Below are 64,566 nucleotides of genomic sequence, written 5' to 3' on the forward strand. Positions count from 1 at the left end.
CAGTAATTTTGCAGAATTCCTCTTCCCTAAAGAACTGTTTTGTGAAATGAAATTTTTAACATATATTATGATAAAATAGATATAAGATATTAGTTTTTCATGCTCTTTTTAAGCTTCTGGTGACATTTCATACCTTGTGTTAGTTCAGTATTCAAAACTGAATTAAAACTCGGTTCTGAAGTAGAATATAAATTTCAATCAGTTATTGACAATTTTAAACAGATATTTTATCGCCAAGTAGAATTTATCCTTGAGTTAAATTTTATCATCTTTCCTACTAGCTGGAGTGCTCAGAATTTATGTGTCAGATTTCATTAATAGTTCAATAATATTCTTTTCTAACTGGTGAATTAATTTATTTTTATTTTTGATAAATCAAAATTGTGGCTACTTATAGTCATAAGCAGATAAATAAATAGGAAACTAAAAAGAAGAAAATGAAATGAAAGCTCTGAAAACAACGTATTTTCTCGTGAACTAAAAAGGAGAAACAATTTTATAGCTTTTCAGACGTAGAAGAACGTAGAACACGTTACTTTTTTAAGATCAGGTAGAGTTTTCGAGTCAATAAAATTTTATAATGAAAGTGATACATTCGTTATGTTTTTAGTTTTAGTCATAGTTGTTTTCTTTTTAGTCGAATTGAAAGATAATGTTCTTAAAAGTCGAATTGAAGGATAATGTTTTATTTTATAATATTATTAAATCATTCATTTCTATGTCAAATGCTACGACTTTCTCTCGGTTTTTGAAACTGCTATTTTTATATATCTCTTTATTTTGTTAAAAGGAAAAGAACTTGTATAAATTCTTGTTATGAGTTTATAAAATATCTTTTATATAATTTGCAACGTCATACTAAAACAAACTTTTATAACAAATATTTTTTATGAATTTTCTTTGTCTGATAAAAACAAAAACTTTTTTTAAGTCTTCAATTATCTGTACTCTTAAAAACCCTTAACATTTGCGAAATCTTAGTGTTTTAAATACTTACTTTCCTTACAATTTTGAAAATTTATAAAAATTCGAAAAAATACAGGATTTTTAAAATAAGTACCAAACTTCAGTTTCTGAAATAAAGAAAAACTATTTTCAAAAATAATATGAATCATAACTATTAAAAATATTATACACAAATACCAAATTACAATTGCTATTTTTCTCAAAATTAAATTTCACTTAGAATTTACCTTATTCTCCTTAAACTCACCATTTACAACCTTTCAAAATTCTTAAATATCGAACTATAAAACTCCTTCTTTCTATAATTTTGAGTCACATTTTTGAATATATACGTGATTATTTTCTTTCCGAAGAACGAATACTTCCTTTTAGTTAGAAAATAGTCTTTGCTGCATATTTTATTCAGAATATAAAAAATACATCCGAAACAAAATAAGGACGAGTTTTTCGATTAAGTTCACCATGATAACCTTATAAAAACTTCATGACACTATAAATCAACGAAAAAAAGTGCTATGAGATATCAGTCAACACAGGTTTCAAAAAAAGTAATCATCTTGTTCGGCAGCAGTGACCAGGGGAAAAATATTTTAAAAGAAAATTGCTCTTGAGGGTTTATTTCAGAAACTTAAGAATAGTTTGTAAACTTTATAGACAAGCAAATATGTTGAAGATTGCAACTTTGTTATGAGATAGAATAAATTTAGTTATTAAATTTTATCACTTATAGCTCTTATTCAAGGCGCTTTGACAATATGGTAAATTGAAAATCTTGTAAAAAATATGCTCGCTTGATGAGCACTATTTATATTTTTTAAACAATACCGATTTTTTCTTTAATTAGTTTTAAGCTTTTGGCACAAGAGCCAGAAAAGGTTACACTGTATAATGAATTTGATCTAAAAAATCGAATCCTTGGTTTATATAACTTTTAATTAAAAAATATTTCTAATTTTTGAGATAGAAAAATTCGATTTTCTTAAAATAAAAGAAAAAATTATGGTGGGGTTTATCACCATTGAGTTAATATGGTAAAAGGTGCCAAAATAGATTTTAAAATTTAATGTCGTGGTAGTAAGTTAAATTTTTTATTTAAAAAAGCGTTTGAAGCATTAGAGCTTATCATGGCGTAAAATTTGTAGCGTATAGTCTTTAAAAATCGATAGTTTTTAATGGAAGTTAAAACTGGTAACGCAACTATTCTATTATAAATATTTATTCCCGAGCCAGAGCGCTTAGCCAGAGTCGTATAAATATTAGTACATTAATAACATAAAACTCTAAATTTTAATGTGAAAAAAGATGTAAAAGTGACTATTTAAAACTAAAGTAAGAAAATTAAAAAAATAATAAAGAATTCAAACATAAACGTACTTTATTAAATTTTTGCATGAATATGCATAAATATAGCTTAAACTAAAATGTACTATTTTTCACATTTTAGATTTATTGGGATATTATTTTCAAATGAATTTCTAAATAAGGACCATTTAATTGTATAATTTATTGTGTAATATATTGTGTAATTTATTTCGACAAACTTTACTAAGAAAAAGCCAAATTCGGTTATACAATGGGTCTGATGCACTTTAAAGTGCATCAGACCTAAGGCAAGACTAGTGTAAAAGCATGATTTGGGGTAAACATTTTGAAAATGAGTTCATAAATAAATTTAAATTCTCTGTACTCTTAGCTTGCTGAAAAATACTTTGCTTTGTTTGTGCTAAAATCATTTACAAAGTTATAGCAGTTTTGGAGCAAGGTGATAACAGTGGATAGGTGAATGATTTTAAGTCCTTAACTCAAAATCCGTTTGAGATGCGTTTATCTCAAAATCAGATTTTTTCCTATTTTACACCATCTTAAACACGATATCTCATGTTGTTCTTAAAAATAATTGTCTACAATTTTTCATGAGTGTTCATGTTTAAAGCACGCATGTTTTGAACTACAGACTAAGAGAAAAAAAAAAAGTAGAATTTCATTTTTATGCATGTTTTTTCCCAAAGACAAGCACGGAGGTTTTTAAAATTTGCTTTTTTTGAACTACTTTGATCCCTAACTCCATAGTATATACACTTGCTTTTAAGGTAATAGTTCAGCCTTCTAAATAAAATCCTCAAAGTCTTTTTAGTTTTAGGTTATAGAAACTGTGTTTAGCGTATCTGCAGAAAATGCCTTATTTTTACCTAAAAATGTCCATTTAAAAAAAATAATAATAATTTTTTTGCTAGTTGTATAAGTTTTTGCTCATAATAAAACAAATAAACTAGCATTTTAAAGTTCCATATTAATATTAAAAAAAGTTTCCGAAACTAGTCGGTTACAAAATAAAGGGAATTTTAGAGATTAAGTCTAAATAAAAGAGAAATATGATATCGTTGATATAAAAAAAAGGTGTTCTTGGTGCTATAACTTAGAATTACAAAGATATTGGTTAAAACATCAGCATTTCATATTAGATTAATATTTCAAATGATAAAACAAAACATGCGCAACATTTAGCGTTTTCTTGGATCTGAAAGAATTGTAAATTTACTCATTTACGCACATAACAAACAAATAAATCAAAAAATGGGTTATAGTTTCCGAATATTTTTACTGAAAGCTATTTTTTCCCTATTATTTGAAAGATAGTGTTCTTCTGCAAAAAATAAATCGGAGAAAAAATTCTGCTAAAATTACCGAATTGCATGGTAATGACATTTCCGATGAAAAAAAAGAACTATATACTGAATTAAAACCATTTATGTGATAACTGTTTTCATTCATACGGTAACTGTTTACCAGAAATTCTGAACTTCAAAATTATAGCAAATAATATTATATTAAATACATTAAATTATAGTCGAAATTATAGTAATAAAATAATTCTTATTACCACACATTTAGTAAAAAATGCAAAACTGAAAAATAACTTCTTCCGAATAAATAGTTTTTATGTCATGCTCTAAGGTATCATGATAAATTTATCAAATTTTGTCACAGTTTTCGAATTTAATCACTTATTATAGAGCCTTATTTTACTGTCAATTTTACCAATATGATTACGAAAGTGCTTCGATGAAAGTTGCCTAGCTATTTGGTGTTCCCAAAGAGCCAAAAACATGTTAAATTATACCATATTCTGGCAGTTTTGACGATTATTTTTCTCAGTGTACTTAGGATGACTTTACATCGTATTGTAATAAACCTCAGAGAGCCAATTTTTGCACAAAAAAGTACAGTTTTTAAATGTAATATCAAGTTCCATCAAATAAATAATGTTGAAAATACATTGAATTTCGAAGAAAAAATCAAGAAGTTTCTTCACTTAAAAAATTTTTTCAAATAATTGAATCATAAATTCTACAATAAAAAATTATTTAGGATAATTTTGTTTCAGGCCATGTTCAAATCCCCAACCATCATTTCACTGATGCGATTACTTTGATGACATATCATTTCGCCGACACGATTGCATTGCTGACAATTGGCATAGCGGAGTGTTCACATCACTGGCATGATCATTTAGTCCACATTATCATTTTGCCAATGCGATCATACCACCGACATTTCGTTTCGCCGAAATAATAAGTTCAGTTTTGTATTTCTAATTTTCTCTCAATATCCCGAATATATTTCTCTAAATTGATCAAACATGTTTCTAATTGTTCAACTTTTTTTTCTCTAAAAATCATTTTGAAATTTTATGTTTAACGTGCATTATTTCGTGGTAATCGTATATATGCTAATAACTAACTTACATACGCAAAAGTTCGTTTAAATATTAACACTAGAGAGATGTTCCAAATTTGAAATACAGCACACGTTAATTTCATTTTTTTTCTTCTAATTTTTGATTTGGGAAATATCTTTTTTTCTAATATAAACTCAAAGATGTTTAATTAAAGTTTCATTTTAGGAAAATTTGAAAACGATTCATTAAGATTTTTAACATGAAATTATTGCTCCGATGGTCTAAAGAAAATGCGTTTGAAAATATTATATTCGATTCCCTAGTTTCGGTCGCTCATATGATTTTTTTTCTATAGTTCTACATATAGTCTATTATTTCGTTATTTTTTTACTTCAGTCATTTAGAATTCCTCCTTTACAATCAATTTTTCGTGAACCCCTTAGGGGTTAGCGAACCCTCAGCTGTGGTAAAAATGGCTTGTATAGTATGATATGCTACACAGCAACAAAACGTTCACACGAATGTTGGTCTTTATATTGATTTATTACATATATATCGATTACATACATATATATCGATACATATTAATATATATCGATTCAAACAAATAATTTGTCAGAACAGTTCTAAAAATAATTTTTATTCCAAATAATAAAATTTTTTCAAAGGAAATTTTAATAAAATATTTTTGAATTAATTTCCAAAATAGAATGTTTTATAACCCAACTGAATATTAAAGTTGCTTACTTTAAGCTTGAACATCTCTACGTTATCCCCTGGTTTATATGATTAATAATGTTTATATGATTACTGTCAAAAATAATGCACATTAAATCTAAAAAAAACGAAGAAAATCAAAACTTTTTTTAGAGTAAAAAACTTGATCGGGATAGAGAAAGTTAGACGAGAAAAATATTAATTAAAATTGAATAGATCACGTCGGCAAAATGATCACGCAGACAAACGACATGTCAGCGAAATGATAGTGTCAGCGAAGGAATCAAGTCGGAAAAATGATCATTCTTTTAGAAAGAACGTGGCGACAAAATGAGCTGTTGATGAAATGATCGTGCCGGTGAAATGATCGTGCTGACGTAATGAACTAGATGATCTTGTCGGTGAAATGATCAAATCTGCGAAATGTGCTATATCGGTACAATGATCTCTTCAGAAATGTGATCTGTCGACAATAGAGTATCCGGTAAAGTATCCATGTCGACAAAATGGCATCGGTGATATCATCTGACGGTGAAGTGACTGTCGGTTACACGAACCAAATCTGTCCCAAAATTTTAGAATTAAACTACTTCTTATAAGAAAGATTTTTTTTTTTAAATTCCTTTTCTTTTAGCAAAAAAAACCTACCTTGCTGCTTCTTCTTTTTCATAAGTCTGTGTAAGTCATGGTCCTACTAAAATCAAGTTACAAGAACAAAGAGAAAATTTAAGTTGTCTCTCGAAGATTCCGAAGAAGAAAATGTTTCATGCAAATATAAGAAAGTTTCTATTTTCCTACTGGAGAAAAAAAGCCGATATAAAATTGATGGAATCATTCCGGCTTTTCACCGTAGAAAATTGATATGAGCTTTCGACTTGTTCGGGAAAATCATTTTTCTTGAATAATGCATTATAGTCTAAAATATCATAAATATTCTCAGTTATTGAAATTCGAGTTCAAGAAGTTTATGACCGTTAAGAGCATGCATTACATCTCTTTTACATCCTGTGTACACGTTTTTTGCACATAAAATAAAAATGTGGTGTATGAAGACTGTGTTACGATATTTGTTTATTTTGACAACTATATAAAACGCTACCTTCGAAAATATATAAGCTTCAAGTACAGTGCGTTCTGTAAAAAAAGGGACTAAAAATATCTAAAACTGCTACATCGAGAAGAAAAATACGTGATTAGGCCCAATCATGTGATTTAATTAGATATCTGTAAGAGGCATAATGCGCGTGCGTTAAATCTAATTGGTTTGTGAATTGACGAATACCACGATTTACCTACGATGACGTAGCTTGCAGGTATCCAATTGTCCGAGGATACTGAGAAGTTGAATGATAATTATTAGAAACAGAAATTATAACTGATTATTTTTAATATTTGAGATATTTTGGGGAGGAAAGTATGGACAATAAAAGTGAATGCCTAGAAAATAATTGGGGAAGAAATGTGAAATAAAGTAGAATAAATCTATTATTTTTATGGGGTTTACTTTTTACAGTTTAAGGAGGATAATTGGCCAAAATTTTCTTTCTTGCTACAACTGTTCATATCTTAGAACTTTTCACATCCCTAGCTCCTGAAAAGAAATTTAATGGTTGAAACACCTCTTCGAGTAATTCAGTAAGGTTCACTAACAGTTTTGATCTTAAAAAGCTCTCTCGCATTATGTTCAAAATCGAGACTAAATATTTATGTTATGTTATACTATCATGTTTGAGGATGCAAAAGGGGGAGAAAAATCATTGTGGTTCATAATGTATTCCAGTTTAAGCTTAAATAGGGCGGAAATAATAAAAAAACTGCAAAAAAATACCATCAATTTTAAAGATTTTATTTATTACATTTTAAGGAAAAAAGAGCCTCGATGACACAGTGGTAAAGGCATTGAACTGTTATTGCAAATGACAAGGATTCGAATTGGAATGGATGATTGAAGCGCACTAGCTTTAGTTCGATGGACACCAGCTTGTCTGGAAAGTAAAGGCCGCCTGTGCACAACGCTGGCCACACTGCTGCTATCATGTCCTTGGTTAAAACTTTAAACCTCTCTAGCCCTTCATATGAAGCTTATCAGTAAAAATAGTTCTCTTTCCTTTCTCTAATTCTATAAAGTTATAAGCCATGGCCATAAAGCTATCGAAAAGTGATTAATAGAGGGAAATCCGGAAAATAATGGGTGATCATATTCCGATTCAGAAGAAAGCACAAAGCAAATACATTAAATTAAGAGGCAGGTATACATAGATGTTAAACTTTAAGAGAAGCGTATTAGAAATGCAAAATTAGTACAATCCTTAAAATATGTAACAAAACATGAGCTTCTTATAAACAAAAACGGCTCTGTTAGATACTGCCTGATGAGAGATCTTCAAAACTGTACAAGATTCTGGTACAAACCTATGCAACTTCGTTGGCAGTAATTTAAAAAATGCAGTTGACTCATTGGAAAGAAAAAATATACAGTTGTTGGATATTTAAATAAATGAAACAAATAAGAAAAAGGCAAAAAGTTTATAATGTTTTTGAAAACGTGGGTAATGATGAGAGCATCTCCCAATGCATTATGCTTATATTATATATTATATTATTTATATTATATTTATATTTATTTATATTACATTTATATTATATTCATCTCATTCACATCAGTTCAGCTAACTTTTTATCAAAAATGTGTGTGTCCACCTTACTTTTGTTATTGTTTAACGTCAACGTGTAATTCTCACAAGCTGAGTAATAAAAGACCACACAATCTAGAAAAGAAGTTTCAGTTGTCAACAAAACCGTGAACATCTTGCGTAAATAATGTCTTTCAATAAAATCTAAATTGAATTAGGTAGACAAAGGCATATCCGTCACAATTAACAATGCTAAAATAAATCCATTGTTTCATATTTATTAATATTTTTTTACCTTACAGTGACTTTATGCTATTAGATTAAGCAAAACACGTTTTTATAAATGCAGCTTAATAAATTGCTATTGCTTAAGGCTGACTCCAGCTAGTCATAATTTACTTCTATCAAGTAATTAACCCCATTAGTTTTGCTCTTTGGAACATAAGTAAATTTTTATATTTCAATTATTATTGATTTTAAAATACCTTGTTTTATGGAAACATGTTTCAAGATCGCGACTATAAACACAATAAACGCGTGGTGTCAGACATAGATGTAGCATCGGGGGCAGGGGCACACAGCCACCCAATAATTTTCCTAAACTTCAGAATTTTTAAAATTATTACTTTTTAAAACCCCATTAGCTATTTTTTAATTTAAAAACCTTAAAAATCAGAAATTTTCGATAGTTTATTTATAATTGAATTAAAATATTTTATGATTATCACTTTTATGTAAAGGCTTTATTCAAAACCAGTTAAAGATTTTTTTTAAAAAAGTAGTTGCAATTCGAAGTCAATGAAGCAAAAATTAAGGACTATCAAACAATTTTCCAATGAAACAAAATTCAAATATTATTTATTTGATTTTTTAGATTACAATTGTAGATAGCGATTATTTTTGTTTAGTTTGTACATAAAATAATTATTTTTAGTTGCAATTATTATTTATTAGCACTTTACATTATAGTTAAAAAAAATTTAGAATTAATTTAATGTGGTAGGAGGCTTCGCTTACCAACCCCCGTGATTGCCCTTCAATTATTTCTGTTTTTTATTATTCTAAAAATTAGATATTTTCTTTTAAAAAAAATTTATTCATATAATGCATAATAATTACAGTTTTGTGTAAGAATATTTTGTTAATATATTAATCACAACAAGATGAAAGATTACTTGGATTTGAAAAATATTCAACTGTACTTGAAAAAAAATATATCGAACGTGTAGCATAATAAGAAATAAATTAAGTAAGATTTATAAGAAGCGATAATCTACAGACGTTTTATTTTATATTTTATATTATTTTATAACCGTCGTTGAACAGCAGACTAAATTTTTGGTTTTGCAATTACTAATGTTCAACTCCGTAGCCTTGTAATTTTGAAACCAATCCAGAAAACAAGGGAACTCCTGGATCAAGTATTGGGCGAAGTTTGCTTTCGTGGAGGACTTTTTGATGGAACTAACTCACATTTGCGTTACATTGAGAAGAAGACCACGAGAACCTCCCATGGTTAGCCTGATGGCAAGGGAACTCTAAGCCATGATCCGTCTACCACTGAGGATATTTCCCGTTAGCACTGATGCCGGATTTGGAATTATTAATGAAAAGCCATAGCTGGGATTTGAACCCGGTTCGCCTCATTGGAAGGCGAATGTTCTATCTCTTGAGCCATTGCTGCTCAACCTACAGAGGTTGGACAAAAATACGTAAACACTTCACTTTTAATTGTACTCAAACAATTCATCTTTTAGAAGCAAATGTTTTAGAAGATTTTTCGTGGCGAAATTGTTGACACAATTAAAAAGATCAGGCATGAAGTTTTTAGAAAATAGTGTCTTTTTTACCCGTGCAAAATTTGCATCGAAAAAAATAAGAGTAGGAAGTTAAAAGCTTTTTTACCTTTTTCAAGACCACTACATTAAAATCATTCTTATATAAACATTGCAATTCTATAGAATGCTCTCTAACTTGCTGGCATTAAATCTAGAAATAAGTTGTTAATTTCATCTCCTTATTTTATTGAATCCGAATTCGGCATGGGACAACATTTCTAAAGGCTTCGAGCATGATCTTTCAAATGCTAAAGCCTCCTAGTCTTTTAAGTTAGAGAAAAAACCTTTGCAGTTCGATTTGTAACAATACTTGTAATGTTACAACTATGTAAAAAATTAATTTTGCAAACATCTCTCTTGAACGAATTAATTAAAATTTTTGAACAGTTTTTAGAATCGGAAGTAAAAACAGCCTTATTCTCCTATTGTCCAAATTTCAAGACACAAACAGTTCTGAATTTATAATAAAGAGAGACTCACAAACATTTTATTAATATTGAAATGCAAACATTTTTTTTAACTCTGAAGAAAATGGAAATAGTAAATAAACAAAATTCAGCTGCTTTTTCTCCTTTATATTCTTTATATTTTGAAGCATAAAAACATCAGAAATATTGGAGGATTACATATATTGCCCTGTATATCCTATTGCAAGAATCAGTATTATGATAGTTGAAGAAACTTACGTAAGAAATAGAGATAAGGGAATATGCATTTTACATTACCTCATGAATTGTAAGCCCATATGAAAAGTAAAGCGCATAATACAAAACCAACAGTAGAGTTGTAGAATTCAAAATATGAAGTATATTTAGATAGCTGTATCTAAACATGCAAGTTATCTTTGAGAAGTATTTTTTTTTCCTTCTTTCATTTCCAAAAGATTAAAAAGGAATATAAATAAATGCTACACCCAGTTTCATGAAATAAAAATACATATTACAATATAAAAATTTTAAAGTTTTATAAATTGTAAATTCATCTGAAGCATAATTATTCTTGCATATTAAAGTCTGATATTTTTGATGAAAGTAATTATAGAATGAATTCTTTAATTTTCAAATATTTTAACCAATTGAAACGTATATATTATAAACGCTTTAGTAAGTCTTTAAAATTATATTTGGATGTAAATTTAATTTCGATTTTAGATATGTATTCTGTTAATTACTTAAGTTCATTCAGGGTTACTTTTAATTATTATTTTATGACAAAATTATTATATTTTATGTAGTTTTGTGATGAAATAAAAAAAAATCAGACTTTCTCGCACTAAACTTTCGATATCAGACTTTCGCTTACTAATCAATGCACATATTTACAATGCATACATTTTATTTAGAATCAATGCACATAGATTCTCAATATTTTCTTAGTTTAAAATCGCGGGATTGAAAAAAATATAAGAATGATGCTAAAAGTAATTATTAATAAGAAAATTCAATTTCCTTGATTGCTAATGATGTATATTAGATTAATACATAGCAAAAAAACAAATTCGCATGTTTATAATAAAAAAATAAACCTTATGGAACAAAAAAAATTTAGCCACGTGCATTAATTTATGCTCATCATTGTGTAATATAAAAATTATACAGGCTTTGCAGGGTCAAATTCTAAGTTTATTGTAACTTTAAACTAACACTACGAAGCCAAATATGGGCAGTCTATAATTTAATGACCATGCTATTAGGATAATGATGCGGGGAAAAAATACTAGTAGTTAAATAGTTATGAAATGTGATTTTTATGGGCTGCTTTTGGAATGAGCTTAACTTTTATTTAGAAGCTCTTTGAAGGCCAAAATAAATGACGGTGTAACAGTGCCAAGTCCGGGCTATAAATTAAAACATAATTCTTTTCACTACAATACATTATAATTTACGTCTGGTTAATAAATGCAATTTATTTCTCATATCTATTGGCTACAAGTGATCAACTATGTCAATTACAATTAAACTACTCTTCCCATGATTCTCGTAGCTTAAGTTATGCGACACGAAATCTTTCTAGAAGGCATGAATTTTTTCCAATTCTTTTTCATGAATTAGTAGACAAAACCAAATTGTTTCTCGTGCAATTTTCGAGCATATCATTGACTAATAAATTTATTTAATTGATGTGCAGCCTGGATAACATTTTTAATGTTATTACTTCAGTTATGTTTTAAAAAAATATCTCGCACATGAATACTCTTCTGAATTCATTCTAAAGAATGAAACAGGGAGAAAATATCTTCGAAAATTTGTTTTGACGATTAATCTCAAGAATCAATCGCCAAAACCAATTAACCATTTTGTTTTTCTTGCAATTTCATATTATTGTATGGATTTATAAATTTATTTGATTAACGCACAGTCTGAATAATCTTTTAATGCTATTGCTTCAGTCACGTTAAAAAATATCACGTACATTAATACTTTTTTGAATTCATTCTACAAGACTGAAACAGAGATGAACAGGATGAAATAAATTCAAAATTCGGTTTTGGTGATTAATCTCATGAATTAATCGCCAAAACCAATTTTTTTTCTTGAAATTTTATACTATTTCTTCGATTTATAAATTTATTTGATTAACAAAATACAGCCTGAATAACTTTTTAGTCCTTTTACTTCAGTTACGTTAAAAGAAAAATATATCATTTGTATGAACACTTTTTGATTTCATTGAACAAGACTGAAACAAGAGAAAATATGTTCGAAAATTGATTTTTGCGACCAACCTCAAGAATTAATCACCTAATCCAATTTGTTTTTCATGCAACTTTATATCATATCTTCGACTCATAAATTTCTTTGATTAATATAAAACGTGAATAACCTTTTAATACTATTACTTCAGTTATGTTTAAAAGAGGAAAAAATATTACGGACATAAATAGTTTTTTGAATTCATTCAACAAGGGGAACATGAAACAGAAATGAACAGGAGAAAGTATGTTCGCTGGTAAAATACGAACTTATTGATTAAAGGAGAAATACATTTCGCACAAATGTTTGAAAGTTTCTGCAGGCACCAATACAAATTAAGATTCTTGCATATAAATTAACTTTGATTAATGAGCTAAGTAAGAATTTTTCTGTAATGAATGGTTGTTAAATAAATGAAAAGTTTACTCTTAAAGAATTCTTGGTAAAACTCTGGTGAAGACTTATTTATTTAACCTTCTTGAAGTAAAAATTAAAATTTGCAATTAACTCCAATGAAACTGTTATTTAATTAAAACCTGGAATAAAAGATAAATAAGAAGAAAAAAATAATGACAGATGTATGCAGAAAATATAAATTGAATGAGACTTGAATACATTATTTAGATCTTTTATTCTTATTTACTCTTTAATACTTCTGCAGACTTTTATTTTTTTTAAAACATTATTATGAAGTTTCTACATAATAAGACTATCTTCTTAAAATACAGTGAAGAAAATATTCATTAATAGTAACATGAATCATACCGTTTTCGTACCTTTATACAATGAAAAAAAAAGGTCAAAAATATTAGAAGGAAAAACTTGCCGTATTTGTGGCTCAATGGGAACACTAAAGAGCTCGGTAATATTTACCAAGGAGCTTTGTTAATGGTTTTGGTAAAATTACCCATAGAAAATAGTTCAATAGTATGTGATACAATTTGATAAATGTGGTAAAATTTAGTGATTTTATCATGATACCTTAGAGCATGGCAGAAAACCTATTTATTCGATTAAATTTACTTTTCAGTTTAGTATTTTCTTAGTAAATACTAAATTCTAAGAACTATAATTTTGAAAACCTGAATTTCCTGCACATGGTAAAAAATTCCGGATCAAATTTTGGTATAAAATACCAGCACTTTGGGTGCATCATCCATAAAATCCATTTTTACCATTAAGTACTACGTCGTAATGCTTACAGTTATTTAATTAGATTGATTTACTGGTTCTACGGAATTTATTATTGTAAAATATACAGTATATCAGATTTAAAAAGCATGTTCCGATAAAAATAAATTTTACGGTAAAAAATGCCGTTACCCTGAATGCCGTTACCCTGAATGCCGTGCCAGTATATTTCACCGGAATTTGATCCGGAGTTTTTTCGTTCATATGGTAACAGTTTAGTGTAAACTGTTACCATATGAACGAAAAAATTTCCAAACGAATAATTTAAATACCGTATATTTTAGTTTTATTAACCAAAATTATGTTTTTTTTAACCGGAAATGACATTACCTCACCTTACAACGGTAATTTTACCGGAACTTATTTAGTTGGCAGTTATTAGTGCATAGTTTTTATATTGTACTTTACTCAAGATTTATCCCTATTATGCCTAGTGTCTCTTTTTAGAGATGACATCATGAGCTTACGAGTATTTATTTTGATCAAACTTTATTATTAGCATTACATAGAAATCGTTCGGTTGACAGTGTGTAGATTTTTTTTCCTTTTCAAATCTATTACATGAAAAGCGTTTTTTTAGAAAGAAAATATAATAATAATTTACTTGCATACAGCAAAAAATTTGTTAAAAAAAAAAAGGGTAGCCTCTTTTCCTTAGTTAAGATTTTTTTCTCTTTTAAACTAAAACGTTCTGAAATTTTCTGAACCTTTTAATTTAAAAAAATAAAAGAAATGCCAGAACCCAAGGGGGACAAAATAATAACAGTACATTATTATTTTAGGAGACATGACATTGAAATAGGTTGATTTCAACATAATTGGGTTGATGAAATTAAAGTTTAACTACTTACATTGCTTATGCGATTGAAATTTTATATTTTAAGTCTTGTAATTCTTCTCTTTTTCTAAAATAAAAAATTGGCATGCTATCAAGTATAGAAGAATATTTAAAAGCACAACGAATAAAGAAATAGAAAGGAGAATCTTAAAAATCTCTTCATTTATTTGCATAAATATGAACCACTAACCCTCCAATTAAAATAACTCAAAACTTTTCTTTTAAATAAAGGAAAACTGTGTGGTCATTTCATGTTGCAATGAGAGTTATGAATTTTTTGTTAATCTTCTAAGATTATATTAATGAATTTGTTGAGGAAAGACCGAAAACTTTAAGGGCTCACAACTAATTAAAAAAAATTTTTAAGCGAATGGATAATTTTTTTTTTCTCAAATCGTAAGAGTAAGCAAAAAAAAAAATATATTTATATACAGAATTTTTCTGAGAATATTTTTTTTTATTTAAATTGAAGTAACCAAAAAATGTGGAAAAATAACAAAAATAAACATTTTTATAATTCCGTAACTATTTTGAAACTTTAACTAAATAGGACGCGTTTTCACACAGTCATAAAAATACGTGGTTGCGAGAAATGTTATTCACGCATTCCAAAAAAGTAAATAAATAAATAACATTAATTTTGGATGCAAAATAACACTAATTTACAACCACATCAATACCATTTTTATAATACTATGTTCTTTAGTCATTTCTCTTAACACGTGCGAAATTTCATAATATTCATCAACTAATCTTTGCATTGTTGAATGAGAGAATAGTAACTGTATATAACAGTAACTTCCTTTAAAGTAAAAAAATTATTTGTCTTTAGATATTTTATTTAAGTGAAAACATAGGTATTATATGTAGTTTATATAACTATGACCAACAGCGTAGTCATAGTGATACACATAAAAAGATGGTTTAATGAAAGAACAAAATGCTCTCTGATTAGCAAATTTGGCAGCAGTTCTTTATAATAAGTCAAATAGCTACGATCTTAACACAGTATTTAATACATTCAAAATTTGCAAGCTGTAAGACGCTCAATTATCGGTGAGCTAGAGATTTTTCAATCATCAAAGATTGCAAGGATTTTTTTTTCATTCATTTTCTTTTAATGTAAAGCGAATACAGAAATAAAAAAATTACCATAAAATTTTTAAATTGCACACTTAAGACATTGGTTAAACATTAAAGAACAAGAACGTGCTTATTTTTTTTTGCTACATCTTAATTATTATCAAATTCTAATGGCCCAACTATATTGAGTAAATAGTAGTAATATATATATATATATAAATGTAAATGCCTTGGTTACCATTAACTAATTCAATCAACCATATAATCAATAACAATAACAATAGTATTTATTCCTCAATAATAACATGAGTCACATAGACTCTAACCACTTAGGTTCAAACCACACAGGTTTCAGGTTTTACCTAAAAACAACCAGTTTCACTTAGAAACTACACATCAACTGACTAACTCTCTTCATTTACATCGAGAAAGTTCCAATACATTCCTGTTCCTGAGAGCGACATCTGGCGGGATAACATAGAGGCTGTTGTCTCGCTTATTACATTCTCGGCCATTTTGACGGGTTTCGTCCTCGAAACAGAATGACTAAAAAAAATCTGAAAAGAGAAAAAAAAACAAAGCAGTATACAAAACAAACATAACAAATACATAGCAATTTTTTGAAGAAAAAAAAATCAAAGCTGCATCGTCCCATCAGTAAATATGCACTAATTTGTCCATGGCTTCATATAGTCTACAGCAGTGGTTGTTAAGTTAGGACCTTCATGTTGCCCAACTTTTTCTACTTCGTATCGGTCATTGGATTTCACTTTAACAATCTTGTAAGGACCATGAAACTTGGGACGCAATTTTAAACCAGTTCCAAATTGTGTTCTTTGAATCGCCACTAAGTCATCTTTTCTGTACTTGCGGGGTTGTTTACATTTTCTGTTGTGGGTTGATTTATTCTGCTGTTGAATTTCCATAATTCGTCGCTGTGCATCACTTCTAAGATCTTCTCGTTGTTTCATAAAGTAGTTTTCATATTCGTCTGTTAGAATTTCTTTAATCCGTAAATCTTCTTTATTTTTCATGGGTATTCCTAACATAAGTTGAAAAGGTGTTTTGTTTGTACTGGTGGAAACTGTACTATTAATAAATCGCTGAACATCGTTTACGTGCTTATACCAGTCCATTGGATTTTCGATGGATAACTTTGAGAGAATAGGGATAAGAGTTTCGTGCAATCTCTCTACTTGGCCATTTCCACGAGGTACTCCGGCAGTAATAAGAATATGTTGAATATCTTCTTCTTGACAATAGTCCTCAAATTCTTTAGACACATATGCACCACCACGGTCTGATATAATTCTGGAAGGATTACCAAAAGTTGTCTGTTGTAACCTCAATTTCTCTAAAGCTGCTTGAGCACTTACATTTTTGACGGGGTAAAGCCATACAAATTTCGAAAAACCATCAATCACAGAAAAAATGTGCTGATATTTCTTTTTTGTTGAAGGCAATGGACCTATAAAGTCAACGTGGTATGTACTTAAAGGTACATCTTCTTTAGGAATCGGGTTTAAGAAACCTTCTTTCTTTCCTCGCTTTCGGTTGCATAGAATACAGTCAACACAGTTTGTTAGGACAGATTGTATTTTCGCTTTTAGACCAGGAATATAATAATTTTGCTTAATAACTTCTTCAGTTTTAGTGAGTGCGTAATGTCCCTTACTATGAACTTCTTTAATGATATCATTTTGCATCGCGTCTGGTATTACTAGAAGATCCCTGCCATTATCGTATCGATAAAGAATGTCATTTTTAATAAAGTGTATATTATCATTTCCATTGGCAATTAATGTTTTAATAGTGTTTATTTGCTCATCCTCTTTTTGGGCAGCTGCTATTTTTATGGTTACCTCATCATGCTGAATTGTAAGAGCAACATTTCTGCTTAAGGCATCAACATGCTTCATTTGAGTAGCAGGCCGATGTATCATATCAAAGTGAAACTCCTCAAGATACAAAGCCCACCTCGCAATTTTAGGGATAATTTCTTTTTTACTCATTGTGCTTTGCAAAGCAGCGCAGTCGGTTATAATTTTAAACTTTACACCTAACAAATAGTTTCGAAATTTTTTAAGCGCTTCAACTATAGCAAGAGTTTCTAGCTCATAGCTACTATATTTCTCTTGTTGTTGGGACGTTTTTTTACTAAAATAATGGATAGGATAAAATTTACCATTGTCTGCTTTTTGAAGAAGAACTGCTCCGAAACCAAAACTACTGGCATCTGTGTGGAGCTCTAATTCAGAATTTTGTCTATATAAATGAAGAACTGGGTCATTCGTTAAGGCTATCTTGAGCTTTTGAAAAGATTCTTTTTGTTCATTATCGAATTTAAAATCAGTATTATTTCTGAGCAAATCACTGAGAGGTTTAGCTATTTTACTATAATTTGGGATAAATTTACGGAAATATCCTGTTAATCCAAGGAAACTCATTAATTGTTTATGTGTTTTAGGTTCCGGGAAATTTTTAACTGCTAAAGTTTTAGAGGGTGAAGGGCGAATCGTGCCATTTTCAATTATGTAACCGAGACATTCTATGGAACGTTTTAAAAATTGACATTTCTTAAAATTTAATTCCAATCCGTTATCAGCAGCTGTTTTTAAAACACGTTTTAATTTTTGAAAACCTTCCTCATCATTTTTTGCTGGAATGAAAATGTCATCTAAATAAATAACTAAAGTTTTATCTTTAATTAATTCTCTAAAAACATGTAAAATATATCTCTGAAAAACACTGGGACTGTTAGCCAAACCAAATGGTACCCGTAAAAATTCGTATTGGCCATTATGCGTAATAAAAGATGTGTATTTACGGCTATTTTCTTCAATTTCACAATGGTGAAAGGCTGCTTTTAAATCAATAGAAGAAATTACCTGCGCATCGCCTAATTGGTCTAATATGTCCTCCATAAGGGGTAAGGGAAATCGATCTCGAACAATTTTTTTATTTAATTTCCTATAATCGATGCAAACTCGCGTGGAATTATCTTTCTTTTTACAAAGGACTATAGGAGCACAAAAATCTGAACAACTTTCACGAACAACACCATCTTTTAACCAGGTGTCTATTTGTTTTTCAACTATTTCCCGCTCTTTAAATGACAAACGACGAGCATGTTGGGAAATGGGAATTTCATCCTTTAAAATGATATTCATTTTAATGTCCGAGGATTTAATCTGAGATGGTTTATAATTGTTAATCAAAAGAGTAAAACCTTGCTTTAATTTCTTATTCAGTATATGCGATAAATCGAATTCATTATGATCAATGACATTTGAGATCTGAGTTAAGAAAGAAAATGCTTCTAAATTATTTGAACATTTATTTGACTGAAAAGTATCCGAAGAATAAAAACAATTTGAAATTGGAGCGATTTGTTGATCATAAATTAAAGGATCGCATCTGGGCATTACACTAGCCTTGAAAGGAGACGCTATGACTGAGTTTACAAAAGTTTCAGTTTCATAATTGGGTGAATGTGCTTTATTGCTAACCTTGAGCGGAGCAGTGAAAGAAATGTTTGCGTTTTGATTTCCGCTTTGGTGGGGAATAAAATGAATGTTTTTACTTTCGCAAGGAATTATGCGATTTATATTTACTACTTTCGGTATGCTTGAATTTTGAACAGTAAGTTGACCGTTAGAAAAATGAATGTCTAAGCAACTTAAAATATCCATTCCCAAAATAAAATCAAATTGCATGTTTTCTACTACATAAATATTAGCATTTAAAACAAAATTATCAATGCTTACATCCGCATTAAAATATCCAAGGGGGAAATTTGTTCTGAACTGATACCTGTTACAACAATAGCGGGGGGTTTAAGAGGAATATACCCTAACTTTTGAAAGAGTGAAGGGCTACACATACTAATTTCTGAACCAGTGTCACAAACTTCTGAAATTTCATAATTAAAAATGAATATTTGTTTCAAAATTCTTGAATTTTGAACACTGTGATGAAGTACTTTCTTTTCTGAGCATTCATTGCTTTTATGGCCAGTTTTATTACAATGTCTACATTTAACCACATTTTTATCACAATTTATACTTATATGGCCATACTTATTACAAGAATAACATTTCGTATTCAACAATTTATTTTTGGTAGGGTAAAAACATGATGCATTGATATTGAAAGCTGGAGCTTGAGAGGAGGCTGAGAGATCTTTGTTTTGTTTTGGTGGGAAGTAGTTTTTTTTAAATTTATTATCACTTTTGTTTACTCGGATTCTTGCGGTTTCATATGTTTCTAATTGCTCTATGAAAGGTTTCAGTTCAATGATCTTATGTAAATCATCTATAAAATGATCACGAATTTCCGACGGCAATTTTCGTTTCAATTGATCCACTATCATTAGTTCTTTAAGACTTTTAAAATCTGTAATTTTGATGCCGGTTATCCATTCTTCGAAATAATGTTGTAGTTCATAAGCGAAATCTCGCCAAGAAACATTCTGTTCTTTTTTGTGGTAAATAAATTTTTGTCTAAATTGTTCCGGGGAAAGTTTAAAACGTTTCAATAACAAAGTTTTTACGTAATCATAGTTCGAAGTGGATTCTTCTGGCTCTTGAGCTATAATTTGGACGATACTAAGCGGTAAAAGTCCCATTAAATAAGTAACGAATTCTTTTTTATCTATGTTTATTCTCGTAGCTTGGCGTTCAAACAATAACAAATATGTGCTTATATCTGTTTCATTAGCATCAAAACTTTTTATTAATTTAGATAAATCACTAGATTTAAATGTGTCTGTGGTAGTTACATGAGTTCCATTTTGTTTATTTAAATTATCCGATTTTAATTTCTCAAGTTGAATTTCTTGCGCTAATCTTTCTTTTTCATTAGCTAATCTTTCTTTTTCTAGTCTTTCGGAAACAATTGTTTCTAAGAGGTTTTTCGTTACCTCCTCGTTATATTCTTTACATGAAGTTATACATTTAATTATTTCTATAATTTTTGCTGCAGGGGGCACATCAACAGTTAATTCCTCAGCTAATTTAATCAAGTCCTCCTTTCTAGCTCTCGACAGAAAAGTCATTATTTTATTCTTTAAGATACAGAAAAAAAGAAAATTCTGTACTCACATGGCGGGGTAGCTTCTGACACCAAATGTAAATGCCTTGGTTACCATTAACTAATTCAATCAACCATATAATCAATAACAATAACAATAGTATTTATTCCTCAATAATAACATGAGTCACATAGACTCTAACCACTTAGGTTCAAACCACACAGGTTTCAGGTTTTACCTAAAAACAACCAGTTTCACTTAGAAACTACACATCAACTGACTAACTCTCTTCATTTACATCGAGAAAGTTCCAATACATTCCTGTTCCTGAGAGCGACATCTGGCGGGATAACATAGAGGCTGTTGTCTCGCTTATTACATATATATATATATATATATATATATATATATATATATATATATATATATATATATATATATATATATATATATATATATATATATATATATATATATATATATATATATATATATATATATATATATATATATATAAAGGAATTGTGTTTCTCTCCATATTAAATAATCGTGAGTGTCTCCGCTCCCTCTGTTTTGAGTGTTTAACTTTACGTCACACTTTGGTTTTCTGCGCAACAACTGTAAGACACAGAAAATTGAAATTACAAAGTAGAAATATATGGAATAAAAATAAAAATTAGCGTATGAGAATTATTAACTGTGAAACTTGAAGATAAAAAAAAATATGTGATCCGTTCTATATATCACAGAAATTGAGCTAAATAGTTAGAATTTCACGTGCTAACCATATTTGTTTATAAGCTTAATACGAGTTTTTTTTTCCAACTATTGAAATTTTAACGAGCTTTTAGAAACTCTACGAATTTTTTTTCACTTTTTTTCTGTTACATTTTTATTTATGGTGCAAAAACTATTCGACTTGAAAAGTGAATGAAGTATAGAAAAATGTGCAGGAAATACTAAAAAATGTAATATTCGATAGTTATATCAAAAATTACTAAATGTTAAATTTTTAAGAAAAATATCAAGCGACGTGCAAGCCAATCTACTATTGAGTTGAAGTCTAACTTGTTCAAGGAACCATTTATATTTGCAACTTAACACGACTTTTTTTTTTGAAGTTTTAATTTGTTTGAAAGTTATTACAATTATAGGTGCAGGATTGTTTTCTCAGTTTTTTGCTTTTAATATTAGCTATTTATCCATTGTTATGGAAAAATTTGTTTTTCTCTCTCGAGACCTTTATTTCATAAGCTGTGACTTGAATTGATGTCAAATATAAAACAGAAAAAGAGAAAGATTGGAACCAATATACAACAATCTACGACCTACGAGCCAATCCGCTCGTAGAAAGCTCGAACCAACCCGTTGCATTTAACGAGCCAACCCGCTCGTTAAATGCAACTAACGGAGTTGAAATTGGACATGATGAAAGAGTCATTAATATTTGAAACTTAACACGTTAAAATTATTGCATTTCCAGGTGCTTCTTTCAAGAATTTTTCTCAGATCTTGATTTGAATACTGAGCATTTATCCCTTTCTGTAGAAAAAATTATTTCTCTTTCTCGAGATTTTCATTTCATAAGTTCACACTTAAATAGTTGTCAAAATAAAAGAGAATGAGAGAAATTAGATCCTACCTGATATAAATCTTAATATTTAACTAGAGAAGCTTGATAGATTAATAGAGATATAAACCGTTCCTTATTTAGACTGTGTCGATAAAAAGTAAAATTGCTATTTCTCATTTATTTCTTCACATTGAGTCAACACAATTATTCTTTTAGATAATTATTAGCACAGTTTTTTTTTTCAAATCCTGGTAATCGTTCAGTTCGCTACGGTCTACATATGAGGCCGGGAAAATCTGGTTGGTCGGACGTTGGACTCGTGTTCATGAGGTGAGACGTGACTCCAATTTTCACCGGTCGAAGAGTCCCTGTTTATTTAATGGTGACTGGGGTACATTAAATCATTCGGAGTAAAAACGCCCAAGTTCTCATCGCAAACCTATATCTCATGGGTACCGAAAAGAAAATTGATCGTTCTCTGTTCCAGGCCAAAATTACGATCCTTTGAGTATGGGGGTATGAATCAGTTCTCCTTATAAAACGGGCTGTGATATATGTGTGGTTAAAATTGTATTTTTAGCCAAGGATGGCTCAACTGAAAAAAGTAAATGCACCTCACTACCTTAAATTCGATTGGTTTCTTATATGTAGTAGACTTGCTGGTTTTGGCAAGTTGCATAAATAACAACACGATCATGACAAGAAATATTTCTTACACAAAACTAACAATATTGTATATTTTTTAACAAATGTGTCTTAAGCACGTACCCTAAAAACAAAATAGAAAATAATTTAACTAAAAAATATCTTTATGATGACTTTTTATTGTATGTGTTGATTTTTCATTCCGATTTTGCCGTAATTACGATTGCTTTCAACATATTCTGCAAATAAATTTTACTTTTCTAGAACTCTTGCAAATTCAATGTTCTATCACGATAATTGCAACCACTCTGTATACACATATAATTTTTTAAAAACTTCAGAGTGAAATAATAAATTTTTCCCCAGAAAAAATTCAGAATTTGTAGATTTGGAAAAAATCTCACAACCTTCGTAACGACTCGGCCTAGTATTTTAAAAATTGGTGTGACGGATCTGAAAACAGAAATTTTTAAACGCAATGGGAAAGTTGATATTAAGATCATCATTGAAGAAATTCCATTGCCATCTGTGGGTTGTTTTGATAACTAATATGCTTTATGAAATTCCGAGTAAAGTTTTAAATAGAAGTCAGAGTTATTATTTTCTGCTAATATCAATAAGTATTTTCTGATGGAAAACATTTAACTTTGTTAGTTACAATCTGGCAACATCTTTACTTTAGTTCTTCGTGTTTCCGTTTCCGTTTTCTTGGCTGTTTATGAGAAATGTTAACCGTTGTTTTATTTGTTTTTGTGTTGTGATTATTTTTTTCACTACCGAATTATAAAAGAAATACGAATTAATGTGGTCATCAAACGAAAACAGCACACAACCGCCGCAAACTGTTCGGCAGGATTTCAGAATGTTAACTGAAAGCAAATCTCGATTACAGCATTTCAAAAATAAAGGTAAAGATCAAGATGAAATGAGAAGAAGGCGCAACGAAGTGACTTTCGAGCTGCGCAAAAATAAACGAGATGAATCTTTATTAAAACGCCGGAACGTCCCATTACCTGACCCCAATGACGACGATGATGGAGATGACTCTCCACTTCCTACCAGCCTTGAAGAGATAGTAAGCAATGCCCTAAGTGATGACCCAGCTATCCAACTTGCGGCTGTTCAGGGTGCAAGAAAATTGCTTTCTAGTGATCGAAATCCACCTATTGATGATTTAATACACTGTGGAATTTTACCAGTTCTTGTTAATTGTCTAAAGCGGCATGATAATTCATCTTTGCAATTTGAATCGGCCTGGGCATTGACAAATATTGCGTCTGGAACCTCCTTGCATACAACTGCTGTTGTAAATTCCGGCGCAGTTCCCCTGTTCTTGGAGCTGTTGAAATCCCCACATCAAAATGTTTGTGAGCAAGCAGTTTGGGCTCTTGGTAACATTATTGGAGATGGCCCAGATTTTAGAGATTACGTAATAAAATTAGGTGTTGTCCCTCCTCTGCTATCTTTCATCAAACCTGATATACCTCTTTTTTTCTTAAGGAATGTAACCTGGGTTATTGTAAATTTATGCCGAAATAAAAATCCACCTCCTCCTGCTGAAACTATTAGACAAATATTACCTGCTTTATGCATGCTGATTCATCACACTGACATTAATATATTAGTTGACACAGTGTGGGCTTTGTCATACTTAACTGATGGAGGGAATGATCAAATTCAGATGGTGATTGATTCACAAATCGTGCCTCACTTAGTTCCATTGCTGAGCCACCGTGAAGTTAAAGTCCAAACAGCAGCTCTGAGAGCAGTGGGAAATATTGTAACAGGTACAGATGAACAGACGCTAGTGGTACTTAACTGTGATGCTCTCTCTCATTTTCCTGCTTTGTTGAATCATCCTAAGGAAAAAATCAACAAGGAAGCTGTTTGGTTTTTGTCAAACATCACTGCTGGGAACCAACAGCAAGTTCAAGCAGTAATTGATGCTGGATTGATACCTATGATTATTCATCATTTGAATAAAGGAGAGTTCCAGACACAAAAAGAGGCAGCATGGGCTATTAGTAACCTCACTGTTAGTGGTTCTAAAGCGCAAGTTGCTTACTTAGTTGAGCAAAAAGTTATACCGCCTCTTTGCAATCTTCTTACCGTTAAAGATCCCCAAGTCATCCAAGTTGTGCTGGATGGTATCAGTAATATATTGAAATTTGCTGGACCACAATTCTTCTCTGTTGCCAGTAATATAGAAGAATGTGGAGGTTTAGATAAAATTGAAGCTCTTCAAAACCACGAAAATGAAGAGATCTACAAAGTAGCATATGAGATTATTGATCAATATTTTTCTGATGACTTGGAAGATGAAGATCCTGCTGTATTGCCTCCATCGAATGACGAATGCTACCAATTCGACCCTAATTCTGTTCTTCCATCTGATGGTTTTAAATTTTAAAGCCTGGAACAGGTTTTTGCTAGGTTCTTTCATTTCAACCAAATATGTTATACTTCATCTTTTATATAAAAAGGAAAATCCTGTCGATATTTTAAAAACTTTGACTATTTTTCAAGGTGTTAAAAAATAAATGCTTGGTGTAAGTAAAGACATCAAAATTTGATTTAAACTACACTTAGAATGGAAATGGTTATGATATGGAACTTGAGACTAGTTTCAACTGTTACTAGCAACACATTTATTTAAATTTTCAGAAAGGCTAACAACTTTTAAAGCTACAATTCTGATACTTTAGTGAGAATCATATTAAAATGGAAAATTTTGCATTCTTGAAATTAACATTTGTTTATGAAGCAAACAAACTCAAAAACATTGACTGTTTAACTTTACCAACATACATAAATTGAATTTGAAAAATTAATTTTACTTTGATTTAGTCGTAAAGTAATATTGAAGGCAGTTTCTGATTAGAAAACATTGGTCTTGCAAGTATTTGATTTGTTACATGTCTGCAATAGCAAATGTGACAGTATTACAAAATTTACGTAGTTTTGTTCTGGCAACAGCAGCTCTTATATAAATAAAGATTTATTATTTTTTTATGGGGAGGGGGGGATATATCGGTATCTGTTCCGACGTACTAGCTTTACCAAAATTTTAAAAAAAAATATCTCGTGGCTTCTTAGGAGGTAGCTACGAGTCATACCTGTTGAATTGATCTCCTCTTGGGATGTTCTTGTTACCGACTGCTCGAAAATCGCCGAAACTTTATACTTATATTCATATAGAGACCAACATGGAAATATTACCCCTGTTTTTTTTAATATGTCTATTGATTTAATACTTTTCTTTTTGGAAAGTACATAACATGATTTACCCTTTAAAAATCGACTATTATTTCACTATTTTTTATGATGATTTTCCATTTTGTTTATTATAATAGAAATCTTAAGCAGCGCTAAAACAAGTATCACAGTTAAATAACTGCAGCAGACATGTCACAAATCATTATATTTTTCATGTAATTGTAAGATGCACAAAGGTTTGCTCCTTATATCTGTAGAATGTTTGTTTATATACCTATAGATTTTAAGATTTAACTTTTAAAAAAAAATTATTTCTCTAATATGAGCATGAACATTTTAAAATGGGATATTAGTTTGAAATGTATTAAGTAACTAAATAAGCAATAGGACAGCATTTGATAAAATCATCTAAATCAGTTTCTAATGAACTTTCAAAATAGAATGACATATTTTATTCATTATAAATAAAATTAATTATTAATTTAGAATGGTGTTTGAAACATTTACTATTAATTATGTTATAGGAAATTGGAATAGAAAATGTTCTAAAAACTAATCTTTGTATGGAATTTGTATAATTATATTTTTTATTTATTAATAAATAAAGTTATTATTAAACACTGATATTTTTTAATAATTAAATACTTGTAAATGTGTCCTTGAGTTAGAAGTTTTGTAATACTTAATGAGTTCATTTTGAGGTGCAGAATAGTATTTTTATTTTAATCAGAGACAGTTGAACTCACTTGTAGCAAGCTCAAAGGGTCCGCAATATTCGCTCATTACAGCTAGGTTCTTGTGAAATAATTCATACATACTTAGTAAATGATACTTCTAAATAGTAATATATTTATTTTTCATTCCTGTGTAGAACTAACGGAGTTAATTTTCTTTGAACTGTCTAATTGTCCTTGAGATAAGACTGCTAGCCCTAAATGCATCGTCAACAACAAAAAGGATATTGTGGACCGGACCAAAAAAAATAGTATTCTAAAAAGGAATGTGTCCAAGAAAAAGTAGCTGAGCTGGACAGATGTAATAAAGTATAAATTTTATGAATCAGAAAAATATTGCTTATCAAAAGTAATCTGTGCTCCAATAGACAGCATTGTACCAACCAAGTATTTCCAAATTTTTCGTAAAATCAGCGCGTATTATAAGCGAGTTCAACTGTAATGATTTGAGTATAGGCTATCTTAGCTCTAAAATAATCCTGATATTTGTATGAAAATACATGTTACTTATATTTTACCTTTTTAAAATGCACAATTTTCATTTAATTTGTAAATTGTTCATTTTATTAAACAACTTAAATAATAAGATCTGTATTATTATTTTTAGTTCTAGACATTTGAATGAAATTAGTGTATCACATTTTTTATTCTGAAAAATATTTAAAATCAAATCTAAATTTTCTTACTGTTGTATTTTATATTAAATGTATTAATTTATCCATGTACTTGACTGTGTTTTTTAACTATCTTGATAATTTATGATAGTATAAATTAAACTAAATACTAGTCAGAAATTACAATTCCAAATTATTGTACATTGAATTCTTCAATAGGGTTTGAAATAAGAGTACTTACGTATTATCCCATTGACTGTTTTTGCTAAATTTAGAAATATTTCAAATTTAAATATCTCTTTTTTTTTACAATAAGTTATACTTGTATTTTGTAAATTTTTTTAATCAATTGTTATATTAAAATAAATTTGAAAAATACCAAAATAACGCTGGTACGATATTGACAAAAATATCTATGGAATAATACATAAAATACCAAAATAAGTTATGATACTGCATCGTGATTGTAATCATTTGCATTCTGTGTACCTAAAATTTCAAAGTTCTCAAATTTAATCAGAAAAATAAAATATCTTTAATTTATGCTGAGGTATGTCTCATGGACTTATATTTTCTTAAATAGGTTTGTAGATTTTTTGAGTTTAACATCAAAATCCTACATTTTTCTCATCTGACAGTTTTTCTTTTTTAATATTTAGTTATCAATAACAAAGCAACGTAAAGATATATAAATTAAAATTTCTGGTAAAGTGATCTCTCATAGAAAGGCTTTTCTAACATTAAAAAAATAAATAATAATTTTAATGGCTAGAGCTATTATTGTTCTAAAATTTAAGAAATCATCTTCAGTAAATTAAAATTTTATAAACTTCCTACTTTTTACCACAGATTTGTACTTAAAAAAATAAACTATTCCTTTGTTGAATTTCTTTTATTTATTTTTAATGGAAATTAATAGCTTTATTGATTTATTTTTTTTATTTAATTTATTTGTAAAGTAACATGTGTTCATTTTGTTTTTTGTGGTTTTCAATTAAATGAAAGAATTGTTATTAAAAAGTAATTCAATAAATTTTGTTATTAAACTCAAATTAGCACATATTTGTTTAAAATGTAACTCAGATTTGAAATAAAGTTTAGAATTTTATGTTGAAATATCCATTTAAATAATACTAGGAACGAATAAACTGAACATAAAAGTTTTTGCTGTGAATTTTGGAAAAATTATATCATTTTGAAATAATGTAATAGATAACATCGTAATAGAGAATTCTTACAAATATTTTAGTATTCTTCCACATTATAGGAGTCCTACATTTGGCTGATAATTTGACTTGGCCAATTTTTCGACAGAGCAACATTGTAATAGATATGGTTGGCCTATTCTATCATTTGTAAGTTAATTAATCAACTGTTATTTTCAAATTATTATAAAAAAGCTATTTTTAAATAAGATATAATAGGATTGCTTTTATATCTGTAAAATATTAAATGTAACTTAAATATATTTTAATTGATAAGTAAATATAATTATCAATTTATAAATTATAAGCATTGATTCAATAATCATTACATTTCTTTAGGTTAAGAAAACTTATTTGTTGATAGTGATTTATGATTTTTTTTCTTCTTCTTTTGCACTATATTTGACTGAATTTTCAGAAACTCTTATAATGCATTAGTGCCTGCATGTTATAACTGTGGTCAGCAGTTGCTAAAATATAAAGATGAACTAAGCATTTTAAAAAAAATTCCAATATAATTTATCTGTTAAGTGATCTTTGTTAAACATACAATTCCATCGTACGATATTATCTTTATTGTCTAATAAAATGTTTGCATTTAAATTCATTTTTCTTTTTTGTGATTGTATTCAAAGAAATAACATCTTTCCATCTAATAGATAGAGGGTAAAAATTTGTATTTAAGATGATCTATATGGGTGATTTGTTAGACAGTGCGATTTTCAAGTGAGGTAAAACGTGATAAAAAAAATTTTAACACCAATTATTAATAAAATCAATTAGAGTAATAATTTTACTGTTTCTTCTGAGAGAATTACTGATGAATGAATACTTTCAAAATAAAATGAGACAGTATTAAATCATTCAAATTAACCATCAATTGTTCAAAATATTTGCAAAAAATTTTTTTTGTTTCTCTGATTGGCTATTTAATATAAACAAAATTTTCCAACACATTCTGAAAAATAAAAATTTTTTTTTTTTTAATTTTTAATTGTATTTCTGGAAGAAAAAAAAATTTATTTACTGAAAATATAATTGAAGTTCACTGTAACACGGTTTGGGTCTGAATAGTTTATTCTTAAAACCATTTTGATAGAGAGTTAAAAGAGAAGATTCTGTAATAACACATTTTACAAGTTTAATTATTGGTTTCAAACTAATGTCACTAATTGTGTGTGTGAAACTTTTAAGCGGTAAGAAAAAGTGATTCCATGATTTTTGACTCTGAAATATAAAATGGAAGATTTAATCGTAAATAAAAATATCTTAATCATTCTATGAAAAAAGCCCCAAGGATTAACAATTTGCCTATTTAACTAGGAATTTTCTCTTCAAAACAATTTCCGTGTTATGGGTTTCGTGACATTTTGACTAAATGCTAAGAAAAAAAGATGTATTGCCTATATAAACTCAGATATCTAATTCATTTCTGCCCAACTTATATTTGCCATGATGAATTTTCTCAATCTGTGTCTTTTTTTTTTTAATGCTCATCCTTATATATATATATTTTTTGTACTTATTTTAAGTCTGAAAGAGATTAAGTTCAAAGAACTTATATTTTCAAAATATAAAAACATAATTTTAGAGAGCTTAGAATATTGCTACAAAATATTTGAGTTAAGTCCTATTTTGTTAAATACAAAGCCAAATGCCTAGTACATTCTTTCCAATCCTGTTGCTAAGGTTACAGCTGTTTAGCATTCAGCAAAATTTTAGCGCTTCTTGTAATCTATTTTAGTAAAATATAGAAATATTAAACAATTTCAAGATTTGAACCCTGTGTAGTATGCCTTCTATTGTTAACAGGAGAAGAAGAAAAAAATTAACATTCTGTTATTGTACAAACAATTATTTATTTTTCTTTGATATATCTATATTAGTTTTTGAAATCTAGAAGGAAGAAAAACAGGTTAAAAAAAAAAATTCTTTATCCAACATTTTAAACAAGCGTATTTACACATCACTGCTTGGTATAGGAAACAACAAAAAAAAGTACCAACTGAAATTAAACCTATTTGTATATTTCTCTTGGTATTTTTTGTTAATTTTTTTCTTTATTTAATTTTTTGATTATAAGTTTAGTCATTCAATTTGTGCTAAATATTTAATTTATTTTATATGGTCTTTTAAAAAAATGAATAATCCATTTATGACATTTAAAGAGAATAATAAATAATTTAAAATATTTGAATTATTCATTAATTTAAAATGTTTTACTAATAAATCACATTTAATTTTCAATCCTTAACTTTCTTATTTAAAATTTTCCTTTGTAATTTTTTTTTTTAAATATTACTTTAGTACTTAACTGAAAGCATGCTGATTTAGTCAAAAATTATCACCTTTCAATTAAGGCATTGCTATTTCAAAAATGAGAAAATTTGGAATGAGCATTCTATGTCATGAAATTCCGTAATCGTGCATTCTTTGTCATGAAATTCTGTAACCCTGTATTTTTAACTGCTTTCTCTATCAAAGTAGTCAAAATTATTACAATTCCCAACTGTTAGTTTAATTTGAACCCAAAGCTTATATAAAATCTAAATATTAAAATAAGAAAATTAAAAGAAAAAAAATTTGATTTAAAAATTCACCCAATCTTGTTGTTTTTTAAAAATATCCTTCCTTTTTCCATAGGAAATTTATTGAAAATATACCAGGGGGTCAGGAGTTCTGTTGCTTTTGATACTTGGTAAAAGCCAAATGAAACATGAATGAACAGTATGAGTGCCACTAAAAAAAGCTTTTAATAGAACTTATTTTTAAATCAATGATCTTAGCATAGTTGTGTTTAGCAGAATTTGTCAGAAATTTATAGCTCACTTTCCTTGAGAATGGTCCACAATATCAATAACTTAATTACTTTTTCAAAAAAATACATTTATTGTTTTTGATCTATAAATTTAATATTTTAAAAAAGTAATCCTAATTTAACTTGCTCTGCATTTCAAACTGTTGGCGGGAAAATACAAACTCGTGCACATTTAGATTTAAAAATACAAATTTTGTTTACAGAAGAAGATCATTGTTGTGTGACATCAATACTAGATCATTTTGCAGATTTAAAAAAAATGACTATTTCATAAAAAGTAAAAAAATCTTTTTACGTACGTAAACAGAAAATAATTGTTAACATTATTTTGGAAGCTTAATTTAAAAAAACAAACTGAAAAATAAATATTAATTGGAGAATAGAATTCAGTCCATTAAACTTTTCTCAAGACTGATTTCAGTCTTGAGAAAGTGAAGAACCCAAAAAGTGAAGATTAATTTGAAATAATATATTTTTACTTCATTAAATCTTAGTATCAACCACAAATTTAAATACAACCTATGACATTTACTAACAATAAAATTTAGTACGGATACAACTTTGTAAACTTTTTTTTGGAATAAATATAAACGAAATATCAGTCCTTAAAAAAATAAATATTTTAATTCTGCTTGATTTTCACTAAAAACCTTTTAATTATATTTCTTTATCTAAAAAAATATATCCTTTTTAAAATTTTTATGACAGAAAGACAATGAATTAGTTATATTAGCAATTCTTATATTCATATAAGCTTTATAACTAATAATTTAGGTTTCATAAAAAATTATTGTTTTTAATTTTTAAAAATTTTTTAGGTCAATAACATATTGATTTTTGGAAATACTGTAAAATAAGTATTTTAGGTCAAAAAATTTCCAATAGCACTCAATGCTTGTTGATGTTGAGTAGGAAGTGTTTTCTTTTCACCAATAAATTCATATGTATGTAGCTCTTAATGTAGTGTTGCAGTAAATGTTTTAGCATTTAATGTATTTTGAAAACTTAAAAGCTTATTTAGTAAAGCATTTAATGAGGACATCCTTTTTTTAAGCTAAAAAAAGACAATTATTGAGAAAATGTAATGATACTCCTAATTTTTCATGCTGTAAAATTTTAAACATCTAATATTAAGTACCTTTATTCTATTACTTTAAAAAAAATGGGACACAGTGTAAGATGCTGTACCTTATCATAAAATTACCTTAAATATTTTTAAAACTCTTTTTATTTCATTTCTGTTTGAAGCAAGTTAAAACTAAACAGCATGTACAGTTACACAATGTAATTTTATAATTTGAAATCAAAGCAGTGTTAATGATTATTTTTAAATAGAAATAACACAAGTGGTGTACAGAATTCCAGAAAATAATAAGCGTAGTTAGCACATCAGTTGGAAAGGTTTGGCCATCTCTGATACAAGATATTAATACAGAATGTTATGATATGAAAATGTATTTATAAATGTGTACTAAAAATTAAAACGTTGTTAATCAACCATGATTTTTTTTTTTTATTAATGTAAAATTGTACTTGAAAAAAAAAGTTTGGGCCCACCCAAAGCCACAACATAGAAATGCTTGAGCCTGACAGGTTCCAGAGTTGTGTGTCCAAGCACATTGCTTGTCCTATATTTATCTATTAGTATTATGAAAACTTTGGAAAAAAAAAATTCTGTTGGGTTTTCTCTATAGGAAAGAATAGGCAAAGTAACCATCTCAATTTTCATTCCTTTCTTATAGCTGATAACTATGTGATAAGACAGTTGATTTTAGTCAAGTGGCTACATTTTTTTGTTTTAAAAACCTCCTGTTTTTTTCGTTTGTCCAATTTTATGTAGGAATTTTTAAGCTAAAACATTGATTATTAAGTTTTTTTTTTTTTTAAAAAAAAAATCAAATATATGAGGTAAAAAAGTTCCTGGAATAGGTCAATTTCAAATTATTTAAAAATAGAGCAATAATTTTACTCTATTGGCCATCAATTTACTTTCCTCCTGCATCCACACACTTCTTACAGCGTCAATACAAGTGGTCAAAGCACTCCTGGGATCCATTCTCTGAGAGGTCCTCAAATTCTCCCCCCCCCCCCCATCTGAATCCACAAAACTGTATCCTTTTATTTTCAGCCATGGAAACAAGTAAAAATCCACTGGTGTTAGGTCAGGAGAATAAGGAGGGTGTTCCAGAGTGGTAACTCTGTGTCTGACAAGGTACTTTTTCACAATATGGTGGAGAATTGTCATGTAAAAGAAACCTATCATTTGCTGCCCATTTTTGTCCGATTGTATCCCATAGTAGTTTAAGGATTTCCGTGTAAAGTTCTTTGTTGACCTTCAGGAATAAATTCATAGGGAATGGCAGCTTAATAATCGAAAAACACCTCCGACATCCCTTGACTTTTGTCCAAGCAAAATTTTTCTTCCTGATGTTATGTCTGAGGGTCATAAAGAAAGCACCATGTATCATCACCTGTAATGATTAGAACACATGTAATGAAGCAGATCATCTGCGATGGTTGTGCAACCTCCACAAAAATACTTATCCCACTTGTATCCTCCCCCCCCCCCGAAAAAATATCCTGGCGACGGTCTTGATCTCAGAAAGAGATCTCTTAAGCAAAATTTGATGTTTACCGGCTGTTCTACATTTCTGAGTCTGATGAATGAAAAACTCACTTTGTCAGAAATGATCTGTAGCTACCACCAGCAGTATTAAAAATGACTTCCAGATGGCTGCATTTTTTCATCTAAAAAATATATTTCCCCTTCAACAAACACTAGCATAAATATAGGCAACCATTCCCGGCATTTTTTTACATATATTTAAACTAAATTAAATGTTCTTTAAAATGTCTTTTCATATATTCGAGAACTCCCACTTTCAAGTTTTTCTCACAAAATTTGCTACCAAGTATTTTGTATATTTACATTCATCCCAATGTGCTTTAGGTAATCCATTATGTTGGCAAGGATAAAATAAAATAATTTTTAAAATAAAACCAGGCAAAGTTTTATAATAGGTGTAACTTTAAAAAATGTAATGTTGGGTCTCTAAAATAAAATTGTAACATTTAATAACAGACACGAGGTTTTTGTTTTTATTAAACAATGTGTACATATTTGAGAAAAAATATCATATTTGAATAAAAATAATAAAGACTAATTTTATTCTTTCCATCGATGAGCACAATCTACACACTTATAGAATGTTGTCATTGGTTCATCAGCAGAACGAGTCTGTATTTGAAGAAAATAAGCTTTTGGATGACCACATTTTGGACAATTTTCTTCAGTAGTTTCCACATTTTCCCATGCTTTAGCACCACCCAAGACATCATCTACTTCTTTAAGTTTAGGATACAAGCGACTACTCAAACGCTTTCGTACAATGTAGTTGTATGGGCAACTTCCACACACCATCCGAAAGTTATCCTTCCTTTCTTCAGCGGTCAATATATTTCCACAAGTAGGACAGAACATCAACATTTTCAAACAAGTTTGATGTAAATATTAAGTTCAAACTAATTTGATGACCACAATCAGGATCTGTGTAAGGCTGAACACTTTGCCCAAAAATAAATCCAATGAACAACTGGTTCTCTAAGGGTGATCTTTCTTTCTACTAAACACATAACCTGCAATAAAAACAAAATTTCCTTACACATAATGCTTTGTATAGTACAAAATAGAGTAAAAATGGGAAGTTCTTTAACATAGAACCAGTGGAATGTGCTCTGAATCTTTTAAGTTGTAAACATTGAAGATATTTTTGTATCAGTAGCTGTTTACACCATCTACAATCATCAAGGTGCAAATTTTTTAATTGATTTTTAAATTGCAAAACTCTTTTAAAAAAATACATAGAGATTTGCCCAGGAATGACATCCTCTAAGTTGATCCCCTTATGTGATATTTTAGTTTTTCGCGAGCCACACTTTGGAAATTGCTTTTTGATGTCGGTACTGATACAGAAATCTCTCTGTCACTAAAAATACAAAAAAACATAAAGCAAACTTTTATAAAAGTTTGATTCAAAACAAAATATAACTATTAAATTTTACAATTAATTTGATGTAGGCACTGACATGGAATTCTCCTCTAAGCAGTCACAATGAAATAAACTTTTTAAAATTATAATTCGTAATTTCTGCTTACTGTCATAGTCTTTTAATTATTAAAAACATTGTTTCTTAATGTTTAAAATGATTCTACTTGAAGAAAAACAAACTTCATGGTGCATAGTTAAAAATTTAACTACCGTATTGATTAAACCAATTTACCTTAATTGTGCAAATCGTATTCTAACTTTCCCAATGCTTATTTTATGTGAATTATTTTACAGAAAAGTTACAACAAAAAATGCAATTGGTAAGCGCTATACCTATAACATTTCTATTGCAAATATAAGTTCTTTTATTTACACATTCTACTCCAAATTATTTGATTACACACAGAAAGAGAAAAAGGATAGCTGCTCTTTCAGGTGTGTAAAGTTTTTTTTTTCTTTTTAAACAAAATACTTACAATGGCAGTTTAGACAATTGAATCATCCACTGAAAATTTCAAAAAAATTATTTAATTATATTTAAGGCAGGGACAGAAGCATTAATAAACATATCATTTCGAATTTAATCATTTTGCTGAAGCAAGTAAATTCTTCATTTTATTAATGTATCTAATTTTTTTTATTTATTCAAATAAAAAATAAAACAGAATTTACTGTTTTTCATTGGTTACTTTGTCACTTGCATCTGCAAAATATTATTACCCATACATTTACGACTCATATCTATTCAACAAGACATTCAAATTAAAAAAATATATATTAATTTTAATAGTACATTAGTTACATTTTATAATCAGGAAATAAAGACAAAGTCGTAGAATTAAGTTTTTATAAATAGTACAAAGAAAAAAAATTTATGTAAGTGGATGTCATAATAATATGAAGTAACTAAGCATACTTTTATATGTATAGCAAACAAAAGTGTACTATAATATATTAATAAATTATAAGCTCACATGAGTATACTGCTTGTAATTGAAAACAACAAGTGTTTCAGGATGCATTTTGAGTAAAAAGGGGCTTGATAACTATTTTCTTTCTATTGCTATGAACGTTAAAATAGAATTTTAAAAAAATTATAAAAATAATTTATTTTTTAAAAGTTATTATTTTTGCAATTGTAGCTTATTATTTAAAAAAAAGCCAAGTACATAAAAATCTCAATTTTGATTTTTTTTTGTTGCTACATTGATTTTTCGATTGCACAGCAGTTTTTCTTTTTCATCAAGTATAGCAGTGTTTCCCAAAGTGTGGTACGCGTACCCCCAGGGGTATGGGAACAATTAAACTGGGGTACGCGTTCTGTTGCAACAAACGAAAATTTCAAAATTTTTTACTTAAAAACAAAGCTAGCCATGAACATTTACGATGGCTTATTTTTCTATAGGCTATTTTTTGCAGAGTTAATAATTAGTGGTGTCAACAACCAGTTGTGATTTTTAACTTTGGTGCAATTTTTTTATAGTAAAAATAAAGATATTTTTTAAAAATATATGATTATACGATGATGAAATATATAATTATACGATATATGATGATACGCTGTGTACCACCCATTTTTTATGAGTGGTACACAGCGTTACGAAAAATTTAGAGAGGGTACACAGAAGTCATAAGTTTGGGAAACACTGAAGTACAGGATTAAAAAGGTACCTACATTTTAGATCTTGAAACAGTAAAAGAATAGTCTAATTTTTATTAGAGATGATTAATTAATTGTGATAACAGGTGTCTAGTATTGGTACAGTAGTAACATGCTTTGTACAGCACCCAAAAATGGAATGAAATCAAAAATAATGTTATTTAGAAAGACTATAAGAAAATTAGTGCAATAAAAAATATACAATTAAACACTAGCCAATAACTATTATAAAATAGGAGGGGAAAAATAGTAAATTTGAACAGCAATTTAGTATATTTAAACTAATAAATAACAACGAAAAATACTTACATAAAAATTTAAAACACATTAATATATAATAGGAAATTTAAAAGATATTTATTTAACGCCAAACAAAGAGTACATTTTAGTGGAAAAGTGTAACAGATAACTACATCAGAATAACTACATCAGAATACAACGATTTTGACTGCCTCTTTCTGTCGGAACAAAGTTCCGCTAAATTAACCAATAAACTTTTTCTTACTCTATCTGAGCTATATACTCATAACGTAACTATATCATTAAGTCTCGATTCTAACGTTTATACCAACAAATCATTCCTTTTCCTCTTTTCGCTAGTTACTATCCCAGATAAGAAACAATTTATTTATTTCTATGATTATTTTTAAATAACTTAGTTTTGCACTTGACAAAATATTTTTGGTGTATATTTCTCCAAAAAAACTTTGTCGTACGTTATGTCTTTTTTGAAACAGTTGTGTTTTTTAAGTTTGGTTTCATTGTACAAAATTAATTGTGATGAATTACCAAACTTTGTATTCATCCTTACTGATGATCAAGATATTGCGTTAGGTGGAATGGTAAGATTTTGGTAAAAATTTACAATACGGTGCCTCTCTTATTTTGGTGACTACTTACGCACCTGCAGGAAACAGGGAAATGACTAAAATGTGAGATTTTTTCTAATAATGAGGAATCTAAAGAGAAATAATAGAAAAATAGACGACTTTATGTATAGTAAATGCTCCAAGGTACAGTGCTGAATCAGAGGGGCACTTAATTGTACACTCAGACCAAGATTTCATATTATTTGATTAGGGTGACCCAGGGTAATTCAGGATCACTCTGTTTCTGGGGTAAATAATAATCACCTAAGTTTTATTTTAAAAAAATAATTTTTTTCTAAATTTGAGACATGGACAAAAATGCTTGCACACTTTACTAAGGTATAACTACTATTACTTAATAATATTTTTTTGTTTAATCTAACAAAATAAGTATCTTTTAAACTGCTTTCTGTATTTTCCATTTCAAAGATGGGTTTCAAAAAGTGCACATTTCTGCAAAGATCTCCCTCCTTCTCTTAATAATAAATATTTTGAGTTACTTTCTTTTTATTTGATATGAAAATAGTGTATAAGCTCTTGTTTAATTGTTCCACATCTACTGTAAACATTATAATTGATTATAGGAAACTATATTAAATGTTGCCCCCTACAGATGGGGTAATTATTGATCACTGGGGTAATTCCTGATCATTGTCATTTCTTTTCATAAATAATATTAAAATAAGCTAATGAGTAGCTAATTGTCTTTTCTTAAGTAACAGTTCATATTTATCAAGTGGAACGACTATAAAATATATTTGAACTCAATTTAATCGCAAAATTTGTTTTTAACCGTATGCTAGACAAATGTGTTCCGATTTGTCGTACCTTGCTTGTATTTTAATTTTATGTATGTACATTGTTAGAATAATTTTTAAGTTTATAAATTAGCCTAATATAAATATGGTGTGAAATTATAAGCCTAAAAAGGATACTAAGGTTCTAGAAAGCAAAATTAGTTCTAGTAATTAAAATTTCTTAATTAATAAATTTCTTTTAATGATTGAAAATGAAAATTTCAGTGTGAGAGCTGCTGCCAGAGCTGTTGACATACCTTACTTAACTTTACACTCTCCCTTAATGAAGTTACAAAATCCAGCAAAAGTAACCCATGTGGAAACTCTTTCTTATATTCCAGCAGAACATGAGAATGTGTTAGCTGCTTGCCTAAAATGTATGGCACGATACAGAGATTTTTGGAAAATTTAAAGTGTTAACCTTTATTTTTGCTTTTTAAATAAATTGTTTTATTAGCTGCTTAAACATATATTTTTGGTTCATTTGTTTGATCTTGATGTCTTATTTGTTAATTGCCACTGTATAATTATTTTTAAACAGCCCCTTTATGATTAAAACTGGTGATCAGTAATTACCCCAGAAGTGATCAGGAATTACCTCAGAAAGGATCAAGAGAAGGGGTAATTCCTGATCACTAAAAATTTAAAATATTTTAAATTCTAATTAGATTTTCAAACAAAACAAGGTAGCCTAGGACTCATCTCATGTAACCTCAAATGTCCAGTAAGTATTATAATTCTATCTTGAAAAGTTTTCTTACAAAATAGATGTTTGCATTTTTTGATCAGGAATAACCCTAAGTCATCCTAAAATTAATTAAATTTTTTCCCTGTATTTCAAAAAACTTATTTTATTCTAGTTTCCTATGAAAAAAACTCATTCTTTTCTTGCAACTTACGGAGCTGAATTCACGAATATGGTAACATATTTTAGTCCTTTCTTTTTCATTATAAATATTTATAAAGGATATTTCCTTATTGTGACAGTCGCTAAGGTGCCAAATAGATTTTAAATTTACAATTTATTTTAAACAAAAACATTTAGAGGCTTGCCCGGGGTGGTTATGAATTATACCTTTCAAGTTGGGTTTTTTTAAATTTTATTGTATTGTGACAGTCGCTAAGGTGCCAAATAGATTTTAAATTTACAATTTATTTTAAACAAAAACATTTAGAGGCTTGCCCGGGGTGGTTATGAATTATACCTTTCAAGTTGGGTTTTCTAAAAAAAAAAATTTATGTTTTTAGTTTCTTGTTGCCAAGACTTGGAGATTATTCTGCCACAGATCACGATGTAGAAATATCCCCAATTTATAACCTAATAATAGAAAGAAATCCTTTTTTAACTTGATTATAGAACTTCACTGTAATTGCACTTTTAAAATTTTCACTGTAATTGCTGTACTGTATTAGCTGTAATTGCTTACAATAAATATTCGATTGTTTTATTTTCAAAGCTGTTAGTATAAATTTTAGTAATTATTTTTTTAATAAAACTGAACTCAAATTATAGAAGTGTTTGATATATAGTATGTATATTTTTGTACTTTAAATTTTATTTGTACTTTCCATGTACAATTGCTTCTTTTTAAAAATAATTTTAATGAAAACAGTAAGTCATTATTTTTATACTGTTTAAGAATCTGCTTAAATTAGAAGCAAATTTTTTCTATATTCTTTAAAAATAGCTGATTTTGTATCGCTAGCGAAGGCTATGATAAACTACTTGAAACTTTTAATTTTGCAGAACTGTTCTATATGGTTCAAAACTTGATTCAATTTTTTAAAAAAATTATAAGAAATGGGATGAAGTTATACAGTAATTCATTTAAAAATTGCTAATTTTCTTTTTTTTCATTCTGAAAAAAAATTTATCATGGCAGAATTTGGCTATGAAATTTCATGTGCAAATATTTAGTTCTTATTAATTAAAGCATAATTTTAAAAATATTTGCAATTTTATGAAAAAATGCATATTTATGTACCCATCTTATGTATTAATGAAAAAGACATTTATATATTATGTTTTTTGTCTATTTAGTTTGTTACAACACCACTGTGTTGTCCAAGTCGAGCTAGCATTTTAACTGGAAAGTATGCACACAATCATGGAGTAAGAAATAATTCCTTGCATGGAAATTGCAACTCTAAAGCATGGCAAAAAACTCACGAGCAAAAATCATTTATAACTCAATTTAAAAAACATGGATATTCTACATTTTACTCTGGAAAATATTTAAACCAAGTATGTGAATTCACAATTTTGTTTTTGATTTTTTAAATAAATTCTAATGTATGAACTATAAAACCTGTTCTTAACTCTAAGTGAGATTTATTTTTTTATTCAAGAATCAGTTATAATTTTGTTTTAATACTGAATCAAAACCAGTTTAATAATGTGATACTCCATAAATGATATCCTCTTTATAATATTTAGAAAAAAGATAAAATTAGTGTTTTTTCTTATTTATACATTTTTTTTTGTTACTTTAAATTTTCTAATCAGAAAAAGAACTATTAAGTTAACATTTTTTTATATCTTTATGTTGTGATATTTTAGTATTTTAAAGCTTAAAATTTTTCATATCTTTACAAACTTATTTTATATATTCTGGAGACTCAATAGATTTTCAATAAAATATATCTATATATTATTTTTAAACCTTTCTTAACATTGCACAGTTGAATATGTTCATTGCCCAGATAACATACCATTTACTAAATTTGGTGTATTTTGAATTATTAGAATTAAAATTAGTCTAAATTATATATATTGCATTATATCTGCATTTAAATAAAGATGAAACAATAATAATTAAATGAAACATTATCTTTGTAATGATAATTGAAAAAATTTTAAAATTCTAATTTTTACAAGTATTTAAACAAAAGAAAAAACGGTATAAATTTTGTATAAATTTTCTGACTAGAATTTAAAATTAAACATAACCAGTTCTGGCAATTTTTTTAAAAACAAAAAATACTTTCTTTAATTATATATTTAAATATGTATTATGCTGTTAATAGTTTGGTTAGTTTACATGTTAACATTATGTTTCAGTATGGTACTGCCGCATCTGGTGGTGTGAAGCACGTTCCTCCAGGATGGGATCAGTGGGTAGCTTTGGTAAGAATAATATTAGATTATATTTTAATTGTAAAATAAATTTATTAAAATTAATTATAAATTTATATTTTCCATTATCAAATTAAATTTTTTTTTAAATAAAAAATAAAAAATTCTTATTGAATATTGGTTTTTGAAACATGGAAAATAAATTAAGCTAAAATTTAGTTGCACCTTCCTTTGAATAAAAATTTTAAATCATATATCTATAAATTTTTATTCAGCATGTAATATGTTATCTTGCTTCTCATGATTTGTTAATTATTGAAAAAATTAGAACTTAAGTTTGATGTACATCCGAACCTTAATCCATCCTTCCCACATCTTTTGTTTGCCTATCTGTATCATCTTATTGTGAGGGTAATGTCACAAATTTTACTTTTATAATATAAATTATGACTGTTTGAAACTACCAGGTTTTTATATCTATCATTCACGAATTCTATTGACATTTAAAAAAATAAAGTTGGTTTGTTTTGTGAAAAAGACAGTCACTCCTGATCTGGTTTGGAAAGTTTTTGAGAATTGATGGTTTTATCAAAATTTAACCGATGGTTTAATCCAACATGTCAAAAAACCCTTTTTGTCATAGTTTTTGTCAAGTGTCAAAAACCCAAAATTTTAGTGTAAGGATTATTATTAGTTTTATAAATAAGAAGTATTTATAACTTAACTTAAGGAATTCAGACTAATAAATATACAAATTGGCATATGTTTTTTTAACATGAAAAAATTTTGCAAAGTGACACATTTTTTAACAAAAGGTTTTGCAGAAATTTTTTTAAACCAAAAATTTTTCCATAGCTGCCTGAATTTCCTTCAAAGCTTTGTTCGTGTGGTCTGACATATCCCTGAATATAATTAATAACAACATATATTAAGAATGAATTTTAAAAAATTATGCGTTGATATCGAATAATTATTGGCAAACACTTTAATTTTATGTAGTCAATATTCAGTGACACTAATTAAAAACTCATAATTATTACCTGTAATATAAACCAAATAGTTATAATATGGATCTTAAAGTATTAAGATTACCATTAAAATAGTTTTAATAATTTTGGCAAAATTTTTATATGTGATATACAATATAAATCATAATTATCATAGTATATAATGCAAATGTTGTGTATGATTCAATATCTAATGAAATGTCTCCAATTTCAAGAAAGAATCTTGCCCCAGGTTTTTAACGTGTTATTTCAAAAACCAGTTTTTGACATGTTATTGCAAAAACTAGTTTTTGATATCAAGAGCCCCGCCCTTCCTCTTGCTAATAAATAAGAAAATGAGGATTAATTGCAGTTTAGGAAAATCTCAAACATCATGTTTAATGTTTATGCAGCAGTTGATAGAAATATTAAAAATTGCAGTGTTGCCTGTACAAAAACATATTGTGAAAGCTGCAAAAGTCCTGAGTGATACTAATGAAGACAGTAAAATAGAATCACAACCAGTCCAAAAGTTTTTGTAGTCTTTAAAGCAATAAAGATTTTTCTGTATAAACTTGAATTTAAAGAAAATGAACAGATATCTTTTACAAATGTCAAGAATTTATTGTTTGCAATGAGTTAAAAAGAGTATGTTCAAACCCAAATTTCCAAATATTTTAAATAAATAATTTTCTTTACTTATCTTTCTTTTGCATCGAAAATATTTTTGCCATAAGTGCATAATTTTGTCCTTTCTTACATTTTTTTACATTTATTAATTACAAGTCCTTTCCAAGTCTTCAATACTTTTCTTGCATTTTCAAGCCCATTTAATATTTTATGTTGACCTGCTTTCGCTATTTTCTTATATCTATCAATGGAAATAAATGATTGAATGAGAAATGATTGATCGAGGTTCTGCTTAATTAGTATTAGCTCACTTTACTATACATTTTGCTGGTGTTTAGATATTATTAATATTGTATACCGTCGAACCCCGCTGTAGTGAACCGTCTGCGGACTCAGTAATGTGTCCACTATAACCGATGGTTCACTATATCTAAATTTTTTGAAGAATATTTTTTGCATAAGACAGTTGAATGATTGAAAATTGGCTTTGCAATTTTGCATAAGTTATTTAAAAAATTATTAACTAATTAACAGATAATAAAGCAAAAACTGATGGAAAAAGTAATTACGTCGCTAAATATTAGTTTTATTTTCACCTTTTATGAAAAAAAATTGTGATTTTTGATTGAGCACAATTTGATTTTAAATTGAGTTCATCAATTTTCTTATCTACAATGTGCAAAGAATGCAAGATTTTTACATTTTGAACAAAATTTCGAGCCATCTTGACAAAGCATCTTCTACGTTTTCTCTTTCAGCTCCACGCAGCTTTTTCGATGAAACCATGTTTTTGTCGTATGCCGCAAGAATTGCACTTCGATTTTTCCAAATGTTTGAAACTGTAGATTTTGACAAGGAAAATTCCTTACACAGTGTCGATTGATTGGTTCCATCATCAATACGCTTTACAATTTTAACTTTGTCCTCTATCGAAAACGCTTTTCTCTTTAGAGAATTTGCCATTTTCACTGCTTTTGAAATAAAAATCTTGTCTCAAATAGATAATGTAAGAATATGAAGAGAGCAGCTGTAGAATGAGTTAAATTGTTCCCCTTCTTGATTGTCAAGGGGTGATTTGTAAAGAATATGGTTTGAACACATAAGAAAATTCCAAAAATTCAGCAGGTGGCCAAGTTAACTAGGGAGGCTTGTCAGGGAGGGGTGAGTATAAGATAAATGATCTGTTTGACATTTATTACAGTATAGTTAAAAGTGATAAGCATAAAGGAGAGTAATATGACACATTTTATAGGAATGCGTTCATTTTCAGTCCCAACACCTACAAGTTTAAAGATGGAGGACTGAAAAAGATATTTAAAGAAATGAAATTTGAGTCCACTATAACCGAGTTTCCAAGTTCTAAGCTGTTCACTATAAGTGTTAAAAATAACATTATTTAAATAGGAATACGGACGGGACCGCTAAAAAAGTTCACTACATCCGAGTGTTCACTATATCCCAGGTTCACTATAGCAGGGTTCGACTGTATATTTTTTGGTTGGCCTAAGCTTACTAATATTATTTTATTTTATTTTTGTAATATTGTTATTAATGTCCTATAAATGAATATTTATTCCACTTATTTGAACAGATTGACTTTTTAAAAATTAAATAAATTGAAATTAAATTCTCTTTAAAATAAATAAAACAAAGGACTCCAGAATATAGTTAGTAAGTTCAAAAATATAATCTTGGTTTTCATTAATAATTTTTTTTTCGTTGAAATGTTTAACCTGTTCATTAAATTTGTAGAAAAACATTTTCATTAATTTTTCTTTTAGGTTGGAAATTCATGTTATTACAATTACTCTCTTTCTGTTAATGGAGAAGAAAAAACTCATGGCTCTAAACCTGAGCAAGATTATTTAACCAATGTTGTGGTAGTGGCTTTAATCTAATTTTTCCAATGGATGCTTTGAAATATTTGACAAAAATTATTTATACTCAATGTTCTAATTATGACTTTACCTTATCTACTCTTAATTTTCTTTCGTTCCTTTTTTTTAAATTTTTTTTCCTTTCAATGTTTTATAACATATTCCATTGAAATTTTAAATTGTTGTAAAAATTATTTGTAAATGAAAACTATAATTTATTTTTAAAAAGTTTTTTTTTTTTTTAAATTTAAAATCATTTTTAAGTTATTCTGTTTCTGGTGTTTTGTTGGTTGCTTGAAATTATTAAAAAATATGACTCTTAATGATTTTTATTTTGTAGCATTGGAATTATATGAGAATCAATTAGCATCAAGTCATATAACGTTAATATGGAATTAGTTATACAACTTTATGAAACTAATTAAAACTGTTTTTTTTCCCCTTACAGAAATAATGGGACAATTATGTAGATTTATTTTTATTTTATATAATATGTTTAGATCTCTATTGTTGACTTTTTTATAACAAACATATTCATGTTATTTTATGTATGATTAATTGATTAAATGTTTATCTATGAAACATAAATTGAATTCTTTTGAAGTTTGAATTCTTGGACTAACTGCATGAATTTTGCTGCTTTTGGCAGTTAAACAATTATATACTGTTTTTAAACTTCTTTTTTAAAGTAGTGTTTTTTTTTTTTTTTTTGGTTATGGCTTTAATAATGTTTTTTTTTCATATAATAGAAGCATAACATGGTTTTTAATTTTTGCTTTTTTGTTGAATATATATATTATAAATAAACATCTTCAAAATTGTTTAATTTTGCAAACCGTAAAGATGTGCTCTTAATAACATGCCGTGCTAGCCGAGTTTTTCACAAAGGTACAAAAATCAGTTTTCAAATAAGATATTGGAAATTTGTATTGGAAATATGACACTCCTTTAACATTTGTAGTATTATTAACATTTGTAATATCTGGTAGAAGTCATTTTACTATAATTTACTGATAAAAACAGTGCTGAATGCATAGAGCTAAAAAAAAAAATTTCTTGAATTTTGTAAATGTGTTTTTTATGTTTTTTAATGACTGTGTTAGGTTATAGTAGTAACTAAAATTGTTTGTTATTGTTTGTTTATTATTGTTTATATTTATTATTGTTTGTTATTAAATTTATTATTGTTTTTTTTTATTATTTGTTTTTTTTTCCTATTGTTTGATAAGTTATAGAAATCTTTATTTATCAAAGTAACATTTATTTTATAATTAAAAAAAAATTCTAAGAGTAAAATATAATCTTAAGTATACATCTAAAGTGCTGAAGTGTATAGTTTTCTTTAAATTGATATGTATATATATTGAATTTTCTGTTTTTAGTTTGAAGAAGGACTGAAATTTTTACATATTCAAAATGGGACATCACCCTTTTTCATGTTTCTATCACCTCCTGCTCCGCATGCTCCTTTTACACCATTTCCTCCCTATAAAAATAAGTTTTCTTCTTTCAAGGCACCAAGAACACCTAATTTTGCTATTCCAGGTGGACAGGTAAACTTTTTTTTTAGCATTAGTCATATAGTTTTGTAACAAAAATTATAACTTTTTCTAGTTTGCTTAAAACATTAGTATAATTCTTTTTTGCTCATTCCTGTTCAACATAAATTGATTAGATATATTATTTAAATAATATATCTGAGAATAAAAATATTATTTAAAAATAAATAATTTTTATTCTTCGTAGAAAAAAGAAAAATTAGCAAGAACCATCCCTTGATGTATAGAATATGTATAACTTGTAATAATATATATTATATGTGTCATAATATAATATGCTGTAGTATATATTGACTTTTAGTATTGTTTCCGAATGCTATTATTAATTCATAGTGAAGTATTAAGTATTGTTGATTTTTTCTGTTGGAGAATAGTTTCCCCCTTTTTCTTCAATAAATGCCAAAATTTTTTACAGTTTTAATGATTTGATAAAAAAAAAGGATAAATATATAAATGACTTTGATTAACTGATTTTCTTTCTTTTTTTTTACAAAATAATATATATATATATATATATATATATATATATATATATTAAAAAAATTGAACCATGAATCATTGAATTTATTATTAATTTTTATCATTAACAGTTGGTGTTAAAAAATTATGTTGCATTAAAGATAGACTTAAAAATTACACAGCAATTTTTTTGTTTGTTTCCTGCCAGACCTTTCCAACTGAGATATTTGCATTGCCTCTAACAAATCATTATTTTGAAAATATTGTTTTATACTTTTTCTTTTAACAGTGTTATCCATTAACCAAAAAACTTAGTGAGAAAACTTTTTCTTGTTTTCTAAACAGAATAGAGCAAACTGTATATTTATATTTCATCCTGTTTTTCGTTAATTTCTATTGAATTATTGGTAATTTTTGGAACAATCTTTATATTACTGAATATACTGACTAAGAAAATAACATTGGTGATAAAATCAATGCATGAGAAATGTAAAAATTTTAGACATTCAATAACTGTAAAAAAATATATCCTCTGTCATTCCTCCTTTTTTCATTTTGTTACCACAATACTCGCTGTATCTAAATTTAATTTTACAATTCTGTGTATAAACAAATATATATTTGAATTATAAATAAAATTTTATCATTGTAGAATTGTAGAAGAATTAGCAATTTTTATTATTAGGAAAATTAGCATTATACTCCCGAGTGATTGAAAAATCAACACAAGCCACATGAAATTCAAAATTGAGATTTTTATATCGTTTGCATTTTTATATGATGAAACTACATAAAAAAATTTTCAAAAATAATTTTTTTTTCTTTTTTAAATTCTATTTTTAGAGTTCATAGCTTTAGAAATAGAAAGAAAATAGTTTACCATCCTCTTTTCTTGATTGAAATCTATCGTGAAGTGCTTACATTGTTTTTTCAATTGCACAGCAATATAGATGGTCAGACTCGCATAAGAGGTTTTGAATGATAATTTATTTACATTCAAAAATCTGCTTAATTGAGTTAGTCTTCCTGTAACTTGAGAAAAGTTGTTAGAATTACTGTAATTTGAGTTAAAAGAGATGTTTGCTGCCTTGTAAACTACATATATGACAATTTTTTATAAGTTAAATAATGTAAGAAGTTTTTTTTTTACAGATTTTCTTTCAATTTTTTTAGAAAAAACATTGGTTGATTCAGCAGCCACCTACACCTCTGCCAAAAACTGTAATTGATAGCATTGATGATGTTTTTCAAAACAGGTTTGATTGGAAATTAGAAAACCTTTATTTGGTATTGTAGTCTGTAGTTTGAAATATTTGCCTTTGCTAACAATTCAAATTAAAAATTTTACTTATTCTGCATGTTTATGATTACTTGAATCCAGGGCTCGAAAAAACTCAGAAATTTTACCTGTCCCCAAGGATAGCTTGCCCAACAATGTACCTGTCCTCCTTTAAAACTAACCCGTAGCTTCTAAATAAATAAAAATATCATTTTCTCTTATTTATTACAAACATTTATATAAATTGCACAGTGTATTAGAAGTTACTAGGATTACAAATACTGGGATTATATTATACAGTAATAAAAGAAATACTAGGTTACTAATAGTAACCTAGTATTTCTTTTATGAAATAATTTCTTTCTTTTATGAAGTAGTTTAAATGACAAAAGTCAAGTTATCTGGAATGTCAATTTATCCGAGTGTACTGCATTTTTTAAATGAATCAAATATGACGTTTGCCAGTTCCACAATCAAGCCAATGATTTACAGAGGTTTCTGCGCAGAAATCTGAAAGAGGTTTTCCATTTAGGTAGATGTTCAGAATCACGTTTAATGCTGCTTGTTTAAGACCTGTACGTAATGTGTTCATTGCTGAAAAGCCCCTTTCAACTGCTGCAGTACCCCCAGACAGAGAAAACATCAATTCCACCATGAGCAGTATGCTGCTGTATTTCTAGATTAGAGGATCATTTTAGAAGTGAGGCGCTAGACTCTTGTAAGATAACAAAAATCGAAAATGTATCATGAACATTAAAGGGAAAATGGTCGTCCGTGCGGACGTCGGATTCGAGAAATTTGTTGTCTGCAGGGAATTTTTGACCGAAGAGGACAGGTGGTTTTTCGAACCCTGCTTGAATCTAAACTGAACTATTTGAATCTATCTGTGCTTAATCTCCATTGTTTCTTGAAATTTAGCAAACTATTTTTGTGTGTATAAATTTAAGTTGCATTTGGGAAAGCCCTGAGAAATAATTAGTTTAAATGATTGTACCATGCAAAAATCATATTAATAATTTGCTGATTCATTGGAAAGATCTCTTCATTTTGAAAACTATCAGCACACAACTGATCTGTGAGATTTCCTTATTTGGTATTAATTAGATGTAGCTGTTAAAAACTGCATGCTGGCTAATTTATACTCAAACACAATTCTTTTAGTAGGGGAAGTACTAAGAAGATTTTTTCTAGCAAATGCTTATTATTTTTAATCATTACAGTTGTGGTAAAGCAAATTATTTATTTATTTTTCTTTATCAGAAATTTTTTTTTTAATAAATGCATATAGTTTTGTTATTTTTTATAGTTTTATTGCAAAACTGCATACTTAAAATCCTCAAAAATTATTTAGATTTTTTTATTTTTCAAAATTTTAAATATCAAGTACAATAAGCAGTTGTGGTGCTAAGTATTTTTCTGGAACTTAATGGTACTTTAATTTGTTTAACAAAATTAAAATTCCAACTTGAAAAGTAGTACTTGGTGTATTATGACCTCACTATCTCTGGCTGATCCCTTTTTTCTTTGACATGAAAACACTACCATTTGATTGTGAAATATTAAATAATATAGTTTTAAAAATAGATTTAATCAGTTTTTTGTTTAAATATCTCTTATCCACTCATAACCTTGTGAAATATCTGTTCATTATCTCTATGAGAAAAAATCTTTTATTTCTTCATTAAAAAAGTCTTCTTCCCCTTATGCTAATTACTGATCCAGGGTTTAAGAAGTTACAAAATTAACTTAATAAGTGCTACTTCAAATATTACTATTGTTATGGGTATTTTTTAATGTTCTCTTGTCTCTTCTTTGTATTTTGTTGTGTATATAGTTATTCCTGTAACTGAATTATAAATTATGTTACTTTTCTTTTTATTTTCAGTCTCAGCCTATTTGATAGTTTTAGAAAATTAAGTTCTTGCCGTTAAAATAATTGTTCATAAAATTTTTATATTATATTTCAAGTTTATAGAAGTTAAGTACTGCAGTGAAAATGGTAAGATCCAAAGTATCTTTTAATAAATATCTTGCATTATAGATGAACTGAGATGCATGTGGAACATCATTTAGTTTTTGTTGGAGAGAAAATTAGGAATCGATATGTTAACACATAAATTATTGGCTGGATAAAACATTATTACATTTTAGTATACTGTATTTTTTTAAAAGAATATTTAATTAAAATTAACAGTATAACAATTTACCTACTAATTCTTATTCGTGTAATCTTTTTAACTAGTTTCTAATTTAATTTCTATAATTTTAGGTGGAGAACTTTACTCTCAGTCGACGATTATATCATTGACATCCTTCAGCTTTTAGAAAATAAAAATATGTCAGAAAATACTTACATAATCTTTTCATCTGATAATGGATTTCACTTAGGTTAGTATTAAAATTATTTATTTTTCATTTATTTTAAGTAATCTTAGTCAAGGTTTATTTTAACGGAAAAATAACTTGAATCCTATCTACACCAATATTTGATTAAGGAGAGTTTCAGAAAGTTACAAAAGTTAGTTTCAAACTTTTTTCTTAGCACTGATAGAATTTTTCTGAATAGTATTTTACAATATTTCTATTGCCAGGAAAGTCAAAAATTGTTAAATGTTAAAATACATTTTCAAAGTTTTCTCCAATCAGGGAAATATAAAATATTTTGCTTTATTTATCATAAATAAAAATATATACATGTTTAATTTAATATCCTTATTTAATTGTAATATTTTTTCTAATTTTTTTTTTATTTGCTGTTGTAAAAATGTTAGTACGTCAAGGTTTATGTTTAAAAAACTTTTTTGTAAATTTCATTTCAGGACAAGCCCTATTAATTTTCTTTTATAACCGGTATTTGATAGCTGACCCAATTTTGAGTTTAGTACCATCAATGTTCAACTCCATAGTCTTGTAATATTGAATCCAAACCAGAAGGCAAGGAGACTCCTGTATCAAGTATTGGTACAAACTAGCCATTGAGGAGGACTTTTTGATAGAACTAACCAGCATTTGGATTACAAGGAAAGGAAAACCATGAAAACTTCCCACTGTTAGCCAGCTGGCTAGGGGATTCTTACCCATGACCTGTCTACCACTGAAGATATTTTATGTCAGCACTATAATGGGTGTAAGCAAGAGCAGAATATGTAAAAACCAGCCACCATTGGGATTTGAACCTGGGTCATCTCATTGGGAGACAAATGCTCTAACCTCTAAGCCACTGCGAGTCCTTTCAATTAACAAGCCCTATCAATTATATTGACTTGTATTTGTTGAACATTTTTAATGGCAGTGTAATGCCAAACTAATATCTAATAAAATATGAATATGTTTGTGCAGGCCAGTTTTCCTTGCCATGGGACAAAAGGCAGTTATATGACTTTGATATTAGAGTTCCTCTTTTTGTGTCAGGTCCTGGAATTAATCAGGGAATTAAAATTGATGTAAATATATTTGCATTTTTATAATTTTTATTAGTAGCATTTATTATATTTTCCTTTCTGAGTTTTAAGATAAAAATATGTATCTGTATTTTTTTTACAGTATCCAGTACTTAATATAGATCTGGCACCAACATTTTTAGACCTTGCAAATATCCCATTGCCGAAGGATTTTGATGGAGAATCTTTTGCACCTCTTTTAAGGAACCAAAACCGTAAAGTCAATAACCGTCAATCTTTCATTATTGAACATCAAGGAGAATATAGTGAAAAGTCTGTTCCAGGCTGTCCTCAATATCAAAGTGGAGAAGTCCATGTAATTAGTTTTAATATAATGTAGTGTTAATATACAGTAAAGTCAATAACCATCACTCTTTCATTATTGAACATCAAGGAGAATATAGTGAAAAGTCTGTTCCAGGCTGTCCTCAATATCAAAGTGGAGAAGTCCATGTAATTAGTTTTAATATAATGTAGGGTTAATATATAGTAAAGTCAATAACCTTCACTCTTTCATTATTGAACATCAAGGAGAATATAGTGAAAAGTCTGTTCCAAGCTGTCCTCAATATCAAAGTGGAGAAGTCCATGTAATTAGTTTTAATATAATGTAGGGTTAATATACAGTAAAGTCAATAACCGTCACTCTTTCATTATTGAACATCAAGGAGAATATAGTGAAAAGTCTGTTCCAGGCTGTCCTCAATATCAAAGTGGAGAAGTCCATGTAATTAGTTTTAATATAATGTAGGGATCATACACCTTAATCTTGAAAATCCAGAGGATTTTAAATTGGTTTAAACAATCACAAAATACTCAAGGAAAAGGAAAATTGAAAAAAATGTTAAGAACGTAGAAAATAAAATTTCAAGAACTTTTTTAAGACTTTTTTTTTCCCTCATAATTGTTAACTATGAGGTTTTATAAAAACTTATTTAATGTAATGTTAGTATCATTTTTTATAAATGCAATTAAAAATTTAATTAGAATTTTGGTTTAATATTTTTTTTTTTTGAACTATACTCAAGGAATACTCAAGAAAATTGAAAAAAGATGTTAAGAACCTAGAAAGATTAAAATTTCTGGAACTTTTTTAAGAATTCTTTTTCCTCATAATTGTTAAATTTGGGATTTTATAAAAATTTATATGTAATGTTAGGATCATTTTTTATAAACACAATTAAAAATTTAATTATAATTTAATAATAATGAATAAGTTAATAATATTTTTTTTGAACTAAAGGTCTAAGTTTTCAGGTGATGGATTACTGATAAAAAATCATTTGGTTTAAATTTTGTGAATTGTTGAAATCCAAGAGTTTAATTTGTTGGTGCATTAATATGCAGTATGTCATAATCAAATTTTGCCAATATGCATTAGATTTGACTGTTGCTTCTCAAACATTTTATCGAAAGTAAAAATACTCTTCAAAAATCTTTTTATTTAAATTTTTAGTTTCTTTTCCGTGATGTCAAACAAAGATAATCCTTTAGAAAATCAATCAATGAGGGTAGAGAGTATGACAATGACCCATTCCATGTGTTCTGAATTAGGAATTAATTGCTATTCTAACATTGATAGGATAGTAGTTTTGCAAGGGTCTTAGCTATTGAAAATAAATTCAAATCTAAAATGCCAGCTTTGCTGTAATTAAGGGACCATTGCATATAGTTTTCTGAAGAGCGCCTTTTTCATGTCACCAAAGGTTGTAAGATTGTGAAAACATAAAAAAGCACAAAAAATTTCAAATACCATCTATTTTATAAATAATTTTTGGAAGTAGAGTAGAATTATGTTTTTAAATAAATATTTAAACAATAATTATTGTATTTACTTTATATAATTTATTTGTTCTTATAATATAGTAATCTTCCCATGTTGTATGAAAATTAGACAAATAGCAGTAATTTACAGAGGTAATCCACGTTTTTAAGTCACTTCCTCAAAAATTAATCGAAGAGTGTAATTAGTCTCTAAAGATATTTTTTGAATATCATATGTAATATAACATAACCACATACGATATGAACGTACAGTGTAGCCTCCAGGAAAGATCACCTCTGTGTAGTGACCTCCTCGATTTATGACACTTTTCGGAGGTAAGGAATTTTTGATGATCTCTGAAAGAGAAGGACAACGGCATGTTGCAGTCAGAATGCCCTAAAAGCAATCTTATCAATGATTAATTTTTAGATTTGGAAGTTAAATTAGAAAAAGAAATCATTTTCAAAAAATCATCTCAAATAAACAATCCTCTTCTAATTTTTTATTAAAGTAAGTTTATTTTCATGGTATAAAATTAAATGCAAACTTTAAAAACATAATTGTGTTTTTATTTAATATAGTTCTATAATTAATAATTGATAAATTCTTTTTACACATAATTATATGAGTTGGGGTTGTTTTTATTGATGCTAAGTTTTGTTCATCGATTGAGTTTTCATGACACCAGCACAAGGGGTATTTATGTGCCAATAAAATGACACTGTGTAAAATTAAATTCGCTTGCAAAAAATCATGTACCCCTGATAACATTTTGAAATCAATGGAGGTAACCACTAAGAACAACTAACCTCCATTACCAACCATTTTACTGTGGATCAGAGACTGGTCGCTCCTGAGAGGTTTCACTATATAATGTAACTAGTATATAATGATATATAATGTAACTAGCATATAGTATGAAGAAAGGATAATGATTTTATATTAGTATTGATTCATATTTATTTCAATTATTCCCGCTTTTAAGATTTTACTGTTGTTTTTTTGTCCGCCTATATTATTCTGGTGTTTTTGCTTTTAACTAATTCATTGAAAAACTGCATGCTTTATTTTAAAATTGTTTCTCTGGTTACTTAGGGGACACTCAGGTAATTTTTTCCCAAAAAATTAAGTATGAACCCTATAATGTAATCAAGTATTTTTTATATTTCGCATTATATATATATTCTTTTATTAAAAATTTATTTCAGACTTGTGAAATTGATTGCATTTGTGAAGATTCTAGGAATAATACTTTTTCATGCCTCAGACATTTGACGAAATCGAAAAATTTTATTTTATGCATTTTCAAGGATGATCTGGTAAAGTAAAGTTTTCTTTTATTTTCTGTATATTCATGTTTTTCCCAGTGTAGCTTGTATAATTGAATTTGAAAACTTACACTATTTTTGCCTTTGACTTTTGTTTCTTTTTTCTTCATGCATACATTTATGTTTACTAACATGGAAAATATACATTTTTATATTTTTTAGATAGCTTAAATTCTTTGTAAGAAGATTATATATTGTTGAAAATAGTAATTACTTAAATTTAGTGTTGTTCCCAAACATGCTATATCAATAAAAGCTATTTCTTTATATTTTATAAATGATTTTCTATTCATTTTTGAAATAAAATATTTTCTGAAAGGAATATTTTTATTAAATAGAAGAAGAATTTTAGGAAAAGGAAATACTGTTTATAATATTTATAATTATGTTAAAAAAATATTTTTAAAAAGAGAATATTTGTTTCATAAAATACACATAAAATTTAAAAAAAATCTAATTTTTCACTTCAGATGAGCTGTTTTAAAAATCATGTCATTCCTTTTTTTAAAAAATATATAAATAAATAAATTAGTTTTTAACAAGTAGTGTAGAAAATAAATTACTTCTATTTTTTCTGCCTAAATCTATTTACATTTTTCTTTTCTATTTGTCACTCACTGATGATTCTGAAACATTATAATAGTAATGTTAATAAAAAACATTAAAACTTGTTAAAACTATATATTTTTTATCCTTTGCTGAAAATACATTATATCATTCACCACTACTTCTTCTTCAGAAAAGAAAGGTTATAAAATTAAAACATCTTTTTATTAAATTATATTAGCTTTACATAATAATAGCTCATATTCACATAAGTAATTTAAGTAGAAAACAGCACAACGAAATGAGTTACAAGAAAGAAAATAAAAGAGCTCTAATACTTTTATTCTAAATTTTTAAAATATTCAAAAAGGCTATTGTTTTCCTGTTTATGCGTATTTCAACTAATACTTTGCCTAAAATATTTTTTCTCATTATATGACTAAACAAAATAAAAACGCCATCTGTTCATCAATGTTTCAAACAAATTGTTTTCTATGTTTGAATGATTAAAAAATTAACATAAAATTTTTAATTTCAGAATTTTGGAGAAGCCTACAATATTCTTGATGATCCATTTCAACTGAAGAACATATATTTTAGCTTAAATAAAAGTTCAATTTTTAATGAACTAAAGACTATACTGAAATTTTAATGATTCAAATAACGTTGAAAGATTTTTTATTAGTATTTTGAGGATGTTTAAGTGTTTCACATTAAAAGGAAAACTTAGGTGTTTATTAACACTTATTTTTATACTTGCATAAAACTTAAGCATGACCTGTTTGCTTTCTCTTTTATTTTGTAAGAATTATATTATTTATCAAGCAAAGAGTCTGAACATATCCCAAATTTTTAATGATTTTATGTTTTTATTTACCTGTTAAAAAAAAAAAATTCATCTTTTTTTTTTTTTTTTTTTAATCCTCATTTACAATTTGCTATTGTCTGTGTCTAAACCATCATGAAGGATTTAAAAAAAAATTTGCCTAACTATTTACGTAAACTCTTTATCAGCCTGTGATTTTAGTATAGACAGCTTAGTGACTGGTGAATCAAAATCATACTTTGATTATTAAAGTACTATATATTTTTAAGAATAAATCTTATAATGTTACTTATTATTTTATTTACAATTAGATTTTAATATCTATTTGTTGTTTTATTGTGTATATAAATACAAATTGTACATAGATGTATTTTGAATTAAAATATTTACTTAATTTTTGTAAGAACTTGTTTATTGTAAACATTTTATGTATTAGTTGTTTAAAATAATAAATAAAATATAATTTTAAAATTGTACACTTTCTGTAAGTAAATTGTATTTTCTAAAAAGTATTATAGAGCATTTAAGAATTGATTGAAACTTACAATATCAGCAAACAAAGATTTTCAGTGGAGGTTTGATTACTCTAGCTAATTAAAAAATCAACTGAAATTTCATTGATGATTTTCTATTTGGCAATAAGATGATATTAAAAGGTATTTATAGCAATCAGGAACCACTAAAACTTGTATTGTCATTCATACCGTAGCTCCACTTAAAATTTAAGTGCTCTAGCTGGTCCTTTTCAGAAAGTGAATACAGTGTCCTGTATGTGAATTGCATCAACAGAGGTAAGGAAAACCAGATTTTCTATACTTCTAGTTAATTTAAGAAGAAATTTTGAAAATCGATAATTTGGGAAAATGGGAAATTGTTGAAACATTAGATCGATTGATTTATTCAATAAATTTACCTAATAATATAATGTCTACTGACATGACCTGCTGAACTCGACTAATTTCAGAAGATTGCCAAATACTTTAAAGTAGATATAATGAAACACACAGTATATACTTTTTGTAGCTCTAAAGAGGACACTATACCACAGGAGACACTTTTGATTGCAAATTCTGTTTCTCTCTATAACTAATTTAAATTATAAAAAAGTGAGTTCGCTCAAATCTAGAGTTATGAAATATCAATTGCTGGAGAAAAAAAATTTAAAATATCAAAAAGCAAAAAATTATTCGACGAGAACTTCCACATTACATAATCCTTTCATAATTTATTTTCATTTTGATATTTTGAAATTTTTTTTTTTTTAGAGTTTGAAACTTCATCGCTTACTCTTGTTTTGTCTGAACTAACTTTTTCTGTACTTAAGATTTTAAACTACTCATGGAGGTGAAAGTGAATTTGAGATGAAAAGTTTCTCCTGTGGTATAGCATCCTCTCAATAAAGTGGCATTGAGAAGAGATTCGTGAAATATAAAAATTTGTTGCTGTCATTTGGAAGAATTTTGTTGTTAGTTTTGTCCCTATTCACAGACATGACATTTTACTCTGGGTACAAACCTTTACTTTGAAATTAAACATACATTAAAGTTTATTCATAATATAGATCATTGTTTGAAAAAAGTATTTTTTTTTAATTAAAAATATTATTTATTAAACTAATTTATTGTTTATTTTATTATTTATAAGGCTGAGAAACAGTGAAGAGTGACTATCCATAGATATGACATATCTCACCTGTAGAAGAATTTTGAGCAATAAATTTAATATTTTTTTTTAAATTTACAATTTTAATGTCTACTGCAAGTTTTATTAAGGTTTATAGCCTTTTATTATTATTTTTTAAAAACTTTAAATTATTCTTTTTTCTTAGAATGATACACGATTTTTATTAAGCAAAAAATGCTCAAATTTTAAACCAATGAAATATGAGTTATCCTTGCTTACTTTCTTATAATTAAAAATAATAGTTAGTTGGTATTACTTATTTAGTCATATACACAATACAATTCAAAATACAAATGCAACAATGATGAAAATTGAAGTGAAAAATTATAAAACATAATTCCACATTGTAACAACACCAAACTGCTTATGTCACAAGTGGAAGAATATTTGAGGAAAATTTTTGTAAGATGAAATAAAACAATCAAAGTTACTGACTGCATGGTAATGCCACCTGACAAAGCTGCCATATATGTATCAGTGCCTTTACTTTAATTTCTTATTAGTGTTTTTCCTTTTTGATTTTTAGGATGTTATTTCCTCATGCAAATTTTTCGGCTTCTGCTGTTGTGCTATTTTTAAGGTGATATTTAGTATGTTTTTTCCTGTTATTATTTTTTGGTTTTCTCCTGTTATGGTAATCCTTTCAGTTCCTTGACTTATTCTGTTTTATTTCATTTTTAAAAAAAATCTTCAAATATATGTATGTATAACAGAATATATAAGTTCAAAATATAGAGGAAACATTAAAATTTCTTAACATAAAACTTATTAATATTCTTCATTTCTCTCTTTTTTTTCTTTTTAACCCTTTTTGTCTTTATTTATTGTGCTATATATATATTCTTTAATACTGAATTGATTTAAAGGGTTATAATACTGTAGTTAGCTGAATGCGTTACTTTTAAAGAGCAGTTTTTTACTGAGATAAGTTGTATAAAGTTAAGAAAGCGTATGTATGTATAGAACTTAATCCTAAACGCTGTAACAACAAGCTATGTACTTATAGATAGAAGTCCATAAAGATTGTCTTTTAAAAAGTAAGATTGCTATTTTGTAAAAATTGTTTTAAAAAAAAATCTTTTTTTACATTTTCAGTGCTACTATTCTTTAGCATTAACATAAATATTGGAGTAAAACTTATTATGACACTCATAGTTCAGTCAATATGCAGTTGATCAGGTGAGCTTCTTGCTATCTTTTGTTTTGATATGCTGAATAGGTTGAAATGACTAATCTTTTCTAAGCAAGTTATTTTTATTTTAATATAAGCTATTGAGCTAGGGGGGATTTTTAGGAGAGATAATGATAAATTTTTACTTAAAATTACTGGAAATAAAACTAGTTGAACTCTCAGGTCATGAAAACAACCTCAAGATGTGTGAGATAATAAACAAGACAGTGAAAAGGGAGGCATTACTGATAGGAGGGTTGCTATTTATATTTCTGGCCTTGGCAACAGTAGGCGACCGCAGACGATTTTAATCGAAAGTTTGATATTTTTAAACATAAATTCAGCAGACGATTTACCATTATAGCTTCATTTGTGTTGTTGACAGTAAATTGAAAAGTTCTTCTCTTTCAAAAAATGGAATTGAATCCTGAACATTTTCGTGCCATTATTTTTCATAACTTTCGACGTGAATTGTCAAGACAAGAGTGCTTCGATGAACTTAATTCTTTATTCAGCAATAAAGCGCCATCCTACAGCACTGTAAAAAAATGGTATAACGAATTTAATCGTGGTCGATGTTCGATCCAGGACGAATCCCGTACAGGTCGTCCAAAATCTGTTGTTGTGCCAGAAAAGATTGATGCTGTGCGTGAACTGATAAAGCAAGATCGTCATGTGACATACCGGGAGATAGAGGCGTCTTTGGACATTAGTATGACTAGCATCAATAAAATATTGCATGAACATTTGAGCGTTAAAAAAATTTGTTCGCGTTGGATCCCGCATAATCTGACAAACGCTCAAAAAAGGCTCGTGTCGATTGGTGCAAGGAAATGTTGGAAAAATACGTTCAAGGTACATCAAAGGCTGTGTATAACATCTACACAGGTGACGAATCATGAATCTATGCATATGAGCCGGAAACAAAACAGCAATCAACTGTATGGGTCTTCCAAGACGAGGCAAAACCAACAAAAGTTGTTTGAGGAAGAAGCACATCGAAACAAATGATTGCCTGTTTCTTCGGCATTAACGGTCATGTGGCAACAGTGGCGTTAGAGCAACGCAGGACGGTCAATTCTGAATGGTACACGACCATTTGTTTGCCAGAAGTCATTCGAAAAAAGCAGAAGAACAGGCGAATCATTCTTCATCATGGCAATGCGAGCTCTCACACATCGACTCAAACAAAGGCATTTCTGACGGAGCGAAAGATTGAACTGATGGGCCATCCGCCGTACAGCCCTGATTTGGCAACCAATGACTTCTTCTTATTCCCACACATCAAAAATAAATTACGGGGACAACGATTTTCGACCCCCGAAGAAGCGGTTGATGCATTCAAAACGCATGTTTTGGAGTTACCTCAATCGGACTGGAAAAAGTGCTTTGAAAATTGGTTCAAACGCATGCAAAAGTATATTGATCATCATGGAGAATATTTTGAAAAACAATAAAACCAATTTCGATCCTACATATTTGTTTTTTTATTATTAGGCCAGAAATATAAATAGCAACCCTCGTAAAATTGAGAAAACTCCTCTAACTTGTTCTGAAGCACCTAATTGTACCCAAAAATTAAAATGTTATGTTCCTTACAAACAATCTGATATTTCTGAAAAAGTAATAAATCACTGTTTGTATTAATTTCTATGTTTGCTGCTTTCTAAATTATAAAAGACTGTGCCAAACAACAAGGGATTATAATTACAATAAATATGTATGTGAGTGTAATTGAACAAATTTTAAAATGATGAATAAATTTTAAGTTTGATAACTACATAAATTTTTGTGTACTGACATTTTAAAAAATTATTTATAAGAAACATTTTACATGTCCCACTAACAAAATAAAATTTTTAAGCTAAATTTTGTAAGAACTTGACATTTATTCTGGTAATTAATCTCATATCTAAAAATATACATTAGTATGTTTTCTAAAAAAAATTTAAATACGACGTTTAAAAAAAGTTTAATTACATTTGTTTATATAATATTTTCATAGGCGAAAGAATAGAAATAAATATATAAATTTAACATGCTATAAAAAAATTATAACAATGAAAACCCTTCTATAAGTTATCCACTGAAGTATCAAGAGGACTATTTACACACGTTTAACGTACTTGACTTTTATTTTTTAAAAAAAAGAAAAAGGTACTTTATTTATGTCACACTAGAACTGCTCAATAGACTATCTGCAATTTTTTTTTAAAAATTCACAATTTTTAAACTCAGTAGTCTGAAGATAATTTCAAAATAATAAAAACAATCAATTAGAGATAAAGGTTATTTTTATTTACTTAGTTAACGAAATTACTATAAAAATGCTTTAAATATGACATGGTGATATTTTCTTTGGATTTCATATTATTCTATATTTAAATAAAAATTTGAAAAAAAGTTGCCTGCTTTGAAATTAAAAGTAACTTCATTGTATTTTTTCATAACACACGCTGCCTGGAACAGTTGTAATTGAAGATATTAGAAATAATTATTTAAATCTTTTTTTTTTTCATTTGAAAAAGAAAAAAAACTTTTAACTACGACAAATTTTTCATTATTTCACAAGGAAGTACCTCCACTTCTTTCCATATTGATACATTTGGTCTGGTACTATCTTATAATGGAACAAACTTTCTTGCATCCAGGAAGCATCCAAATAAAGTAATAATATACCTTAACTGGTGATAAAAGAAGTCTTTTGATTGAATTTATTTTATTTTTATTAATGTAAATTTTTACTTCTTTTTTTGAAATTGCTATACTGAACTTTCCTTGCATTTTTTTAAATTTGATCATATTAGATAAGCTTGTGGAATGCTATTTTAAAAGCAAAATAAAAATAAATGCCATTAATTTTCTGTTTAATAAAACAAAATCATCTTAAAATTGTTAAATAATAGCAATGTAGTCACAATGAATAATTCTTTATCTAAGAAACAAGTTTCTACTGTGCTTTGTGTTTTTAAAATCCAGTCATGATTCATATTCACGCAATCTTTAATTCCAATGTCCTGACTCATATTCACGCTATTTTAAAATCCGATATCGTTTTATTAAGCGAGGCAATAACTTTCATCATTAATTGAAACTATTAACTATTTAATTGTTTACACAAAACATGTTTCTAAATCAGTATATGTTTAATGTATGTTAATTTATTTTCACCATAAATATAAGAGATATTTTGTATAGTAGGCCTCCTCTGACAAATTTATTTACAATGCTAGATTAGGAACAAAATTTTTTCAACAAAAATTCACCAAATTGAAAAGTTGAAATTTTTATTCCTCTCCCCCCCCCCCCCCCGAATTTTTGAAGAAATAATATGCTGATACAAACAAAATTTAAATTTGAGACTTTAATATTAAAATCTAAAATATTTTCATCTGATATGAAACTTCATGGTAGTTGAATAGATTATTTTTTACTCAAGTTTTTATTTGGTTTGAAAGTATTTGTGTAAGAAGCCCCTAAAATTTTTGTGAAGTGATATTTGGGAAAAAGGCAGCATTTTTTACTAGTTTAATAAGTAAAAAAATACTTTTTTATTAGTACAGTTGTTTTATTAGTATACTAATAAAACAACTGTACTAATAAAAAAGTATTTTTCTATTGTTCTATCTAAAATTTGTTATATATAGAACAAATTTTGCTTTGTATCAGAAGTTTTGGGTGCAAATCTGCAGCAAACGTATTAACTTAAATTTTAAACATTCAAAATATGTTAGTAAAGTTTTGTGTGTTTTGATTTTATTATAGGTTTCATTTTAATGAATGATATGCCTTTTAAAGTGTTACGGAATCATGACGTCTACATGTAACAGTGGCCCCCATCCCCCCAAGCTCGTGGGCGCATTCTTGGGCAAATTCTAAATTCCCCCCGAAACTGAAACTATTCGTTTTATTTAGTGTAAAAATCCCCCCCCCCCAAGCTTTAAGTGGGCGCATCTTGCGCCCACCTTCCCCCCTGATGGGGGCCCCTGATATGTAAACAGCGAGAAACCGGATTTAACTGTACTAGCTAAGGTTACTTGAAAAAGCCAGTTTGTTTGGGCTCTTTTTTTTATGCATATTTCAAGTTTTTGAAGAAAGAAAAAAAAACAAACTATTTGTTGGACTTGTGCCCAATTTTTATCTTATCCTTTATCCGGAAAAATCAAAATTGAACTATAATGTTAAGTTCCATTATTAAAAATTCCGAAACTAAAGATTATTTGATTTGATTTGTTCATTTACGTCGCACTAGAGCTGCACAATGGGCTATTGGCGACTGTCTGGGAAACATCCCCGAGGATGATCTGAAGACATGCCATCACAATTTTGATCCTCCGCAGAGGGGATGGCACCCCGGCTTCGGTAGCCCGACGACCTGCACTCGAAGTCAAGCACTTTACGGTAGAACAGTTTAACGAGGACCAGAGGCGTATCTATGGAAAGAAGCGCCTATGGCAAATCTCTTACTGGCGCCCTTTCTAAAATATTGATATTCTCTTTTATTTTTCTTCCTTTTTTTATCCAATACAAAATAAAAGCATTGTTAGAAGTATTTAACTCTTTTGACAATATTGCAAAAAGACTGCATTGAATTTAAAAAAATTAAAAAAAACGAATTGATACATAAATAAATATAACAATAAAATCATCTCTTTTAAATTTACGTGTATTCGAAATCCTCATTGGTAAGTAATAAAGTACCTTTTTTTTTGTCATTTTTATATAAGATTCTATTGCGTTTTCTCAATAGTCAATAAAAATTCTAACGAGCTGTTTAATTAGGCACAAATATATTTTAAAGTTTTAGAAATATAATTTGGTAACAAAAATACGCACACATAACAAATGTAGCGCTGAGTTACAGAAGAACCATAACATAACCGGATGATTAACCAACATTTTCAAAATTAAAACTGAAGGAAATAAATTTTTTTTTAAATAATCACGCTTTGCTAACATCAAAACAATAAAATCATCGCGATATAATAAATTCATTGAAGATCACAGTGTAAATAATTTGTTATGATAATTACAAATAAAATAGCTACAATCAAAAGATATATTTTGGTTAGTTTATTTACTGTACAATAA

The 64,566-nt window shown here is 27.9% G+C and overlaps 3 protein-coding genes across 5 annotated transcripts; 2 read left to right on the forward strand and 1 right to left on the reverse strand.

Annotated features, from left to right (window-relative positions):
* Positions 1-23,547: 23,547 nt before the first annotated feature.
* Positions 23,548-29,260, forward strand: Kap-alpha3 (karyopherin alpha3). Its single transcript, XM_016068978.5, has one exon. It carries the CDS (start codon positions 23,691-23,693, stop codon positions 25,296-25,298), a length of 1,608 nt encoding a protein of 535 aa, XP_015924464.1. The 5' UTR covers positions 23,548-23,690; the 3' UTR covers positions 25,299-29,260.
* Positions 29,261-34,546: 5,286 nt separating this feature from the next.
* Positions 34,547-37,643, reverse strand: Polr3K (RNA polymerase III subunit K). 2 transcript variants are annotated; one of them, XM_071178488.2, is made up of 2 exons: positions 37,494-37,643; positions 34,547-35,111 (listed from the first exon to the last, which is right to left on the reverse strand). In XM_071178488.2, the coding sequence occupies exon 2, from the start codon at positions 34,960-34,962 to the stop codon at positions 34,642-34,644; it is 321 nt and encodes a 106-aa protein (XP_071034589.1). In that variant the 5' UTR covers positions 34,963-35,111; positions 37,494-37,643; the 3' UTR covers positions 34,547-34,641. The 2 variants fall into 2 exon arrangements, with proteins under 2 accessions (XP_071034589.1, XP_015924425.1); XM_016068939.4 differs by lacking the exon at positions 37,494-37,643 and adding an exon at positions 36,001-36,081.
* Positions 37,644-37,763: 120 nt separating this feature from the next.
* Positions 37,764-57,097, forward strand: LOC107452499 (N-acetylglucosamine-6-sulfatase). 2 transcript variants are annotated; one of them, XM_043043583.3, is made up of 12 exons: positions 37,764-38,026; positions 39,711-39,770; positions 40,892-41,095; positions 41,912-41,977; positions 45,324-45,422; positions 46,802-46,972; positions 48,611-48,693; positions 50,986-51,104; positions 52,056-52,159; positions 52,260-52,472; positions 55,130-55,240; positions 56,334-57,097. In XM_043043583.3, the coding sequence occupies exons 1-12, from the start codon at positions 37,904-37,906 to the stop codon at positions 56,445-56,447; spliced, it is 1,467 nt and encodes a 488-aa protein (XP_042899517.2). In that variant the 5' UTR covers positions 37,764-37,903; the 3' UTR covers positions 56,448-57,097. The 2 variants fall into 2 exon arrangements, with proteins under 2 accessions (XP_042899517.2, XP_042899518.2); XM_043043584.3 differs by lacking the exon at positions 39,711-39,770.
* Positions 57,098-64,566: the final 7,469 nt, after the last annotated feature.

Source organism: Parasteatoda tepidariorum, chromosome 6, assembly GCF_982258835.1.
Source record: "Parasteatoda tepidariorum strain Cologne lab strain chromosome 6, Ptep-v5.0, whole genome shotgun sequence".
Lineage (NCBI taxonomy): Eukaryota > Metazoa > Arthropoda > Arachnida > Araneae > Theridiidae > Parasteatoda > Parasteatoda tepidariorum.

What these genes read in the sequence shown, in the direction of transcription:
- Polr3K (XM_071178488.2), bottom strand. Translation starts at nt 34,962, where the DNA reads ATGTTGATGTTCTGTCCTACTTGTGGAAATATATTGACCGCTGAAGAA.
- Kap-alpha3 (XM_016068978.5), top strand. Translation starts at nt 23,691, where the DNA reads ATGTGGTCATCAAACGAAAACAGCACACAACCGCCGCAAACTGTTCGG.
- LOC107452499 (XM_043043583.3), top strand. Translation starts at nt 37,904, where the DNA reads ATGTCTTTTTTGAAACAGTTGTGTTTTTTAAGTTTGGTTTCATTGTAC. An exon ending in GGGATCAGTGGGTAGCTTTG is followed by an intron (nt 41,978 to 45,323) that starts GTAAGAATAATA and finishes TTTTTCTTTTAG; the next exon opens with GTTGGAAATTCATGTTATTA. An exon ending in ATCAAAGTGGAGAAGTCCAT is followed by an intron (nt 52,473 to 55,129) that starts GTAATTAGTTTT and finishes AATTTATTTCAG; the next exon opens with ACTTGTGAAATTGATTGCAT.